At 35.3% G+C, this 60948-nt stretch overlaps 3 protein-coding genes and 1 non-coding gene across 4 annotated transcripts; 2 read left to right on the top strand and 2 right to left on the bottom strand.

Moving 5' to 3' along the window:
- Window positions 1–944: 944 nt before the first annotated feature.
- Window positions 945–6499, bottom strand: LOC133205937 (SRR1-like protein). The gene is made up of 8 exons (XM_061341831.1): window positions 6353–6499; window positions 5760–5800; window positions 4460–4503; window positions 3190–3291; window positions 2513–2611; window positions 2078–2229; window positions 1667–1712; window positions 945–1436 (listed from the first exon to the last, which is right to left on the bottom strand). Exons 1-8 carry the CDS (start codon window positions 6490–6492, stop codon window positions 1254–1256), a joined length of 807 nt encoding a protein of 268 aa, XP_061197815.1. The 5' UTR covers window positions 6493–6499; the 3' UTR covers window positions 945–1253.
- A 127-nt stretch (window positions 6500–6626) lies between these two features.
- LOC133205311 (kelch domain-containing protein 4-like) lies at window positions 6627–24681 on the top strand. Its single transcript, XM_061341093.1, has 12 exons — window positions 6627–6768; window positions 10379–10470; window positions 10734–10812; window positions 11045–11143; window positions 11511–11647; window positions 11859–11951; window positions 12137–12363; window positions 19277–19422; window positions 19552–19643; window positions 20024–20504; window positions 21421–21487; window positions 24172–24681. The coding sequence occupies exons 1-12, from the start codon at window positions 6658–6660 to the stop codon at window positions 24384–24386; spliced, it is 1839 nt and encodes a 612-aa protein (XP_061197077.1). The 5' UTR covers window positions 6627–6657; the 3' UTR covers window positions 24387–24681.
- Window positions 22200–22271, top strand: Trnas-uga (transfer RNA serine (anticodon UGA)). The gene has a single exon. It is a non-coding gene; the product is annotated as a tRNA-Ser (tRNA).
- A 2424-nt stretch (window positions 24682–27105) lies between the features above and the next one.
- LOC133206407 (A disintegrin and metalloproteinase with thrombospondin motifs 16-like) lies at window positions 27106–54169 on the bottom strand. Its single transcript, XM_061342377.1, has 23 exons — window positions 53870–54169; window positions 50249–50559; window positions 44313–44466; window positions 43614–43801; window positions 43049–43132; window positions 42701–42860; window positions 39969–40074; window positions 38819–38956; window positions 37591–37744; window positions 37383–37481; window positions 36785–36933; window positions 36524–36587; window positions 36303–36414; window positions 35671–35801; window positions 35189–35312; window positions 34805–35049; window positions 34443–34572; window positions 34182–34308; window positions 33868–34075; window positions 32904–33095; window positions 31173–31373; window positions 29731–29875; window positions 27106–28374 (listed from the first exon to the last, which is right to left on the bottom strand). The coding sequence occupies exons 1-23, from the start codon at window positions 53958–53960 to the stop codon at window positions 28262–28264; spliced, it is 3426 nt and encodes a 1141-aa protein (XP_061198361.1). The 5' UTR covers window positions 53961–54169; the 3' UTR covers window positions 27106–28261.
- Between the last annotated feature and the right edge of the window lie 6779 nt (window positions 54170–60948).

Below are 60948 nucleotides of genomic sequence, written 5' to 3'. Positions count from 1 at the left end.
TAAGAGAAGCAGGACCAATTGTGGGTTTCCGATGATAATCAACTCATAGATCTATGTCATTCTAATTAATGCCCTGTTCACACGGAGAGTTTAATTCAAATTAAACTTCAGTTACTGCAAATTAAATTTGAATCACGTTCACCTGGAGAATTTAATGCGAATTAGTTCAATTCGAATTAATTTAATGTGCATCAAATTACTTCGCATTAGCTCCGTGTGAACGCTAAGCGACTAATTGGAATTAAATTCTGACGCATCCATAATAGCAAAATTAAACCACCTGCAACATGTTGGTGGTCAGATATCAATACTTTTGCTATTTTTTGAGTAAAAAACAAAGAAAAAATATGTTTATCCTAAACATCTGTACAGACACCACAAAATTATGTCAAATGTAATCTGCTGTGCATAAGGTGATGTGATTTGCAAATGATGTCATAAAAGCCTTACTATATAAAAATAAAATTTTAATTCGAATTCGTTTACTTCGCATTGACTGTCACGTGAATGCAATTTAATTTGCATTATTTAAGCATTGAATCATTATTTTTTGAAAGATATAGTCTCATAACTGCAACGGTGTGTGCAAACAAATTTGTTTGCACACACCGTTGCAGTTATAAGACTATATTTTTCAAAAAATAATGATACAATGTTTATATTAACATTTTTTAACTCCTTGCCTTGACTGCAAATCTGATTTATATTTCAAAATCCCTGTATTATCCTTTGGGTAAGTTACAATTAATGGAAGAGCCATTGCAACAGCCTCTGTTCAATGTGAGCATGAATTTTGATTTTCGCTTATGGCTTTGCAATTCCACAGCATTCAACGTTTGTGATGCCAAAATAAAATGCATACTTTAACCTTTTGACCCCCTGTCTGTGTTATAGTATTTTGAATGCCATAGCTTTCCTCATACTTTATAAGCAAAATACATGTGGAATGTAAATATTTTATTTTGCATTAATTTACTGTGTATTAAATATTTAATGCGCAATCGTGTGAACAGGGAATAAAATCAGAGTCTTAGATAAAGTCTGCAGGTGAAGTTTCTTGTTATGCAGAATTTACATTTTAATTAGATTGAGCTCTAAAATAGATGTCACTACATCACCACCATATATAGGGAATAAAGAGAATGAGTTTCACCAGCGTATGACATCTGTAGGTCTTCATCTAATAAACTAATTAAGAAGAAAGCAAGATTCACAACAAGCTGTATTTGAGGTAGTCTTTTTTTAATCGATGTTTAAGATTTTGGTATAAATTCTAAATCCTCTTGATCATATTTTGGCTCAGGACAGTGCTCCCAGAATTCTGTGTCCAGTAAATTCAGTTTACCCTGTGGAAAAAGATGGATGACTGTATCATTAAATACGTCCTCGTACTGAAAGTTTCCTGGCAACAAAATCTCCTCTGCATATGGCTGAATCTACAATCCAATAGAAATAATCATTTTTTTTAGTGAAACAAGCATGCATTATAAAAATGAATCAAGGTCCAAAATTTTGAACAGATTCTGTTGACTTGGCAATGTCCAAATATGAAATTTCTTTATCTTATTCATGCATAATATTCAGTGCCTTCAAAAGTTTTCATATATCTTTCTATATTCAAATTTTTTGCAGTTTTATTTAAAGATGAAGCATATACCGTACTTACTTTCATAATGAGAGGAGCACACTTCTTCATGGTACTGCTAGGCACACTAAAAAATTTGAGAAAATGTTTTGCCTTCTCCCTTGCATCAGTCAGTACTGTAGATTCCTTTTTTTACATGAGTACATTGTACTTTTTGTACCATTTGAAATGGCTCTTTAACATCAAACGCGAGAACAAGAATTTGCAAGTGGACGGTTATTCGAGAGATTTTACATGGATTTCAGCACCATAAAAATAAAAGTGAGTAATTTTATTTTGCGAGTGGTGCTTCTCGCGAAATTAAGCGATAATTAATTCCTCACGTATATTTAGGGATCTACAGTACTTCAAATGAAGTATGACTAACTACCAACATTTTACAGTACTATAGTGTTTTTCACATTCAAAATAACTGTGTGTGAATTAACTCACTTTTGAACCATGTTAGTGAAGCTGTTTCCGATGATGATAACATGATGAAGTCGGTCTGGACTCCAGTTGGCAAAGAGCAGATTGTTGTACAAACTCTTACCACAGTGTGGCATATAAAACAGAGTGCTGCTCCCACATTGTCTCTTTCCCTCCTGTCAACAGAATGGAATTCATTTTCATTAACAAATTACCAAAGCATATACTTTATATATTTAGAGATATAAAGTATGAAATAAATCGTGTCAATTATAAAACAAATCCATTGGTTACAGTGTATGCTCAATTTCTTTAAGATTTTCAGACTTTATCTGAACTTCTGAAGAACTGTATGAGTAATGAATAGAAACCCAATTCTCTTACAAAGAGGTTGATGTAAGCATTTAATGCCAACAAGATAAAGTTTCTTCTAAAAAGTTACGGATTTAAGGTCTTTACCTCATTTTCACTTAAAACATGGAATCCAAAATCTGACAATACTTCCTTCTCAGCCATGAAGAACTTGGGGTCATAAAGCAGAACATCACTAGGAGGTATCTTCAATATAAGATGTTAACAAAAGGACACAAAAAACTAGAATCATATAGTAATATTGTTCTGCTGATTATTTATTTTACAGAAAGAATAATTAATGATAATTTAATAGAAAGTTAAACAATCTGTATATTAAGCTTTGATTTTCAAATAATATATTGCCAGATACTGTGGAATTATCATTGTTCATGGTGGATCAATGTTCATGGATTTCGTGGGTCAACCTTACCCACAAATTTACATCCCCATGAACAATTTTTTTGTCAGCGTACTGATTAAATAAATCTACCAAATAAACGAGCTGCCCACAAAATTACATCCCCACGAACCAATAAAATTTTGCTTGCCCACAAACATTGACCCCCACGAATTTAAATGATTCCACAGTATATGTAGTATACTGTATCAAAATAATTTAGATTGAAAATTCATCAACATTGACACCGTTTATTTTAGTGATAGACCTGCTAATTTATGAAATTGACATCATTAAGATGGTTTTTTTTATGCTTTTTTAAATCATTCATCACTGTAACTAAAATAGAAGCTAAGGACCACAACAATTTTATCACTTGATCTACCTGTAAGTCTTCTCGAAGGGCTAACAGTAGAGCCAGTTGATATCTCGAGATCAAACATTCTGCAAAGTTTCCAAGTCCATAGGTAACAATCTCACCTAGACTCTGTCAATATAAAATTAGTGACAACTTCTAAAGTTTCACTCAATGGATTTTTTTTTATCACCAAGTTGATAATATTGTATATTCTGTCACTGAGAGAATGCAAAAGATTGTCCATATAAAATTCACTAATTTTATGTATATATGTAAATAGATAACTACATAGACATTTAATAAAGAGAGGAAGATCAGAATTTAGAAAATTGTTGTATGTTGTGTTAAAAATATTGAAGCCAAAAATGTAAAGCCTAGTTTACAGGCTAGGCTGTAAACTAGGCTTTACTAGGATTAAACTAGGATTCCCTATTGATAATTAACATGAAAAAAAGTCCAGGATGCTAACTCTGTCAGAATCATTAACTCAGTGTAGGATACTTACTTTGTCAGAATCTTTAAGTCAGTACAGGATACTTACTTTGTCAGAATTATTAACTCAGTACAGGATACTTACTTTGTCAGAATTATTAACTCAGTACCGGATACTTACTTTGTCTGAATTATTAACTCAGTACAGGGTACTTACTTTGTCTGAATCATAAACTCAGTACAGGATACTTACTTTGTCAGAATTATTAACTCAGTACAGGGTACTTACTTTGTCAGAATTATTAACTCAGTACAGGGTACTTACTTTGTCAGAATTATTAACTCAGTACTGGATACTTACTTTGTCAGAATTATTAACTCAGTACAGGGTACTTACTTTGTCAGAATTATTAACTCAGTACAGGATACTTACTTTGTCAGAATTATTAACTCAGTACAGGGTACTTACTTTGTCTGAATCATAAACTCAGTACAGGATACTTACTTTGTCAGAATTATTAACTCAGTACCGGATACTTACTTTGTCTGAATTATTAACTCAGTACAGGGTACTTACTTTGTCTGAATCATAAACTCAGTACAGGATACTTACTTTGTCAGAATTATTAACTCAGTACAGGATACTTACTTTGTCAGAATTATTAACTCAGTACAGGATACTTACTTTGTCAGAATTATTAACTCAGTACCGGATACTTACTTTGTCTGAATTATTAACTCAGTACAGGGTACTTACTTTGTCTGAATCATAAACTCAGTACAGGATACTTACTTTGTCAGAATTATTAACTCAGTACAGGGTACTTACTTTGTCAGAATTATTAACTCAGTACAGGGTACTTACTTTGTCAGGACCATTAACTTTCTTTGTACACTCTTCAACTTTTCCTGCAATGAAAGGAATATTAGGAAATATTAAGGGCCTATAAAAGTTTTTGAGTTAAAGTATGTAAATACTTGTAAAAATGATTGTTTTTATCACTGAGATATCAGAAATCTGAAATATTTATGAAAGTTCTCGATAATTTTTAGATGTAGAAAAAAAAACTTTAAATGAATGATGTATATGCATAACAGGATTTAGTATTCTCTAACTCTGACACTTACTGATTCATAATTTGCAGTTTGAATTATTTTTATTAATTAAAAGATGTTTGGGTCTACGACAACTCATCGATAAAAAATTCATCAATGTTACAACTCACAGAAAGGAAAGTAATAGAATGGACAAATCATGGAATGGACAAGTCATTGATATGACAACTTATCGACACTCATTGAAACTGATCCCAAAAAATAAATAAATAAATAAAAAGGCCATCTTAAAATATTGTTACTTGCCCTCTCCCAACTAAGGATAAAAAAAAATGGGTAGGTAGGAAAGGGATAATTTTTTTAACAAAAAACTTTTAAAATAGTTATTAATCAATAATGGGATGAGAAAATTTCAGAATGATTAAAAAAAATGTTTCCTGGAGTTAAAAAAAAGTTTTGAGTCTATCGGGCTGTTTTTAGTCAGTAAGTTCGGAGAGGGCAAGCTTGAAAACAATTTTTTAAAGATGGCCTAAAACAACAATTTTTAAAAGATTTTTTTTCATACATTCTAGTTTTAAATTAAGAATGTAATGAATAATTCTAATTGGAATTATTAAGTATAAATAAAGATTTATTTTAATCAAGTTAAATACCTCAATGTTCACAAAATCTGGGCTATGGTTGTGGTCTTTAATTTCTTCAATGATATTTTCAGTTTTGATGCCTCTTTCATTTACTTGAATCAGCTCACATTAAGTTTTATTTTTCTATTGCACTGAGGTATACAAAACCATAATATATACTAATTTGTTTTTTTATTCCTATGAGGCAGAATAAAGGTGAAAAAGTACCTCGACCATGACTTGACTGAGTATGGGAAAAAAAAACAATGACAAAATACAACAAAATCATCTGATATATCAATGAGTTGTTGTCATCCACAAGTTGTATTTCTTTGACTTGTCGTGTCAGCAAGTTCTACTTTCTATCAGCTAGTTTACTTTCAACAAGTTGTCCCATTCATAATCATTGAGTTGTTTAGAAATGAAGATGGTCATATATAAATAATTCACATTGCAATGAATCATCAATTACTAGAGAAGCATTACCTTTCATTTCTGTATAAAAATCTGTGCAGCACAAAGTTTCCCTAAATGTTAAGAAAAAAATTTAAAAAGGTAACTTAATTACATCAATTAGATCTTATATTTGGTTATTTGATAATGAAATCTGGCCCAGGGATCATGACATTTTAGCTTAAGTAAAAAAATATATATTGCTGCTAAATGATTTGGAAATTGAGCAGACCAAAATGAAAACCCTTTTTAACTTTGCATCAATAAACTGCTGTTGAATGAAAATTAAGAGTGTCAGTTTACAGGTTATAATTTTTTTTTTATAGATGATTGATTTTTTTGAAAATTAAATCTAAGAAGTCTGTCTGTTTCATGATCCTGAGGCTTGGAAGATTTACAAGATCCATACCTAAATCTAATCTCAGCGAGATCCGTAGAGAATAAAAATTTTGGTCTGGTATTTCTACGTAGAAATACCAGACCAAAATTTTTATTCTCTACGGTATTTCTACGTAGAAATACCAGATCAAAATTTTTATTCTCTACGGATCTCCCTGAGATTAACCTAAATCATGTTGAAATTTTAAGAGTAAATTCGAAATGAAAATAGAGGAAATTCGAGTTACTTTGCTGAAAGCGCCTTTCTCTTCACAGTGCTCGCAATGTGGTTATCCCCTGACACAAAATAAGTTTCTTTACAATTTACAGTTGTTGCAAATTGTTTTTTCTTTCCTCTCTTTCTGGTAACAATTTTAAAACCATCCATTTTGAGGACTTGAAGTGTTATCAGATGGAAATAATATTTCCGGATAAGTTGCTAGAATCATAATCTTCTGTGTGTTTACTTTGCATGTAGTTATGATAAAATATAAGAGAGAAGTCAACCAAGATAAGTTTTTGCACACATGGTGCAAGATTTCAGATTTCTAACATGGGGAAGAAGAAAGCTGATAAAAAGGGGAAAGGAAAAGAGAAAACTGCTTTAAAAACAGAGAAGAAGGCTGAGAAAAAGGCAAAAAAGGAACTGGCAAAGAGAGGAGAGGTAAACACACTTTAAAACAAGTAATGTGTCTTGCAACTGAGTAACAACACGAAATATAATACCTAATAACCATAGGCACTTCCTAACTTCGTTGTAAATAAAAAAAATAATCTACTATACTATTTTCATATATTTTTATTTACAATTAAGATGGGGAGTGCATTAGATAGAACGTTCTATCGTTGAAATGATATTGTCCTACGGACCCGGTTTAACGATAGAATTCGTTCCGTGTATTGGCAATGTTGCAAAATAAACACGGGCGATAACTCAAACTCTGTGCATTTTCTATAAACAATCCAGAGAGTTTCGAATGTCAACATGGCGTTAAATTTGAAGCGAGGAAAAAACGTTGAGAAAATGAGTTGAATTTTCGCATTTATATTGATAATTTTTTAGGTTAAAAGGCATATACAATCTCAAAAAGGTTTGTTATGATTAATTTGGTAGTTATTTTCAGTGCAAATCCTTTTGTATTCTTCAAAATCATTTCAGAGTGGATCCACTCCGATTTGCTACATTGCAAGTATATGGGACGTATTCTAACTGTGGTGAGGGCTTTTCCCGAGACACAGTTAGATTATTCTAACTAGGGAGTGCATATGCCAATTTAACAACACAAATAAGGTTGGGACTAATTTCCCAAGGGGGAACAACTTCACTTTACCAGTCCCCAGAAAAACGTGCTAAAATATAGTGTCACCATCGGCGACTTCAGTATATATGAGATCGTGTGAGTGATCGAAGAAAATTAAAAGTATGAGGTTTTAAGCCTTTTTGACCCCAAACAGTCTATGCGAAAGTCACCGGACCATCAGTTTTTACTGGTGAAATTTGGTTCGGGTTGGTAAAAAAATTCAGGATACAGGACCAATTGTCTGTTGAAAAATTAAGGCCTAAAAATCTGAATTTACATGTACATATGGTCTTATTCTCCACACATATCCTTTATTTGATCCATTTACCAGTAATACATGATTAATTTTAATCTATAAGAATCCTGTCATGATCGTTTATTTCTAACTCGAATTTCCTCTGTCATGGAATATAGATCTATAGATAGCTCATATGTAGATTCGGTTGGGCGAAATTATTTTCATTATTAAACAAGAGTAACCGTAATGAGTTATTTCAGGAAAGAAATAAATATATTTTAAAATGCATTTTAATTTTTAAAAAAATCTTTGACAATGTGTATTTCGTTTGTATGTAGACTGGTATTGCCTCTCTCTATCGTTCGAAAGAGACAGGTGACTACCGCCATCTAAGCCAGGAATTCCTGGCTTGATTGATGCGCCATCTATCGCCGCTGCTCTACGCTCTGGCATGGGAAATAATCACAATAAACTGATAAACCGCGGCTATCTGCTGAGTCAGTGAGTCAGTCTAAACCGATGAATGTTTAAAATGTGTCAGTTTCAATTAACAAATGTTGCAGTTTTCTTTTATCCAAGTAATGTATGGTATGTAATGTGATAGGAGCTTCGCAAGCTAATTAAAATACCTTCAGGGGAAGCGAAAGGTGTGAGTGAAATCAGGGACCTTAAAGGCCGGCCTATATATACTAACTATATAGTATATATGGTAACACTGTCAAACAAAATTTGAAAAAAAGGAATATTTGTATTGTATGTGGAAAGTATTGTGACCGTGTTAGATTGATTGAATCAAAAGCAAATGCAGAGAACTTTTAAAAAGTATATATTGAAAACGGAATATATATGTAGAAATTTTCAAAATTTGTATTATAACTAGTGTCAATATTTTTATGATTTGTTTAAAAACATCCCTCACGGTTTATTTTTATTCCAATGCAGTTTTTTGTACGCATAGAGAATTTAAGGTAACGATCTGCACTCTGTGATCTGTTTTGGTTTCCCCGACACATTTAAATTTCTACGTCAGTGAGAGTTTTTATCAGCCAATGAGAGCGGCCAGCAGAGGGCTCTATACATTACTGGTCACCTGTCTGTATATCGCGCATATCAGACAGGCAAGCCAGTCTAGTTTGTATGTGTCAAATAACCAGAAAAAGAGAAAATTGTATGGAATTGTATATTACCTTTTAAAAAGGAAAATTATTAATAGTAAGCTTGTTCATTTCAATAAAATAATTTTTTATAATCTCAAATCTGGATCTATTTGAAGTTCAACTTAACAGTGAGAATCCCCCCTCCTTTTTTTCAATCTCTGTATCATAATGATGTATGATTGAATTTAAAGAAAAAAGGTTGGTCTGGTAAGTAAATGCTTGGTCTGGTAAAATAATATACATTTTTACCAGACCTTATGTCCTGTAAAAATTTAGACTTTCGCATAGACTGCCCAAAATCGAATTCTATGGTTTAGTTTAAAATGAGTTTTAACCCCGTTCTCTGAAAAAAAAGTAATAAATATTGTTTATACAGTGAAAAGGAGACAAAAAATAATTGTCAAAGAAATGTGTGCAGCGCATACTTAGTGCCGTTTCTTTTGTACTTAGCAATTTTTTTTTTCATGTAAACAAACCAACGAGATGTCATTACAGCTGAATTAGGATCTTGCAAATAATACAGATGCAACTGAATTTCTTAATTAATCTAAAAAGAACAAGACAGTAACCCTAATATCTCTCAGATGGTATGCAAGGACTAACCCAAATCTCCCAGGCGGATGCTAGACTAACCCATGTGCGAGGACTAACCATGATCTCTCGAATAGATGTGATACTAAGCCTAATCAGTCGAAAACGTACGCAAGGACTAACCCTAATCTTTCACGTGGGTGCAAGACTAACCCTAACCAGTCGAAAAATGTGCAAGACTAACCCTAATCAGTTGAGTGACGTAAATCTTATGTCATAGTGCAATAAGTGTGCGGATCTTGCAGATCTGGGGACCGGTAAAGTAAAGTCTACCCCCCAAGGGATGCATATTGTGGCTTCATCATTATTTTTTAACACCAATTTTCATGGATTTCCTTGTTGAGTCATTCGACGTATGAAAACAAATCTTCAATGAAGTTTCTTGCCTCATAATATGATTTTAAATGTTTTACGGTGTGACCGTTGAGGCAAGTGCAGTTGTTCTATCAAAAATCTTTACATAGCTTACACTTGTCTCAGTGTAACTTTGATGTGCCTCTTCAAACCCACAAGACACAGTGTAGACTGTGATGTCACTGATGTCATATGAAAGCTGCATTTCCATAAATAGGCCTAGTGCAGTTTTTGAAGGAAATGCATTGTAGAGTAGATGCATTTATATTTTGTTTCTTTCAAGCTCCTTGCAAGAGCTAAATCTTTATGATAACTGTGAGCCTGTTACATTTGCAATTATCACATGGAATCCTGGGAAGGTTTCACACAAAAATTTGCTTGATGAATATACAGATTTCAATTCAAATTTTCTCTGTTCTTATGTGTTAGTCTATTTAGCTCACTGCACTGACTATAATAAAGAAACCTATTTCGGCTATTGTAAGTATATGCCCCTCCCCTTCCCTCCCCCTTTCCTCCCCTCCCCCCTTCCTCCCATGTAATCATGTTTCTTATATGTTGCATTTATTGGAGAATATAAACCTTTAATATTTTTACAACTTCTTGTTTTTTTTAATTGATGATTACACACAGGATGACATAGAGACACTGATTGCACAGTTCCATGCCAAGGACCAGGAAAAAGCAAGATATGTGGAAGAAAAGTGTGATCCTCCTTCTGAAAGGTCAGTATAATTAAACTCCAGGTGCTTCTTAATCCATGGAAATCACAGCTCTTCAACAGTTTGTGTTCATCATCAATTTATTATTTTTATGTTCAATTGATTCTTGGCTTCCAAATATTTACACACAAATGATACAATGGTAATTATGTTAATGCAACTATGAAAAAATTTATATCTATTTATCCAACAGGAATGACTTGTAATGTGTATTAACATGAAATTTGTCTTAGTTCAATAAAAATTGTGGATATGATTATTCTTAGATCCAACATGACCTTGACCCCTCATCCAGATAAAGATGAGCTGATTATGTTTGGTGGAGAATTTTTGGCTGGGAACAAGGTACTAGAAACTGGTCCATGATATCAATTTTTAAGTCAACTTGATGTATATTTGTTTTCTAACTGATGTTAAAAAGTATTAATCTTCTGAGTTTTAAGAAATGCACATCCTGTTTAAAGTGTTATCATATTAATATATAAAATATAAGCAGGTCATTAACTAATACTGCTTTTTTCTGCTGTAATTGTACTATAATATCTATTAATAATGATTTATGTTTTTTTTTCAATAGATATACATGTACAATGATTTATTTTTCTACAACATCAAGAAAAATGAATGGACAAAAGTAACAGCCCCCAATGCCCCTCCCCCTCGGAGTTCCCACCAGGTAAGGGTTACACTGACTCTATGACACCTTGATGCTAAAACTTGTCCTATTTAAGCATTCCTATCACACTTTTGCATACCACTGGCTCTGTGCTCTTTCAGAGACCCTGTTTCCAATATGTTTTAGACTGGGTTTTTTTTGGCTAAAAACTTGGTATTTGATGAAAAGATAATTCTCATATACTTCTATGTGAAGAGATTCCTTCCCACTTACATTCAGTTCTTACCTGCATTATACATGTGTGTTTACTTTGCTTTAGTGTTTTACTAGTGAGTGAATCATTGCCCACTTTATAAATTGCTAGCTCTCAATATTTTTATTACATATTTGTATGAAAAATTCTGTTTTGTTATTACCAAATGTAAAGGCTGTGGCCCTGAAGCAGCATGGTGGACAGCTATGGATATTTGGTGGGGAATTTGCCAGCCCTACTCAATCCCAGTTCCACCACTTTAAGGAGTTATGGGTGTACCACATCAAGAATAAGTACTGGGAAAGAATCAAGTTAGTTTATATGAAACTTCCATTGCTTTGAAAATTTTCACAGGTGGGCTTTGTTTCTTCATTCAGTTCCCCAGGTTTTTTTTTTTTTTTAAATTTAAAAAAAAGTATTTCTTTGTTCATTTCCCCAGGTAATTATTTTTAATACTTTAGATTGTTTCTTTGGACAGATAATAACTCTCTACTGTAGACCAGTATTTTTTTCTTTGCACAGTTCCCCAGGTGCTCCATCCAGTAGGAGTGGCCACAGAATGGTCCAGTGTAAGAAACTCCTCATTGTGTTTGGAGGTTTCCATGACAACATCAGGTTTGTAAGCTTTACCAGTGACTTGTAAATTAAAGGTTTCTCATAGAAGAGATACAAATGTAAGTAAAGATAATTGAACAATGATATGAAAAAATTGTAAGATCACACACAATTTTTGTTACAAAATCATTTCAATTTAATGATGCATTGATTCATTGGATAACATGACGAAAAACCATTTTCAGAGATTACAAGTACTTCAATGATGTATATGCTTTCAATGTGGAAGACTATACTTGGTCCAAGCTGGACGTTAGTGGAGTTCCTCCAGCCCCTCGGTCCGGCTGTATAATGGCAGCCATGCCAGACCAGTACAGAGTGACGGTGTATGGGGGATATAGCAAAGAAAAGGTCAAAAGAGACATTGACAAGGGAACCACTCACATTGACATGACAATTCTTATGCCTGAAGGTGAGAAAAATGTATCTTGATTGGAAACGTTAATCCAGGAAGGATTAACATGAAATGGATAATGCTTGTCAGTGTGTGTATTTGTGTGACTGCACCACACCAAAGTCTTGTCATGCTTTATATTATCAAAGCATTTGACTTCAATTTAAATGTCTTATACTAATTAACCTTGAATTGAATTCAGTACCTTAAAAATTTAGGCCACAATTTTTTTATTAGGTCAACAGCATCATTCAGGTGACCTATTGCCATCTGTTTTTGTCTGTCGTTCACCGTGTGTGGGTTGTAAACTTTTGAACATTTTCTGCTTCTTCTCTGGAAATGACACACTAATTTCTAGTGTGTAGCATCTATGGGCAAAGGGGAACAAATCATTTGAATTTCATAGTCTCAGACCTAATGGGGACTGAGGGGTGGGACTAAAACAATAAAAATTAATGCAATCTTCAAAAATCTTCTTTACTCATGGACATCAAGCAGTCATTTTGCAGGCGTGATCAGGGTTCGACACTAACGTTAGTCCGTTAGTCTCAGACTAATACATTTTCATTCGGACTAATAAAATCTGTGGCTAATTAGTCCGAATGGACCAATAAAAATTCCTGGAACAGGCCCGTAGGAAGCAATTTCAGTTTGGGGGGGCACAGCCATACATTTTTCAGTTGACGTTGAGGGGGCACTACCAAAAATTTCCTGACAAGCAAAAAAAAAACAAAAAAAAAAAACATCAACTACCAAAATTCCTTAACAAGCAAAAAAAAAAAAAAAGGGGGGGGGGGCACAAGCACACATTATCTATGTTTACTATAGTAATCTATATATCGGCAAAATTATTGGGGGGGCACAGCCCCCCCGTGCCCCCCCCCCCCCCGGTTCCTACGGCCATGTGGAAAACAATATGAATAATTTACCGATGTCAGATTCTCCACAACTTTTACTGGAAAACCCCGCATTTATTTTTAGCTTTCTAGATTTTTGGCGGGAGTTAGACAATTTCGAGTTAGCGCATAATTTTTTCGACTGATTGGTTTGAAGTAAAACGTTTTAGCGATCATAATTAATATGACACATAAAAGAAAGATGTCAGACAATTTGGATGTAATGTAAAGAGAAAAAGAACTAGATCGGGAATACGATTGTACTCGTTGATCGCGAGATTTTAACGAATCTGTGCTATAGGTGGAATAAACCATTTCACGTAAATGCTTTGTTTATTTAAAAAAAGTATAAAAACATATATTGAAATGTTTATTTTTAAATTAATGCTACAAAACGTTGATGTTTCTTTTTTTTTTGACGGACTCATAAAATTGCATGCGGACTAGTAAAAGTAAAGAAGCACAAGTCCGGCCGGACTAAAACCTAAAAAAGTTAGTGTCGAACCCTGGTGATTATAGTAAGCATTGAGCCCTCTACAAAATTTTTAATTTTTTTGGCCCCAGGGTCAGGGGTTCTGGTGTTAAGGTGGGATCTATTGATCATATAGTGAAAATGCTCAAATTCTTTAGAAATCTCCTCTCCCCCTGTATATTTAGCAGACAAAACTAAGTGCATGTTTATGATGAGCAAGGGTGCCTCTTCCAAAATTGTGATATTCATGGCTCATGGATCAGGGGTTCTGAAGTCAAGAAGGGTGTCTATTGGTCATATAATGAAAATAAATTAATTCTTTGTACCTGGATATTCAGCAGGCAAACTAAGTGCATATTTATGCAGAGCAAGGATGCCTCTTTCAATATCATGGCCCCTGGATCTGGGGCTCTGGTTTTGGGGTGGGGCCCTATTGATCATGTTATGAAAATGCATTAATTAATTGAAATTCTTCTTTTGTGCTCTTGGGCTTCTTAGAGACAAACAGTGCACAAAGTTGTAATGAGCAAATGTGTTTTTACCAGATTTGTAAAATTCTTGACTGCTGGGTTAGAGGTGTTGCTGGGTAGAACGAGAAGCTATTCCCTTTTGATAAGAAGTGTAAATGCCATTTGGATATCTAAGAATGACACAAAAATAAGATGAATTTAAGGTACAATTGTCAGTGACTTTGCTACATGACAATATTACTTATTATCCCCTCGCGCAACTAATTGCGGAGGGGATATAGCATCGCTACTGTGCATATGTGTGTGTGTTAGTGTGTCCGTTACAACTTGTGGGCAAGATTTAAAGAGAACCTTTGCACTATCATTTCTCAGCCTTTATATATTTATGTAGCATTGTAAAAGGACGAACCCTATTCATTTTCAAGTTAATCGGTGAAATAATTCTTAAAATATCGCGTTTTTACTACCCTGCAATTTTATGTACGAGTTGACAATACTCACTTCCGGTAAATGAAACAGCTTAAAATTTAGGTCGTTTCTATAGAGCCACTTCTGTAAGTTCTACTTTGTATTTGCGTATTGTCATATTATTGTGTGTATCTTGAGAAAGTTTGTATGAATTAAAGAATTAAAAGTGTCATATCTGTCACTGAGTAACTGAAATAATTTGATGAACGTCGCGGTTTCAATACCAAAGTACCACACGTGTGTGTTTACAATAGGGGCCTGTGGAATTTAATCTTGAGGCAAACGTAATTCTTGAAAGCTATAAATATAAAGTTTCACAAGTTTCATTGACATCTCAACACCGGTATATTGTCATTTTTCGCTACAAAAAAATATTAGTTCCATGCGTATTTTCAGATTTGATGCATATTGCATGCTACTGTGGGGTTTAGGTAAATTAATGAAATTTAGAGCATACGTGATATGTTTCTGCTAGGAATAAGGGAAACTGCCCAATCACATATGCTTGTTATGACCCAACTCTCCCCCCCCCCCCCCCCCACCACCACCACCTATGATATCCACCTTGACTTTTGTTAAAATTCAATTAGTGTTGCAGTACATTTTAATTTCTTTACCTTATTTTAAACTATATATAGTAATACTGGGTACCCTTTATTACTAGGCCTAGATGATTGTATCTTGTTTAACGTTTTTCTCTCGTATGGAGACATTGCCATTACCGGCGAGGTTCCTGGCACGAGGGGATGCTCCGCTTAGCGGTGCTCTTGTTAGGTTTGTTACTGACTGTCCACAGAAATATGGTGGGTTGTTCAAGTCCATGGAAGGCGAGACAAAGCAAAGTCCCTCATGGACTTGAACAACTTGTCATATTTCTGTGACAGTAACAAACCTAATGAGTGTTTTGTTTTGTTGAGGACCAATGACAGTTAACAGTCCTACAGAAATCAATTATAATTAAATGATTTTCTGATGTGTGCAAATCTCCTTCACTCATCATCTTGTTGTTTACCAAAAGGGGTGCTACTTGAAATTAAATTGCAGCATTGCCAAATTGGTAAGACCATAATGAATTTATCAGGGTTTTTTTTCAGTTACTTGCTGGAGCAAAAATAGTGCTGGAATAATTTTTTCTTTGAAGTTAGATGAAATTATGTCATTTATCCTCCATGTTGTGGTCCAAATTTTGCTATTCACTATCCAAAGAAATATTGAAGGCAGGCATGTGATGTCTGTTACCCAATGACTGAGTGTCATTCTTATCCAAGGCAAAACAATTATCCATGACCTGACCTTATATACTGTGTTTATTAGCTCACCTCGACGAAGTCGAGATGAGCTTATGCTATACCCCCGGCGTCGGCGTCGGTGTCGGCGTCGGCGTTAGCGTCGGCGTCCCAGGTTAAAGTTTTAGGAGCAAGTCCCATTCCCAAGTAACTATAAGCCCTACCTGGACCAAACTTGCATGGATGATGCATCTAGGGATGGACACTACCACACTTGCTTCGGATGCTGGATCTGACCTAGATTTTCCAGATGAGTGACCAGGTTAAATTTTTAGGAGCAGGTCCATTCCCAAGTAACTATAAGCCCTACCTGGACCAAACTTGCATGGATGATGCATCTAAGGATGGACACTACCACACTTGCTTCGGATGCTGGATCTGACCTAGATTTTCCAGATGAGTGACCAGGTTAAAGTTTTAGGATCAGGTCCATTCCCAAGTAACTATAAGCCCTACCTGGACCAAACTTGCATGGATGATGCATCTAGGGATAGACACTACCACACTTGCTTCATATGTTGGATCTGACCTAGATTTTCCAGATGAGTGACCAGGTTAAAGTTTTAGGAGCAGGTCCATTCCCAAGTAACTATAAGCCCTACCTGGACCAAACTTGCATGGATGATGCATCTAGGGATGGACATGGCCACACTTGCTTCGGATGCTGGATCTGACCTAGATTTTCTGGATGAGTGACCAGGTTAAAGTTTTAGGAGCAGGTCCATTCCCAAGTAACTATAAGCCCTACCTGGACCAAACTTGCATGGATGATGCATCTAGGGATGGACACTACCACACTTGCTTCAGATGCTGGATCTGACCTAGATTTTTCGGATGAGTGACCAGGTTAAAGTTTTAGGAGCAGGTCCATTCCCAAGTAACTATAAGCCTTACCTGGACCAAACTTGCATGGATGATGCATCTAGGGATGGACATGGCCACACTTGCTTCGGATGCTGGATCTGACCTAGATTTTCCAGATGAGTGACCAGGTTAAAGTTTTTGGAGCAGGTCCATTCCCAAGTAACTATAAGCCCTATCTGGACCAAACTTACATGGATGATGCATCTAGGGATGGACACTACCACACTTGCTTCAGATGCTGGATCTGACCTAGATTTTCCACATGAGTGACCAGGTTAAAGTTTTTGGAGCAGGTCCATTCCCAAGTAACTATAAGCCCTACCTGAACCAAACTTGCATGGATGATGCATCTAGAGATGGACACTACCACACTTGCTTCAGATGCTTGATCTGACCTAGATTTTCCAGATGAGTGACCAGGTTAAAGTTTTTGGAGCAGGTCCATTCCCAAGTAACTATAAGCCCTTACCTGAACCAAACTTGCATGGATGATGCATCTAGGGATGGACACTACCACACTTGCTTTGGATGCTGGATCTGACCTAGATTTTCCAGTTGAGTGACCAGGTTAAAGTTTTTGGAGCAGGTCCATTCCCAAGTAACTATAAGCCCTACCTGAACCAAAGTTGCATGGATGATGCATCTAGGGATGGACACTACCACACTTGCTTCGGATGCTGGATCTGACCTAGATTTTCCAGATGAGTGAATAGGTTAAAGTTTTAGGAGCAGGTCCATTCCCAAGTAACTATAAGCCCTACCTTGACCAAACTTGCATGGATGATGCATCTAGGGATGGACATGGCCACACTTACTTCGGATGCTGGATCTGATGTAGATTTTTCAGATGTGTACCAGGTTAAAGTTTTAGGAGCAGGTCCATTCCCAAGTAACTATAAGCCCTACCTGGACCAAACTTGCATGGATGATGCATCTAGGGATGGACACTACCACACTTGCTTCATATGCTGGATCTGACCTAGATTTTCTGGATGAGTGACCAGGTTAAAGTTTTAGGAGCAGGTCCATTCCCAAGTAACTATAAGCCCTACCTGGACCAAACTTTCATGGATGATGCATCTAGGGATGGACATGGCCACACTTACTTCGGATGCTGGATCTGATGTAGATTTTCCAGATGTGTACCAGGTTAAAGTTTTAGGAGCAGGTTCATTCCCAAGTAACTATAAGCCCTACCTGGACCAAACTTGCATGGATGATGCATCTAGGGATGGACACTACCACACTTGCTTCAGATGCTGGATTTGACCTAGATTTTCATGATGAGTGACCAGGTTAAAGTTTTAGGAGCAGGTCCATTCCCAAGTAACTATAAGCCCTACCTTGACCAAACTTGCATGGATGATGCATCTAGGGATGGACATGGCCACACTTGCTTCGGATGCTGGATCTGACCTAGATTTTCCAGATGTGTACCAGGTTAAAGTTTTAGGATCAGGTTCATTCCCAAGTAACTATAAGCCCTACCTGGACCAAACTTGCATGGATGATGCATCTAGGGATGGACACTACCACACTTGCTTTGGATGCTGGATCTGACCTAGATTTTCCAGTTGAGTGACCAGGTTAAAGTTTTTGGAGCAGGTCCATTCCCAAGTAACTATAAGCCCTACCTGAACCAAAGTTGCATGGATGATGCATCTAGGGATGGACACTACCACACTTGCTTCGGATGCTGGATCTGACCTAGATTTTCCACATGTGAGACCAGGTTTAGATTTAGGAGTAGTCTCGTTCCCAAGTAACTATAAGCCCTACCTTGACCAAACTTTCATGGATGATGCATCTAGGGATGTACACTAACCAACCTGCTTCGAATGCTGGATCTGACCTAGATTTTCCACATAAGTGAATTTTAGCCATATTTTAACCAAATTAGCATGGATGATGTATCTAGGGATGGATACTTCCAGACTTGCCTTGGATTCTGAATCTGACGTACATTTTCCAGATGAGTGACCAGGGTAATTTTTTGGAGTAGCTATATAATATTATGGCCTGTTATGATTAAACTTGCATAGATGGTGCATCTAAGGTTGAAAACTTCCAGACTTGCTTTGGATGTTGGAACTGACCAAAATTTTCTTGATTACTAAACAGGTCAAAAGTTTTTTGAGCAGATCTATAATTAAATCAAACTTGCATGGATATTGATCTTGGGATGTACCCCAACTAGAAAAAAAATATGATGTGAAATTTGCCTTACATGTAGATAACATTCGTCGAGGTGAGCTTCGTAATCTTTGATTACCTATGTTTTTTTCTATAGAAATGATGATGATGAAGAGACATTGATAAAAACAACAAATAACCTACTGAAAATCTTCATTTTATTTTTATTTCGACCGACCGACCTTAATTTTTTGAGAAAAAAAATCTTTAACCCAAGAAATTAAAAAAAACAACTGCCTTAATAATAATAATGATTTAAATAATGATGTAAATCTTTTTTAGGCAAGTTAAAAGATGAAACTATTCCTGTCAAGTGGAAGTGGGTCACAGCCAAACAGTCTGGAGCCAGACCCACCCCTAGATGTGGAATGTCCTGCTCGGTTGCTCCAGGCAACAGAGCGTTTTGTTTTGGAGGTGTTTTTGATGAGGTAACATTTCTCCATGACTTCAATTATTTTAATTTTGAAATCATTGCGCTAGTGCCGATGAAGAAAACTTGTTAGTCGTATTATTTGTCTTTACTTAACTTATTTGAGGAAACTTTTCCCCATTATTAGGAAGAAGACGAAGAACAGATAGAGGGGAAATTTTTTAATGAATTCTATCTTCTGGATTTGGAGAAAAATAAATGGTTTTTGGTGAATTTAAGGTATTCAATTTCATGTCTTAAAGAGATACATGTTTTTATGATTACTTTTGAGGAAAAGAATCATCTACATTTGGAGACATTAATATAGTTGACAGCAAGATGTAGTTTATAGATTATACAAAAAAACGAGATGAAATACTGTAAACCAACTTTTTTTCGCGTGCGAGAAATTTTCACGAGTTTTGCGAGAGCCTCGTCATTGCGAACATTTCTCGCCGCGAACCGGTCCTTAAAGTCTCTCTTTCTATTAACAGCAGATCCAAAAAAGGCTTGATCATGAAAATTAATCGTCGCGAACAAGTTTACCCCCAGTAAATCGCGAAATAAAGTCGTCGCGAATAAAAGTTGGTTTACAGTATATGGTACATTATGTTGTACAGAGGCAAAAGAGAACAAGTCCCAGAGAAGAAGAAAAGAAGAAGGAAGAAAGAGGATGATGGAGCTGAAGATGGAGCTGAAGATGGAATGGAGGAGGATGGTGAAGAAGAAATGGAGGTGGCTACAGACAAAGTCAGCAACATGAACATTGAAGAAGCAGTTGAAGAAGCAGACGACACTGAGATGGCAGAAGGAGCCAGCAACACTATGTTTGATGATGGGGTGTTTCAGGTCAAAATAGGTCCAGCACTTGGATCCACCACTGATCAGGAAATGGGAGAAGATGGGGACAAGGCGGTTAAAGTGTTTCAGCCTCACCCCAGGATGGGACCTTTGATGGTTGTGAAAAATGGAATTCTTTTTCTCTATGGTGGAATGTTTGAAAAGGGAGATAAGCAGTTTACATTCAAGGATTTTTACTCATTAGATCTGGACAAAATGGAGGAATGGAAAGTGCTCATAGAAAATGATGAATCCAAACTGGTGAGGGAAATTGTTTCATTCTAGATAAATTAAAATATTTTTTAAAATTTACTCATTACAACTCCTAAATTTATGTCACACACTTGTTACCTGTCTTAATTTGAAACTTTTATTCATTGAATTTCTGAAGATGATTTATTTGCACAATATAGTGTAGGCTCCTTTAAGTTTTTGACATATTCAAACAATCGATGCAACAATTAAGAAATAAATAACAAGTTTAAAAACTTCACTGGGAAATGAAGTGGGTTGGTCATGTGATCAAATCCTGTGAAGGCCAAAGGTAATAATGTCATTTTGAATTGTTTTGAAGTGTAAAACATAATATATATATATATATATATATATATATATATATATATATATATATATATATATATATATATATATATAGGTCCCCTAGTGTTCAAGAGAACAAGGTTTGGCTGTATATTTTAATATATATGTATAAACATACAATGACTACTCCCCTTTGCTGATGATATAAGTTTTAATAGGATAATTCTGGGTTCTTTATACAATATATCCTTATAACCTTACAATGACTACTCCCTTTTCCTGATGTTACAGGTTTGGGATGCTTTCCCTTTATTTTTACAATGACTACTCCCTTTTCGTGATCTTACAGGTTTGGGATTATTCTGGGTCCTGTCTTTCCCTGTAACCTTACAATGACTACCCCCTTTTCCTGCTCTTACAGGTTTGGGATTATTCTGGGTCCCAGCTTTCCCTATAACCTTACAATGACTTCTCCCTTTTCCTGGTGTTACAAGTTTGGGATGATTCTGGGTCCTATCTTTCCCTTTAACCTTACAATGACTACTCCCTTTTCCTGATGTTACAAGTTTGGGATGATTCTGGGTCCTATCTTTCCCTATAATTTTACAATGACTACTCCTTTTTGCTGGTGTTACAGGTTTGGGATGATTCTGGATCCTCAGATGAGGAAATGGAGGCTTGTGGAGGAGAAGAAGAAGGAGAGGGTAAGGCTTATATTCATTAATTTCCCAGTCTGTTTATATCTGTCTGACTATCTCTCTAACTTTGAAAGAGAGAACATTATTTTATAAACATATGTATAATTTACAGTTATTGTTAATTACTTATTTTAAATGATCATTTCCAGTGATGAAATCATAGTCTGCAGTTTGTCTGCCCTAAAATATATCTGACTAGGGCACATAGCATTTTTATATGTCAAGTTTTTTCATCTTTCTGTCTATCGCATTTTGCATTTTGTTCCTCTCATTTAAAAGATATTTTTACCAACTTTATACAGTGATACAGAGTGGTGGGTACATGTTGTCTGACTTTGATTTTCCCTGTGATTTTGACCTTGCTTTCCTGGTTTTATTTATTAAACTTTATGCACATTATCAAATTTATATTGGTAAAAGCAGGTCAATCCTAAGAACTATCAGGATACATTTCTTTAGTGGTGGTCAGATAGATTCGACCGCCAGTGGCCAAATAGCTCAGCTGGTAGAGCATTTGAATGGAGATTCAGGGGGCCATGGTTCCAATCCCGTTTTAGTCCATTGCATTTTTTTCCTGTTGGGTTACATTTGGTGCCATGCCATACCCTGGAAGTGACAGGTGAAAGACCTGCCAGGGAAGAGCCTGGGTAGGTGTCTGTGGGGGCAAAGACCTTTAAGGAGGGAGGAATGTGGCGGTCAGATGGGTTCGATCGCCATTGGCCAGATAGCTCAATTGGTAGAACACCTGACTTGAGATTTAGGGGCCTGGGTTCAAATCCCGGTCTGGTCCTTCAAATTTTTCTCCTCTCCTGTTACACTTATTTTGCAATACAAATGAACTGTAAGGCAGGTCATTCATGTCCTATGGGCAAACTGGTAAATATATTTTAATTTTTGAATTCACTATACATGTACATTATCTTAGGCCAAAATAAAATTATTGTTTGTTTAGAATTGCCTCCAGCCTCATTGAAATAACCCCTCCTGGAAAAACTTTTATTGACCAAAAATAAGATTTTTTTTATTCAATATTTCCATTTCTATTTGTTTTCTCTGTGATAACTCTTTGAAAATTTGGAGAGTTGATTTCTTGATCATTCCACCGGAATGCAAATTTCGCCAAGCGAAAGGTCAGGAGCTAAGAAGGCCTAATATGCATGTAATTCTCGTGCGGCTGTCTTTGTGTTTGACGTCAATGGGCGGGGACTGTTGAAATTGACATGTGAGGCCTTGTGTAATTTAAATCTATTAGTCTACATTTTTAAAATCTAAATTTACAATTTTATTTCACAATGAAATGGAAATATAAGGAATCACTGTCTAGTTAGTAGAGTATGCCAGGGACATCAACGATGGTTGGAAACGTGGGATAATTTATGCATAACGGGCTTCGCCCGTTATGCAAATTATCCCACGTTTCCAACCATCGTTGATGCCCTGGCATACTCTACTAACTAGACAGTGATTCCTTAAATCAATTCTTGGCCTGTTACCACATGTGCCACCCAATCACTTAATTAGTGTAGGATCTAAGCAAAACCGGGTTCCTGGTTGATGGGAGATGCCCTTTACAAAAGGCAGAAAATAATGTGTTCATTCCTCATTGAGATTTTTATCATCAACTTTTAATTTAATTTTGAAAAAAAAAAATAGTTTCCCTCCCTCCCTCCCGGGTCTGAAACCTCCCAGGCGGCAATTCCAAACAAACAATTTTTTAAGGATGGCCTTAGGTATTCATTTATAAATTTCAAACTTGACATACTCAAACAGTCCATATACATCAATTTCCTATGTGCGGATTCATGTCCATTTATTGTGTCGCCTGCAAAGCAGAGTGGCACTTAGGGATCACTTTACATGGCGTCTGTCTGTCCGTCTGTCACATCCTATTTCTCGAGAACTGTAAGAGGTTTGGATATTTTGCACATATACTTCTTGGCACTATGGCTTTTGTAAATTACCATGGTTACCAACCTTGTGACCTTTGACCTACTTTTCAAAATAGTTCACAGTGCCAATATACAGCATATTTTTTACATTTAAGAGTTAAGTCTGTGCTATTTAGCATGTGCACTGTTTGTCATAAGACATTTCAAAAATGCCAGCGTTATACTATCCACTTGACCTTGGCCCTACTTTGCAAAAAATACCCCGGGCAGTTTAATTTAACTTGTGACTTTTGAATTTTTAGGGGCAGGATATTGATAATTAGCATTTATACATGTTTATGAGCGCATGATACTTACGTTGAAACTGTATGATATTTAGTTACCACACAAACTTATATTTAAAGGATTGTTTGAAACACGTATTAATGAAATGCTAAAATAGGTATTTCCAATAATTTCAATTTAATTATTCATCTGAGGCTTAGGGAACCATATTTTCTTTGATTGTCAGATTCTATCACAGTCTTAATATATTATCCATGGATGCCATTTTATCTTTGCAGGCAAATGCATGAACTATCATGCTAGGAGTACCAGTAAATAAAAAGTTGACCACTCTTAGATTTATTTACATCTTTAATGAAGCTACAAAGCAGGCGACACATACATTCTTTGGAACACTCTAGTTTATCTTTTAATAATTAGCTTGGTAGATCAAAAGGATATGAAAAATGTGGAGTTTTCCAGTACATTTTATACATCTTTCATTATAAGTATTAAATAATTTGTTGATCTTTTCAGACTCATCAGATGATGATGATATTGAGGATATCCTTGAAGGTTGTGATGTACCAACTAAAAATGAGGATGAAAATATGGAACAGTATTTTGAAAGAACTAAAGACTTCTGGGTAGAACAATCGCAGAAATATTTTGAAAATGAGGAAATGAAAGTGTCGTCCAGAACTGTTTCTAAATTCGCTAAAGAAATGTGTCAGGAGTTTATCAATAGGTGACCAATGTGTGTATTAAATGGCTGGTGAAGTATGGTGCAATAATTCTCTGGTCAAGATCAAGTGTGACAGACATTCTTACAGTTATTGTATCATATGGGTCTTCGTGACCCTTTTGTGTCTGTGATGGACAAGGTATTATAACTGTAAATTGTATTCACTATTGAGATGTCTTAAAATGATTGAAATAAAAAAATAACAGTGATTAAGTTTCTAACTTCACGTTTAATTTTATATAAAAGTATGAAAGTACACAAATTGAAATGAAATTGTTGTGCAATTATTAAAACTACAAACATAAACACAACAGAATCATAATTATATACCTTGTATTCATTATAAAAAAAATGTTCAAATGGAAAATCAAACTGATTAACACATACAAACTGGTGTATTTTTCATTTAGTACATGTACTACATAATTTAAAAGAGCTCATGTATTCCCATCATGAAAAAAATGTGTGTAAAATGTTACATAATTGCTGGTCACTTTTACCATGATGTTTCCCTGGTTAACCATCAAATCTGTAAAAATTTACCTGAATGATGTGACAATAGGCTACTGTCACCTGAGAACAGAGCTAGGATAAGATTGTTTGTCAAACACCTCTGTTATGATTTTACAGAAAAAAAGAAATGCAGATTCACATATCATTTTTTCAAACAGGAAGCTACCTGTAACCAGAAAATCAGAATCTAGGCAGGATAATGTTTAAAATGTAACTTTAAAATGTTTAAAATGTAACTTTGAAATGTGTGTTACAGTTAAACCAATTACTTGTAAATGCAATGTATATCACAATAAATTTCCCTTTCCAGAAAAATTTGACCTGACATGTTTGGAGGGTATTAAAATTGAATAATCACTTGCTGTGCAGCTCTGTTATCTGATAATTTGAATATCCCATTACTGTATGTCCACTTTTGTCATGGATAGGATGAACATTTGCAGTTAGTTTGTGACTTTAAAAGTTTATTAATCTACATAAGTTAAAGCTGAACACTACTCGTAAAAGGCCATTGTCCGCCATATTTTCCCTTTCATCACCGCTATCCCAACAACCCCCTATATAAGCCGCAGACCTCTTAACAGCCCAAAGTATTTCGCTGTAGAGGTCTCACCTGAGAAGACGTACATCTTACATTGCCGTGTTACTCGGTCGCGACGAAATTATCAAAGTTTACGCACTTTTTCCGAGCCAGGAGAAAAGTAACATCAAATATACAAGTCAATGCATTATTTATAGACAGAAAATGCACATAAAACAAGGAATAAACGCAAAAAAATATAAGACAACGAAAGGAATACTACACGTTGGCCATGAGTTTCAAGTGTGCAATCGGGTGTAACGAAATCGAAGGGTTTATATACCTGTATTACGGTGCCTATTTATGAGTAGTGTTCAGCTTTAAGGCTTCAATTGCTTCTGTTGGACTCAGTTGTATCCAGTTATCTTCAGAAGTGCTAGTAAATGCACTAGAAACTTGTAAAAAAAAAAATTTGTGGATTCTTATGGAAACACGCTTAAAATTCCTATGCATGAATATATAATAGGTGCATTACAGTGGTCTCCCCCTCCCCTTTTTGGGGGGGGTGGGGTGAAAAGAGCCTGTTGAAAAGCTAACTTTCCCTTTCAAAACTAACTTAGGAAATAAAAAGGATTCTGTAAGTACAAATTTTCAAAAATAGCTTAGGGATCAATAAAAAAAAAAATTGCTGATAAAAATTGTGGATCTTATTTTAAAAAAATTCTAGTTTCGAGCATGCCGGTTGGCAGGAATTTTGTATACTGTTCATTTGAATCAAATGTATGAAAAAATGGGTACAAAGAAAATAGTAAAACTATTTAAATATTTAACACATCAATTTTAGAATTAATTGCAAGTAGGGTAGCACAATAAATGATACCATGGTGCTTTATTATTTTTTTTTTAGGAGGGAGGGGGGGGTCTATATATGGAGTCTGACACACAACTAGTGGTTAGATTTTGGGAGAGATCTGCATCTAGAGGAGGGGACTTATATATATAGTGATGCATTGCTCAGTCATAACCAGTGTTTGCAGTCTCCAAACACTTTTCATATTTGGATAAAAATTAAATTCTGCTATAAAAAATGCCCATTGACTTTCTCAAAAGTTATATTATTCTAAATACAATGTAAAGCTCTTTGTTGGAAGATGACTGATCAGAGACTTGTCTTTAGTGGTGCTGTATTAAGTATTTGTTATTGCACATCCATTCCTGAAAATGTGTACACTTTCAATGCATAAATATATATATTTTTTTAAATATACAGTGAATAAAAATGATATTAATATTTTTGAGATTGTCTTTTACAGATAGAGTATTTATCATCAGGTAAAAGTATTCCAAAAAGATGATAATCCCTGACATAGCAATACCATACATGTACAGTACTTATTTTACTGTGTTCAAAAATCAGTACACCAGAAGGTCATGGGCTAATTAATGCAATCATAATTAGCAATGTAGGTGGTTCATTTATTTCATTTATGTGAATTTATATTTAGGCAGTGATGGTGAATTAACGCTTTAAAAAAAAGGTGCCCACAGAATCTTACTGAAATAAGTACATATACAGTAGTTCAAATGAAAAAATTATCATAACATGCAAGATACATAGCAAATAAGTGATAATTACTGTACAATTGCAAAGATAAACATTATTTCATGTGCACAGGTGCACTCTTCCCTCACAATTGTTACAGACACTATATTAATAGATTTATAACATCTCTTTCAAGACACTATATGTAATACATATACACTTTATTCACAAAAAAATTTAAAACATTTACAGAAGACACAGCTTATACAGTAAAACTTGTTTAGTGTGAACACGGATATAGTAAATTTATGGACTCTGATATGATGAATTTACAGATGTAGCGAACAGATTTCGTGTCCCAAGGACTTTGCTATAACCGAGTTTTACAGAACCTGCTTATTACAAAACCAAAATTTTACAAAAATTTGTTATTAAAAAACAAAATGTAATATCAAAGCAAGAACTGAAAAGGAAGGATGATATGAATAACGGATACAAATGAAGCAATCCTTGGAGAGGAATTTTACATGTTTTCTAATGTGCAGCACATTTTGTAGTTACATTCAAATACGTGTACTAGTATTAATATTTTAATACTCATAAATAAATATGTATATCTATAAACCTGTTCCATGTCAACATATACATGCACACAATTTGTTTTCGAATTCTTGTAATGACACTCGCAGCCAGTGGGAGTGACAGGCATGATAAAATGATTTGATAGAAGTATGGCACCCGGGCTGAATGTTTCTTGATAATTATCAGTAGTTCTGTATATTGATCACATTGAGGTAAGATATTTCACCTGCTCCTGAACTGTTAAGATTTCTTCTTAGAGTCTTTTATGTCATACAGTGAGTATTTCTTGTTTACAAAATGTATCGGTCATCCCATTTTTTCAATAAATATTTTTCCTGAATTTGAAAGAAAACCTTGCTTCCCAAGCTTATTGTTGGCTTTGGTCTAAGTTTACTGGCCATTGTTTATAATATCTGTATGATGGCAATTTACATCCATATATATCTTTGGTTTTGCACTTGGAAATACAGTCTTACAGTTGTCCAGAGTTGGACTTGAATTAGTTTATCACAGATCAGTACAATCAACAGTTATTATAGTCCATAAAACAATTCTCACAGGCCACAGCTCTAACAGTCAAATTAGTACAGTCAACAGTTCTTATAGTCCATAAAACTATTCTCACAGGCCACAAGTCTAATAGTCAAATCAGTACAATCAACATTTCTTATTCTCCGTGAATCTAACTCTCACAGCCATCGCTCTGTTAGTCAAATCAGTGATGTTATCTCAAGCTGCTACAAGATTTACAACATTTCTTTCCGTAGAAGTGATGGTTGCAAATGTTATGTTTGGGAACAAGGTAGCACCATTTAAACTTATCATTACAGTTGGGATCTGAAATAATAATAAAAAAAAAATACATTATTTATTCTACATTAGACAAAATTAGATAGGGAAATTCCAAATTGATGCAAATAGTTTTGGAAAGTTATTTCACTTGCACCTGACTTCTACTCGTATGAACATAACATTAAGGCACATAGATTCTTGGGTTGGGGGGGGGGGGGGGGGGTTGCAGGAGACCTGCCCTCTCCCTACCTTTTGAGAATGTAAAGTTTTAATTTAAATTTTAAGGATAAAAAATTTTAATGAAAGTCCCTCCCCTCTTTTATGTACCTTTACATGCCACCAAATAAAATTTTGAGTTTGGAGAATTCTTATCCTTTTTTTAGGTGGTAGGGGCTAGTCAAAGATTTGTTTTCACGTAAGTTGTCATTTTTTTTCCTTTTAAGGACATATGCAACGTAGTTTGAACTTTATTGTCTTTTTCCCTGGAGTTGAAGAGTTCCAATTCTTAAAGGAACTGTGTGCTACATTTTAATGTCTATATATGCTGTTGTACACTTCTTCTAAAACAAGTTTGGATAAACAAAACATCTAGAATATTTGTTTAGTAATTTTTGTATATTTTCTTTGAATTATACAAGAATTTTCATCAATTGATATCTTTTCAAAACCCCTGGTAATGCATGCTGATTTTTTGTCTATGAAAATCTGATGACATTATAATCTTAAATTAAGAATATCTTGAAAAATTATCAATAGGTAAGGTACATTGCGTATGTCCTTAATGCCCCCTTTTCAAAATCAATCCTATATATATGCCTGACATTTATTTTTTCTACACTGCACCTAAACTACAATTAAAAATTCCAAAATAATACAACTGGTAGTTTTTAACCCCGTTTCTCTCTTTATGTTCGGCTAGTACTTCAGTAGATGTGAACAAGTAAGATGGTATGCTTAATGAGTGTGTGTCATTTAATCACTGAATCATATAATAAAACAATTATTGCTGTTTTTTTGGTCAATATGATGATTTACCCACCTTCGAAGTACAATATTCACCGAGCCCGAAGGGCGAGGTGAATATTGTACTTCTCAGGTGTCTAAATCATTGTATTGACCTCAAAAACCAGCAATAATTGTATAATAGTTACCTAGTTTAGGACATGATTGGCTTATACAGGGTTGGGTGGAGTATATAAGTGTAACAGGAAAGGAGAAAATGTATGGCTGGACCGGGAATCGAACCCGGGACCCCTACATCACTACATCAGGTGCTCCACCGACCGAGCCACCCAGGCCGACATCCACGGTCCAAACCATTACATAAGTATAGTTACCTAGTTTAGGACATGACTGGTTTATACAGGATTGGGTGCAGTATACATGTATAAGTATAGTTACCTAGTTTAGGACATGATTGGCTTATACAGGGTCGGGTGGAGATGGGTTTCTCTGTCTCGTTACATTCGGTAGACAACTCCTGCGTGACCTTGTTCAGACAGTGAACCAGTCTTGTCTGGTCTCCCTGGTCACAGGTTGTAGAACACTGAAATATATAAAAAAAATACTTTCTCACACTATAGACCTTAAGTCCATTTACGAAATAACATGACTAAGACCAAAATGTAATTTATGAACAATCTTCCTAATTTATGAGTAATTTTCCTGCTTACATTAATTTGAAAATTATATTCACCTTTTTATTAACTATTCTTAAAAGGGGGGGGGGGGGGCAACACTCATTTGAGTCACCTTTGCCCTTCTGTTCTTCATCACAATATTTAAAAATAAAACAGCTGAATCCACAAAACTTTGGATTATTTCCATATGAATGCAATTTAGTGTGGCCATGCTATTCAAAAATGATTTTTAAAGATAAAATCCTCATTCATTTCCTTTTAAAATATTGATATCCTATTATGGCCCCAATCTCCCCCTGGGGGCTAAGATTTGAACAAACTTGAGACTGCAATAACTGAGAATGCTTGCATATCAATAACACTAATCTTGGCCTGGCTGTTCTTGAAAAAAATTTAAACACATTTTCCTATATATGTGTACTATTTTTAAACAATTTTCCTATATACTCCTACCCTACTCCCAAGAGCCATGATTTGAACAAACTTGAATCTGCACTACCTGAGGATGCTTGCATCTTCATATCACTAATCATGGTTCTGCTGTTCTTGAAAAAAAGATTCCAAAATATTTTTCCTGTATATTCTCATGATAAACTTTGATCCCATAGTGTGGCCACACCCTAACCCTGGGAGCCATGGTTTTATCATTTATATTACTGATCATGACTCTGCTGTTCTTGAGAACATTTTAAAATATTTTTTTCTTATATAAATCCATGTAAAACTTTGATCCCCTACTGTAGCCTCAATGGGGATTAAGATTTGAACAAATTTATGCATTAAAAAGCTTCCAAATAAGTTTCATCTTCTCTGGACCAGTGGCTCTTGAAAAGATTTTAGACAGTCCCCCCAAATTTTCACTTTTAATTACCTCCCCTTGAAAAGGGCATGGCCCTCATTTGAATCCCCTTCACCCAAGGATGCTTTGTGGCAACTTTGATAAAAATTTGCCCAACGGTTCTTGAAAAGTTGTAAAAAATGTGAACAGTTGACAGATAGACTGACAGACAGACCTACTGACGAATGAATGCCAGATGTGATCAGTTAAGCTCATTTAACTTTCAGCTCAGTTGAGCAAAAAACATTAGGGCTCCATTTATCAATATTAAAGTGGGAGAGTTGCACTTAAATGAATAGATGATAAATAAATACAGAAGTTGATGCAACGATAGATTATGGTGTTTTAGATATACTGATTCCTACTTTTGACCACGGTGACACATTCCAGTAAGAGCTTGATTCCTTAGGACAGTCCTCTATTCTGCAGACCTCTGTTCTGGTGTTGGATGATCTGAAGAGAGACTTACAGTGACTAGGGTTCACCATATTCCATTTCTGTCCATTCCTTCTCTCTCCACATTTCAATTTACGCTCCCTTGTACCTAAACCACAACTTGCTGAACACTACAGAAATATTTCAGAACTGTCAGTGACACAGGAAATGGTGAAATCTAATTGAGTACCAAGTTTTATTGAAATAAGACCACAACTGTAAGAAGATTAGTTTTTAATAAAGAATTTCTAATAAATTTATTTTATTACATAAAAAAATCAATATAAAGAATTAAATACGTGTCTCCAGATGTAGTTTACTTTGTATATCAAATTTATTTCAACCACACCTAAACTGTGGGAGAAGGATTTTGAAAGTACTTCAAAGAATTTTATATTTAGTAATGGTGGCAGCACTGTAAATATAGTCCATCTGTAAGTCATTAAAAAATTCTTTTCTCTGTATATTCTTATGTAAAACTTAGATCACATATTGTGGCCCCACCCTACCCTACGGGGTCATTATTTAAACAGATTTGAATCTACACTATGTGAGGATGTTTCCATATGAATATGACCAATCATGGCTTTGCTGTTCTTGAGAAGAAGATTTTTAAAGATGTTTCCTATATATTCCAATTTAAAACTTTGATTGCCTATTGTGGCCCTATCCTTTCCACTGGGGTCATGATTTGAACTAGCTTGAACATACACTACTTGAGGATGCTCCTATATGACTTTAACTAATCATGGCTTTGGTGTTCCCAGGAAAAAGATTTTTAGAAAGTTTTCCTCTGTCAAACTTCAATTGCCCATTGTGGCCACGTAACCCTAGGGGTAATGATTTTTACAATCTTAAATCTACACTACCTGAGGATGCTTCCATATGAATATAATTAACCATAGCTGTCCTGTTCCTGAGAAGAAGATTTTTCCTTTACATTTCCTTGTAAAAGTTTGATCGCCTATTGTGGCTCCATCCAGGGGTCATGATTTAAATAAATTAGAATATACATGTACACTACCTGAGGATGCTTCAGTATGAAAATGACTGATCATGACTTCACTGTTCTTGAGAAGAATATATTTTTTTTAAAAATGTTTCCTTTATATTTGATCACCCATAGTGACTCCACCCTACCCCTGGGGGTCATGATTTGAGCAAATTTAAATCTACACTACATCAGAAAGCTTCCACATAAGTTTCATTTTTTCTGGGCCAGTGGTTCTTAAGAAGATCTTTAAATCTATTTTCACTTTGTCTTAATTAATCTCCTCTGGGAAGAAGGTGTGGCCCTTCATTTGAACAAATCTGAATGCCCTTACCCAAGAATACTCTGTGCAAAGTTTGGTTGAAATTGGCCCTGTGGTTCTGGAGAAGAAGATGAAATTGTAAAATGACAACTAAAATGACAGACAACAAATTTTGATCAGAAAAGCTCAGTTGAGCTTTCAGCTCTGGTGAACTAAAAAAACGAATTGTACAATGCATTGGTGCACAAGTAGCCTACATCAAGATGCCATCTTGGTGCAATCTATTTCTGCACCAAGTTTTATAAAAATCAACTAAATTGCAGGAGGCATAGAATTTGAATAATTTTTAGACTGACAGGCAGTAAAAGCTGTTTGAGTCCTTTGGAGCTAAAGACTAATATGAAGTACCTGTGACCAGGCAGACAGAATCCATTGGTGTTCTATAACAGGGGGACATTTTCGCACTCGGCATCCTCGGGTCTTGACTAGGGGAGGTTTATGTTGACAGAAGCTGTCGGACAGAACTACCCAGCCCTTTAGTGTCCGACTACGACAAGATACCTCACGTGTCTTCAATCCTTTATCACAAGTTTTGGAACACTGAAAAATTCACAAAATAGAACCACTCTTTACAAGATAAGAAAAACAAGCAAATTCAGAGAATTGTGGTATCCCACTTTCAGGGTCTTTATTGACTGGGGTGCAATGATTTATGGCATATTGTACTGGTATTTAATTGTCCTGTCTGTCCATCATGCAAAAAAAAAAGTTTTATATTTTGAAAGTGATATGTTCTAGTGCAAAAGTTGGGCCAAGATTTAAGTTTCTGAAAGTTAAACTTGGAAGTCTAGGTCATGAAGATAAAAGACACAGTATATTCTGAAATGTCTTGTCACAGTAATGCACATGTGTAAAAATATGAAAGCCCTGTCTCTTCTGTTGCAATGGCTATGGTCAAATTAAAAACGTTTTGAAAAGTAGGTGAAACTTCAAGGTCAAGGTTATGAGGTCAAAATTGATAGTCCTTCTTGAAAGTTGTTGTCACAGATGATAAACATTTAAAATATGAAAACACTTTCTTCTCTCATTCAAAAGTAATTGATATAATTATGTTAAAAATTTTGCAAAATACTGTGGAATCATTTTAATTCATGGGGGGGTTAATGTTTGTTGGTATTAAGCATAATCTTGCTTGTTCTTTGGGATGTAATTTCATAATTTCAATGAATTTATATTCTAAATAAGATTAATACAATGTTCTTGATAAGATTAATAAAGAAGTGGATTTATCCCCAGTAAAATGATGAACAAAGCATACAAAGCTATCAAGACTAGGATTTCAATTCAGCTTTAGCTGACTTTATAAGTTTACCTGAGACCACTTTCCTCCATACCAGGCTGGTGGACACTCCTGAGTGTTACATGGAATCCTCCTTTTAGGCTTCTGTTGTCTGTCACATCGTCGTCTGCTGACATGTCTGTCATTTGATTGGCTAATCTTCTGCTTACAGTAGACCTTTCTTCTCTGTACTCCACCTCCACATGGCCTAGAACACTTCCTCCAAGCCTCTGTGTACCATCTGTCAGAGAGATTTTTCATTACTTAACATTTGGTGCTATGCATCTCTGAATCTCAGAAGCAGACACCAGTACTAGTTTACCTCACTTATAAAGAGAGTGCATTACCTGGGATCACAGTGATGGATGTTACAGGCAGACACACCTGTTTTGGGCCGTGACTTTGGATCACAATACCTAGGTGACACTTCCCCTCCATCGCCACGGTAACAATGAGCAGTAGAAGTTCTTTTACCTGTGACAGAAATGAATCAGTCATGTTAAACAAAAACAGTAGCAAGGTTTGTTGTCTGTATATAGGTTGGGATGTAAAGAAAAGAAATTCTGAACTTTCATGATCTTCATATTCAATAATTACAGCCAACTTGCCTCCTGCACAAGGCTGATCACAGGCAGAGAGTTTGATACTCCATGTGTAATTGTGAATGATGGGATAGCTTGATGCTTTGGGGAGAGTATATTTGTAGGAAACACCTGGATTTACACCTTGAACAAGAATCTGTAAATAAAATCAAAAACTTTATAACACTGTACAAATCCAATACAAGAAATTAAATACAAGTCTTCAATTTTTGTTGTTAAGAACAAGATACCACAAGCTTAAGCACCAGTTGTTCTATGCAAATTAACTATCATATATTCATATTTGTGGTTCATACTTAACAGAAAAAAAAAACTTGTGCACAAAACTTGTACAAAATAACATCATTTGATTTAGACATTTTTCTGACCTCTAAAACAATATCCTGTGTGGTTGGACCATCAGCTGTGAGCTTTTCTGGTTCTCTGTAGCTACGCTGGTAAATAAACTTAGTTCCTGCAATATCGTACACTCCCTCAGACATCATCTGCCAATTTCCATTCAGGAAGTATTTACCATATATATCTCTTACAGCCAGATAGTTAGGTGTTATAGCTGCCTCGGAGAAAACAAGTCCACTGGCACCACCTGGAATCACCACCACTGGGAAGTAGGCTGAATTCAGAGTGAGATGTCAGAGATCGATTAAACATGTGACAGCCTAGTCAATCATTTTTATCTTATATCAAACTAATTACTGTGTCAAAATTACCAAATATTTTATACTTCAGACTTCCAGTAATTAATGCCTTACTATTTCTCCTGGGTTGTGCCTTGAAATGTCCTTCAAATACACTGCAGGAGGAGTTATCTCCCATACAGACACCACACTGATCTTTAGAAGCAGTAGATCCAATAATGTAGTCACATCCCACATGCTAAATATAAATAACTTCGTGATATAATGTTACTGTTATATGATAAAAAAAAAAAATCATTTTCTTTAAGCTATCTCCACGCATATGTAGTTTTTAAGCTAACCAGGAACCAATTCTATGCTTCAAAGATACAGGTAGCATTCAAATTTCTCCTATTGCAATTTCTGACATTCCATTTCACCTTGCAACAATGAAGACTTGTGATTGAAATATTTCACAATCAGCTAGATTTAATAAAATATAGATGCAAAAAGAGATATGGATGTTCACTTCATTTTTTGCAATTTTGACTTAGCAACAAAATTTTGCTAAAATTTGGAAAAAAAAACACCCATTATATGGTGAGTGAAAACATTACCTTACACTTGCCATGGACGCAGATATCTGTGGAGTAGTCATTACATGGAGTACCATCCTTCACTTGTTTTGACAAAGCATAGAAAAAGTTGTAGCCATCAGCCTGGCAGTACAGTTTACATTGCTCCTTCTCTGTAAAACAACAACCATCATTATTTACATAAAACTGAGGCTTAATAATCTTTCCTCAATAATAACCCTACAAATAATACCATTTATCTACCCTCCCAGTAAACTGACAATGAAGCATATGATTTATTCGGGTATTTGATGGGTGTTTTCTAAGTCAGCCACATGTACGAGAGTGAGATGTTAATTACACCAGACAGTAGGTGGTGCTTGTATGGAAAATAGATAAGCATGAAAAATAATATATAGGGTACAATATATTAATAACATTTAATCATATCTCATTTATAGAGTTAATTATTGGAATCATTTAATCTACACTAATTTCTTTTTATTATGCAAACTGTGACTACAAGGAATAACTGTCTAGTTTTTGGGGTCTACTAGGAATATATAAGTTGACTGGGACACATGATAATTCTGGTACTGTTAATACCTTTTTAAATTGGTAGAGTTTAAAGAAACAATTTATTATTAAGGAGCATTAGTTCTCTGTGAACAAACCATCATGGATCTGTTTGTAAGCTGTCCATCTATACATTCTACCCCTGAATGGTACCCTATTGTGAGCACGGCACTGTTCCTCTCTGGTATCCTGCTTTCTGCTGTGGCATGCCTGGAAAGATAAGCTTTATTTATAGTACAATAATTTTTGTCTGATGAATAGTCCAGTCTCTACAAATAGTACAGACTATATTATAATTTAATTATTAAGTACAATATACCTGCAAGTTGCACATCTTGTGTGTTTCCTTGTCATCAGGACATGCCTTACCACCATACTGTGGCCTAAAAGAATCATAATGTCTATATACTTATCCATGATTTCAATTACTTAATAGAAAAAAAATTTAATTTTAGTAGAAAAGTGATGAAAAAAAGCCATTTGTTTGCTTTTTCTATAACAAGTGTCATATATAATTAAATTATTAGTATAAGATTTCAATATTAAAATTTACTGTTTAATTAACAGTATTTTTCCTGACCTTGGGTGATCACATTGCCTTGATCTGTGCTTGACCCCTCCCCCACAGCTCTGGGAACAAGCTGACCATTGTGTCCACTCAGACCAACCTCCATTTACAGGAACCGGTCCCTGTCGACCAAACGACTCACATTTACCCTGTTTACACCACTGAAATACAAACAGTATAAAGCTTACTAACTTATCTGTACACTGAATAAAAGCTTACTTATCAGTACACTTTAAAACCTACTCTCACAAAAACAGTATAAAGCTTACTTATAAGTACATGTACATTGTAAAACCTACTCTAACACAATCAGCATTAAGTATCAGTACATTGTAAAACCTACACAAACAGAATAAAATTTACTTATAAGTACACTGTAAAACCTACCCTAACACAAAGAGTATAAAAGCTAAATGAAATGTAAACAGTATAAAACCTCCTGATCAGAATTTTCTGAGAATAAAGATTACACACAACAATGACCAGAATTTGTGAAATTTTGTCTTGCTTATAAATACATGTACCAAGTACCTGTTAACTTTTTCGCAAAAATAACGTCACGAAAATTGGGTGTCAGGTTATATTTCCAGAAGAAGTTATGCCTACCTACCATACCATGACCACAGGAAGTGCCGTCTGCTGCTGGTAAAAATTTAGTCTCGCACATCTGACCTCCTTTATAGCACCACAACTTCTGACAAACCTCGTTCTGAAACATCAAGACCAAAAGTAATCGTAGAAGCTAGTAACATCGAGATCTTATGTTGCAGTGGTAAATTAATCCTTCAAAATTATTTTTCTTGTCTGTATCGGAGTACCTTTCCAAAGTCAAACATGCAGAGTCTAGCATGTTTTCCAAACTGCCATTTACACTGGGTATCGGCATTAAACATCTGGCCGGGGAGTTTATCGGGAAATCTAAGAGAGGAAACTCTCACTGGATCATCACCCAGACAATCTGATTGTAAAGTACTAAAAAAAGATATTGAAAACAGGCAGGTTTTAGAATGTAATGGTGTAGAATGAATACACAAGTATTTATTTGTCTGTAATAAAATCTGCCATTTTTTGCATTCATTGAATACTATCTCTCCTAGAACAGAATAACACTGCAGAGTTGTCTTTCCTGACACACTCAACATTTTAGGGTGTAAACAATACTTTTACCTAGAAATATCATACATATCTTGAAACACTACTAAGAAAAAATACATATCTGTATCTTTAATAAACAAGATAATAAACAAATTACCTTCTAGTAAATAAATAAATAGTAACATATATATAAAAGAAAATGACTCCATATTCAAAGATTGAAATATAAAGGAAGCATCCTCTCTTTCAAAAAAATCTAATATGTCCTTTTTTGAACACTTAGATTACATTTATTATGAACACCCATAGGAAATGGAAGGTAAGGGCAGGGACCTACATACTACAGGATAGGCAACTCCTTCAGTGCCATGTTTATTTACCCAAAAGGGCACACAACACCGCAAGTTTTTCAAACTACGTTTTTTCTCAGTAAAAAGCTTGTTTTCTGATTAATGTAATCTGTTCTTTTTGTGTATCTGAATGGATATTTAATAAATTTTAAAACACATGTTACAAAATAATTTAGATATTAAGTAAACAACCACCAAAATCCGCGATTTCTCGGAAATACGGCCGATCAGGGGCACACATTGATTTTTAAATAAACGTAATTACTTCTAAGATAAGGAGTAAAAACAGTGCTAATAACAAATCTTGAATAATTTTTTGATAGATAAATTAAGGTTTTATTCAGAAATATTTGATAGCAAAAGAGATATATTTAATTAAAATTGACTTATGAAATCCCGCAACTTACGAGATATCGCGAGACTTGTGAGAGTTGCTTATCCCTTTAGTATATAGATCCCTGGTAAGGGTATGAACTCCTGATATACTGTAGATTTGTTTCCCCTGTCATACTGTGAACTTACAGAGTTGTTTCTCCTGGCATACTGTAATAAATAGTATCTCCTAACACGCTGTAATACTAGATTTGTTTGTGATGCTTACTTGAAGAATCTGGCCAGGTACTCTCTGCTACACCTGGACCAGGTAAAGGTTCCTGTCTTGGAGCTGAGTGTGGGGGACATGATGGTCCCTGTGTTCTGGTAACAATTGTTGTCTGTTCCATCATGAAACATTCCAAAGCTTCAATACAAAATACTGACAAATACTGACAGTGCTTAAATATTTAAAACTGAGGAGTCTTACAATATTTACAATGAATTTTAAGAACAAATATTCTAACATAGGTAATCATAGATTAATTCTCACATGAAACAAATGTTCTTTTAATGTGCATCCCAAGATGCAAGATCTACACAAGTTTGGTCCAAGTAGGATCTATAGATATTTGAAAATGAACCTGCTCCAAAGACTTTAACTGTACAGTAACCCTGTAAATGTAGGACAGATCCAGCTAGCAGTGTGCATCCTTAGTAACATGCATCATCAATACAAGTTCAGTGAAATAGGGCTTAAATTACTTGGGAATATACCAACTCTAAATAAGTAAACTGTTCATTCACCTGGAAAATGTAGGTCAGACCAGCATCTGAAGCAAGTCTGTTGTTTGCATTCCTAGATGCATCATTCACGCAAGGTTTTTCAAGGTAGGGCTTACAGTTACTTGCAATTGAAACTGCTCTAAAAGCTTTGGTTTTTTATTTCGTCCAGAAAATGTAACTTAAGATCCAGCATCAGAAACAGACAGATCTGGTAGTGTATATCCCTAAATGCATCATCCATGCAAGTTTCATCCACATAGGGTTTACAGATAGTTTGGAATGAACCTGCTAAGACTTTGACCTGTGCACTCAGAAAATGTAGATCAGATCCAGCATCTGAAGCAAGTATTGTAGTGTGCATCCCTAGATGCATCATCTATGCAAGTTTGATGTAGGTAGGGCATAGACCTTTCACTCATCTGGAAAATGTAGGTCAATTTTTCCAACATCCATTTTAGCAAAGTCTGTTGTGTGCATCCCTAGATGCATTATACATGCAAGCTTGGTCTAAGCTGGGCCTTATAGTTACTTGGGAATGGACCTGCTCCTAAAACTTTAACCTGGCCATCCAGAAATACCTGGGGGTAGAGAATAAACTCATCTCAACTTTGAGTTCGAGATGGAGAATTTCTCCTTTCTACACGTTCCCTTACTTGTGACCAATCTCGTGAGCAATGGTGAAAGCTGTAGACAGCCCTGTATCCTCAGTGATTATACAACTCCTCAGTCTGTTACACATTCCTTGGATTGGAGCAAAACCTGAAAAAACACTGGTTAATTTTAACTAGACATTGCTTTGTATTTCATGCTAATAAAACATTTTAATATACATGTTTGTGATGGTACGTATTGTTGTCCTGTACATATTGTCATTGGTGACAATAAGCACGTAACCTCACTGCACTTATTGTCATCCACTGGCTTGAGAGGGCTGAAAAACTAGATATCATTGAGATGGTGGCCATCTCAAAAGGCCCTGCTTTCAGCAACGAACATGAAAATATAAGGTAGTTGAAAAGAGTTTATTTTGAAGAGGAACATTTGTGTACTATTAAGGGATGTGTTGTTTGAGTCTAAAGGGTTTCTATGTCATCCTTGTTATAATAAAAAATGGCACAAAAATCACGAGTGCTCCATACCCTCTATCAAAAAATGGCACAAAAATCACGAATGTTGCATATCCTCTATGAAAATTGTTGCATATCCTCTATCAAAATATGGAAGGAAAATCACAAATGTTCCGTACCCTAAGTCAATTGGTAAAGTTTGAGGCTGTCTCGACTTAAGGGAAACAAATTATGCACCAAACAAAGATTTTAAACAGAGAGGATATTTTGGACCTTGACCCTTGACCTAGAAACTTTGTTCAAGGTCACTGCACATCCATTGACCAGTGGCACTCTGTGAGTGAAGTATGAGCCACATTGGATCAAGGGGAGAGAAGATATGCTCCGGACAAGGATTTTTCATACAATTCTGCTATGACCTTAACCTTAGATCTAGAAACATGGTTCAAGGGCACTGCACATCCTTTACCCAAAGACACTCTGTGGGTGAAGTATGAGCCAGATTGGGCCAAGGAGAGAGAAGATATGCTCCGGACAAGAGATCTCGGACAGACTGACAGACGGAAGGATGGATGGACGGAAGGATGGATGGACAGACTGATCACTATAGGGCATCTGCATAGTGGGGCCCTAAAAAACATTTACATATTGTCCCTGGCTACAATTATGCCTACCCTCACTACAGATATACAGTCAAACCTCGTTATCTCGAGCTCAAAGGTGTAATGTTTATGAACATTCTATTTATATTTCTATATTTATTTTCCTAAATTATTTATTTATTTCACAGTTAGAGTTATCTTTCTTAATCAAATAGTTATCTGTCCTATAATTTCTAGAGTTATCTTTTTATTTGTAAATCCAGAGTTATTTTTCCTAAATTCCTCACTTCCTGTGTTAATTTCCTTTGTGTGGCCCACACTAGGAGACTCTTCTGTTTAATTTCCGACTTATGCTGCCACACACTGTAAGTATACCTGTACTGTTTATATTTATGTATTACGCGTATATTTATTATATTTATACTGTTTTTGTATGAAATGTTTGTAATTTGAATATATTAGGAATATCTATTGTTATCACTCTAAAGTATGGAACCCTATTATTGTCATAATCTTTAAACATAAAACTGGAGTACGTTCATATTAACATTTTTCTATGGAAACCCACTTGTGTCAAAACTTTATATTTTGGATTTAATAGTGAATCTTTATTTCTATTTACCTCTTGAATATTTTCATTTACAACTTATTACACAGTTTATGCTATATCTATAGTTATATATTGATACTATTTATCATGTTATTGATAAGTAATTCTATTTTTTGTTTTGTTTCAGTTCTTTACCACATTTACACAATAAATCTATGCACCGAAATATTGTGTGGTTATACTATCTGCAAGATACAGGCAGAATAAAAGGGACTGAGAAAAAACTTTGAGATATCCAGGGATTCAAGATATCCAGCATGGTATTCGAGATATCAGGTTTGAGATACCAAAGTTCAACTGTATTGCTGCCCCACATTTAGGGTTGTTAAGAATTTTTTGTGAGTGTACCAGTAATTGAAGTGTGAATCACAAAGTATTGTCCCATTGGTCTATTTCATGAAGCATGGTATAGTGTAATAGTCCAAGTTTCTCTTATGTATATTAACATACATGAGTTAAGTATACAAATGTGGTTTTATCATAAAAGCAATAACTACCAAGTGCATCTTTAGTTTTGTTTAGAATGCATGTTCAGTAAAAGAATGAACAATGTTTAACACAGAACTGTCATTTTTAACTCTAGTGAAGCAGTTGCAGTAAATTGCTATATATAAAACACAAACTGTGATGTGAAAGAGGGAGAATGATGCAATTTATATGATTAATATTGATAAATTCATTTAAAATACCATGACTATTTTTCTCTCTCTTTAAACCAGTAAGATATTCTTCAAACAATATTTTTGGAAACAAGGTATGCAGATTTTTGCAGCATAAGTTGTTGTCAACAACAATATGTGCCAATAGGTAAAGTACAATTTATCTCCCATTCTGCAGGAAGACAAATGGCTCATCTCGGCACATATTGTCACTGCGGTGTCAATACGTACCAGTGGAGGACAATATGTGCAGTAAAAATATGTCACTGGTGACATATGTACAGGGTGACAAAATGTTTCATCACAAATAAATCTTTAAAAAAACAGGTTCAAGTTGAATTTTGTTTCCTCTTCTGTGCATGAAGTGTACAAGCACTGATTTATTTATTCTTTATCATGATCCTTTACATTCTTAACTGATTCTTGCAGTGGAGTGTAAGACCTTACCCAGAGTATCACAGGGGGAGTCCTTGTGAGCACAAATGTCAAGGCCAGTCAGTAAAATAGCATGGTCATGTTGCCGATGACGACGACCTCCAATCACAGCCTGCCACTGACAGAAACTATTGAGTGTCTTATCTGCATGATGAGTAATGAGTAACCCTGGCTACAACATGAAGAATTTCATAGTAAATTAGCTATAAGGTCTATAGTCTTTGTTTTATTTTAATCATTTTGGAGATAATATACACTATTCTCTTTATCTGGAATTCAAAATGAAATAGAATACATGAATACATTTCATGTTAATTGTTGCAGACAATAATTTATGATTTACAGTAAAATTAGGAGTACCTCTTCATTATCCAGAATAATAAGACCCACAAGAATAATGTTGACTTTGTAACCAAGGGAACTATCCTGAAACAACTGTGAGACCTGTAGGGAGATAAAATACACAAATCCTCAGGTCACATAAAACAGGAGGTTCACATATGAGCACTACTGTAACAATCATTGGTTTGTTGAATGGCATAGAAAAATGCTTACAGTCTCTGATGAAACTGTACCCCTACTGTTTCTATTTTGAATCTTTCTTTTTTGAGTTTTACATTTATAGAATGACACATCTAAGTGATTTATGAAAAATAATTTTAAAAAACTGAAGAAGGAGTAGCATTTTGAAAGAATTTACAAATTATTTTAAACTTTCACAATTAAAATATCTGAGAAAAGAATAAGATTCTTGGATGTATTCGATGTGTGATAATTTTTCATGACCATTGCATCAGCTCTTCTAGTCTACAACCAGTAGGGCATGCGATAGTAAAAACAATATCTTGAATAACAGGAACAGTAATTAATGCATGTTCTCATCACTCCTGATTTCATAACTGATTAACTCTATGTCTCAACTTACTATATTGAAAATGCTAAGTACATAGGGTGTAACATTTTGTCTTCCATGTTTCCAGTATACATATTTATCTACAACGACTAATATCTCCACAGACTTTTCTTGCACTCGGTGGGACATTCGCTTGGCTGAGTGACGTTTCCTTCTCGTTGGGTTATAATATCTGTCAGTATTTTCATGATATGGATTATCTGCACATATAAAAGATTTTCAATTCAGACTAAATGAAACTGCATGTATACATCTATTTTTAATTATTGCTATTATCTTCTCATGCAATCTAAATAAAGCTACTATATCTTTGTTTCACTTGAATTTGCAATTATCTCTTCTTTTTATTGTTTATTCATCATAAATATATCAATTTAACTGGTCTAATTTTTATGAAAAATGGTTATCAAGATAAAAGTGCAGCAAAATAGGTCTGTATACAGTAGATTCTTACAGTAGTAGTAATTTTTTCCTCTCTTTAATCTAAGTTTACCGTATATACTCGCCTATAAGTCGGTTTTCTGGGAGTTAAACTTTGGTCCAAAAACCCCTGTCCGACTTATAGGCGAGTTATGAAAATATTGGTATAATAGCGGGTCAATCCCTTTAATGTAAGTTTAAAAAATACAACCGACTTATAGGTGGACCGACTTATAGGCGAGTATATACGGTAATTCTTTATGATACCCATAGAAGGTGAGTATAACCTACATGTTTGAGCGTCATAGAAATGAGGAGTATTTTGTGCTATGGTAGATCTTTTGTACATGATGTGAGGTTGCTGGGATTCTGTTGTCTCTGATGTCATCATCTCTGCATTTGGCTCAATAACATAATCATCATCTGCTGTCTTTAAAATCCCGGTCTAAAAACATCACAAATAGACCATGTAAGAATTACACATCTGGCAAAAACTCTTCTTCAAAATTTAGGCTGAAGTAAATTTGTTGGTTTAAATTACATGTATAGTAAAACTTGGTTACAAGGAAGTCACTGGGACTGTGAATGTAATATTTTTACATTTTCTTCAACACCTGTGTTCAAAATTTGTTAAAAAGCGTCTCTATCTGCATGCTTTCTCTAACATGTTACATGGAATCTTAACTACCCTAACAGTGTGTGATTTATGAGTTTTCACTTAAATTTAAAAATTACACTTGTAAAGCTATTAAAATACTCAACAGGACCAATTTTCCAAATACTCTTTATCTCAATGAGGCCATCTCAGATTGAGTTCAAAGGGAGACCCTAATCACCCTTTATCTATCGAAATATCTGACATACTTCAGGCACTGGTAAGTTTGGGGTGTTTAGGGTGCACTAAAATAGTTTACAGTGGTAAGCAGCATGTTTATGTACCCCGAGTTATCTGTAGAAAAAGTAATGGTCCTCTAGTGACGAAGTTGATGACCTTTGTTTGAATGTTTTTGACTAATTTGACTGAGACCATAAATCCTCCAGAATTTGCCTTTAACAATATTGTCATCAAGAAAGAATGTCAAGCTTCCTGGCATTTTTTGGTCCCTTTAATTTTTCTTGTACTTTCTTCTAATGACAAATTAAGCACTTCAGTTCTTTCAAAATTTATCTGAAAGAGATAAAATGCTATCAAACTTTCCCTGGCATCAACTTTGGAGAAATGTTTCATTTCTTACGAGGTTCTGCCAGTAAGAGCTCACTAATATTTACAGATTTTGTATGGTGACAACTTTCTTCTATTTCTTCATTTTAAGCTCTATTTCTGAATTGACATGCACCACTATAATTAATAAGGCCTTAAATTAACAAAGGAGTTAATAAATTTGTATTCATTCAAAAAATAAAGAGGCTAATCTGGTGTACCCATATTTTGTGTGGCAAAACTGGAAATGTATTTTTGCTGCTTTGTTGAGGGATATGAGGTTATTTTGTGGGTGCAGGAGGATTGACAGGTATTGGATCAGAGTACTATGTCTAACATTGGGGGGAGGAGGGGGGCATAGAACTTCTGTAAAATGTAGAGATACTGTGAGAGAGCTCACAAAATAATACCCCCTGTTGAATTTCTTAAAGAGCCCATTTGCAATTTTGTAAATGGGACCTTAAACTTACCAAAATGACCTTGGTTCAAAAAATGATATATCCTCTGGTCATAAGTAATCTTTGAGTGAAATATGGACATCCAATGTTTCTCCATTAAGAAATTAAAGACCTGACATGAAATTTCAACTTTTTCTGCCAGTGACCTTAAAAATTTGCCAAAGACCTTGGGTCAAGGTTATGACATACTTTTAGCTCACAAATAATTTCTGTCTGAAGTGTCAACTTCAATCAAAAATTTTATATTTTTATTGCTAATGACCTTGAAATTGTCAGAATGACCTTGGGTCAAGGTCGTGTCACACCTTTCAAAACATAAGTAATATTTGTGTGAGGTATGGACTTCCAATGCCTATCTCTTAGAAGTTATGGACTAGTTAGGACTATAACACTTTCTGCCAGTGACCATGAACTTGCCAAAATGACCTTGGGTTAGATCAGACACACCCCAAAGTCATAAGCAATCTTTGTGTCAAGTATCATCTTCCATTTAGCCTCCATTTCAGTGTCACAGAGAGGACACAAATAAAACACCTTTTTGCCAGTGATCTTGAACTTGCTGGAATGAACCTTGGGTCAGGGTTAATACATACCTTCAGATCATATGCAATATTTGTGATAAGTACAATCCTCCAAGCATTCTTTGTATGAAGTATGAACTACCTATGTTTTTCCATGAAGAAGTTGTAGAATGGACAAGAATTTTATACTTTTTCTGCCAATGACCTTGAACTTACCAAAAATACCTTTGGTGGTGATCATTCTCTGGCCATGCATAAACAATATTTGTACAAAGCATGATCTTCCAAACATTCTCCATTTCAAAGTTATAGCCCAGACAAGATTGCAAGGACAGACAGATGGATGGACAGATGGACAAGGTGATTCTTATACACCTCCTCCCCCTAAACTTTGTTAGAGGGGATAAATATAACATTACTATTGTATAATTTATTGAACAGAATAGCAAAAATACACAGGCTGCCTTTCAGTGATAAAATCAGAAAATTCTGAATTTCAAAATACATATATATAGGCAAAGGTAATGCAAAGAGTACATGCAGACTAAACCCTTCCCCACAAAAAAGATGCTGCAGGAGGACAGCTTAGACTTACAAGTAGAGCTTCAAAAAGCTTACCGTCTTTAGCAGCAACCTTAAACAGTAAACTGACCTAAACCTATCGGGCTGTATAATTCTTGAAAAGTTTCTTGGCTTTGTATTTCTTCATTAGTTTTTTCTGACATAGGCCCTACCAAGTGAAAAGTTAACAGATGCTCGACTGTCTCCGTAAACTTCAACTCCGAGATCATTCGGCAAACCTCGGCTGATTCCGTCACCTTTGTGATATGTAGATGAGGTACATGTACGAATCAGCCGAGGTGTTGCCGAGTGCTGCCGAGATTAGAAAGACAGTGCAAAACAAAGGGGAAAAGAATACATACAAGCTGTAAAGCTTGCATGCAATAAAGATCAATTCTGTCAACAATGAAAATATAGAAACTTTTTTTTTTTTGGTAATTGCTAAATATAAAAAAAAAACTAGCATGTTAATTATTGCCAATTTCCATTGTTCGTTTTGTCATATTTTTTTACGATTGAAAATCTTGAAAAATTGTTAAGTCGTACGAAAATTAGAGCATCAGAAAATTATCTCCCTTGCCTTGAACAGCATTTCAACCAATGAAATAATTGAAAATTTTCTCATCATGCAATTTCTACCAATCACAAAAGAGAGGAAGCCAATAGTCCGAAGACTGTAAAATACTTCAACTCTGTAAACCGTCTTCCAAGGAAGACGGTAATCACTAACAACCCCCCCCCCCCCAAAGAAGATAATAGTGCCTCACAGCTGAGACTTACCATTAACCACCCCCCAAAGAAGATAATACTGCCTGACAGCTTAGACTTACCACTAACCTCCTCCCCAAAGAAGATAATACTGCCTGACAGCTCAGACTTGCCACTAACCTCCCCCCAAAGAAGATAATGCTGCCTGACAGCTCAGACTTACCACTAACCTCCCCCCCCCCCCCAAAGAAGATAATACTGCATGACAGCTCAGACTTACCACTAACCTCCCCCCAAAGAAGATAATGCTGCCTCACAGCTTAGACTTACCACTAATCTCCTTCCAAAGAAGATAAAATAATGCTGCCTCGCAGCTTAGACTTACCACTAACCTCCCCCCAAAGAAGATAATGCTGCCTGACAGCTTAGACTTACCACTAATCTCCCCCCAAAGAAGACAAAATAATGCTGCCTCGCAGCTTAGACTTACCACTAATCTCCCCCCCCCCCCCCACCAAAGAAGATAATGCTGCCTGACAGCTTAGATTTACTACTAACCTCCCCCCAAAGAAGATAATGCTGCCTGACAGCTCAGACTTACCACTAACCTCTCCCCAAAGAAGATAATGCTGCCTGACAGCTCAGACTTACCACTAATCTCCCCCCAAAGAAGATAATGATGCCTGACAGCTTAGACTTACCACTAATCTCCCCCCAAAGAAGATAATGCTGCCTCGTGGCTTTGACTTACCACTAATCTCCCCCCCAAAGAAGATAATGCTACCTGACAGCTTAGACTTACCACTAACCTCCCCTTCAGCTTAGACTTACCAATAATTTCCCTCCCAAAGAAGATAATGCTGCCTGACGGCTCAGACTTACCACTAACCTCCCCCCCCCCTAAGAAGATAATGCTTCCTGACAGCTCAGACTTACCACTAACCTCCCCCCAAAGAAGATAAAATAATGCTGCCTCGCGGCTTAGACTTACCACTAACCTCCCCCCAAATAAGATAATGCTGCCTGACAGCTCAGACTTACCACTTACCTCCCCCCAAAGAAGACAATGCTGCCTCGCAGCTTAGACTTACCAATAATTTCCCTCCCAAAGAAGATAATGCTGCCTGATGGCTCAGACTTACCACTAACCTCCCCCCCCCCCCTAAGAAGATAATGATGCCTGACAGCTTAGACTTACCACTAATCTCCCCCCAAAGAAGATAATGCTGCCTCGTGGCTTTGACTTACCACTAATCTCCCCCCCCAAAGAAGATAATGCTGCCTGACGGCTCAGACTTACCACTTACCTCCCCCCAAAGAGGATAATGCTGCCTGACAGCTCAGACTTACCACTAACCTCCCCCCTTAGAAGATAATGCTGCCTCGCAGATTACACTTACCACTAATTCCCCCCCCCCCCCCCAAGAAGATAATGCTGCCTGACGGCTCAGACTTACCACTAACCTCCCCCCAAAGAAGATAATGCTGCCTGATGGCTCAGACTTACCACTAACCTCCCCCCAAAGAAGATAATGCTACCTGACAGCTTAGACTTACCACTAACCTCCCCCCAAAGAAGATAAAATAATGCTGCCTCGCGGCTTAGACTTACCACTAATCTCCCCTGCCTGACGGCTCAGACTTACCACTAACCTCCCCCCAAAGAAGATAATGCTGCCTGACAGCTCAGACTTACAACTTACCTCCCCCCAAAGAAGACAATGCTGCCTCGCAGCTTAGACTTACCAATAATTTCCCTCCCAAAGAAGATAATGCTGCCTGATGGCTCAGACTTACCACTAACCTCCCCCCAAAGAAGATAATGCTGCCTCACAGCTTAGACTTACCACTAACCTCCCCCCAAAGAAGATAAAATAATGCTGCCTCGCGGCTTAGACTTACCACTAATCTCCCCTGCCTGACGGCTCAGACTTACCACTAACCTCCCCCCAAAGAAGATAATGCTGCCTGACAGCTCAGACTTACCACTTACCTCCCCCCAAAGAAGACAATGCTGCCTCGCAGCTTAGACTTACCAATAATTTCCCTCCCAAAGAAGATAATGCTGCCTGATGGCTCAGACTTACCACTAACCTCCCCCCCCCTAAGAAGATAATGCTGCCTGACAGCTCAGACTTACCACTAACCTCCCCCCAAATAAGATAATGCTGCCTGACAGCTCAGACTTACCACTAACCTCCCCCCAAAGAAGATAATGCTGCCTGACAGCTCAGACTTACCACTCCTCCCCCCAAAGAAGATAATGCTGCCTCACAGCTCAGACTTACCACTAACCTCCCCCCAAAGAAGATAATGCTGCCTGACAGCTTAGACTTACTACTAATCTCCCCCCAAAGAAGACAAAATAATGCTGCCTCGCAGCTTAGACTTACCACTAATCCCCCCCCCCCCCCAAAGAAGATAATGCTGCCTGACAGCTCAGACTTACCACTCCTCCCCCCAAAGAAGATAATGCTGCCTCACAGCTCAGACTTACCATTAACCTCCCCCCCAAAGAAGATAATGCTACCTGACAGCTCAGACTTACCACTAACCTCCCCCAAAGAAGATAATTCTGCCTGACAGCTCAGACTTACCACTCCCCTACAAGGATACTTCTGCCTCACAGTCTACCACTCCCCAAACAAAAAGATAATGCTATCTCACAGACTCACAACTCCCCTCACATAAAGATAAAGTTCCCTCATGCCTCACTGACTTACCCCCCCCCTCCCCCACATTCATGTACACAAAGATAAAGCTGCCTCACAGACTTACCACTCCCCCACACAAGGATACTGCTGCCTCTGTGGAGTGAGAAAGAAGAGTTCCCCTGAATTCACAGCCACCAGTGTGTTCTTCTGAACTGTTACTATGGGTGCTGTTACCATGGTGATAGTAGACCCTGAAGCCTGGGGCCAGTAGATTGGCTGAGGTATGGAGATGGAGGTGGAATGTTTGATTGAATCCTGTGATATTGAGGTGAAGATCTTTGGTAAATCTATGATTTTGAGAACTGTGAGTGGTGTTCCAGTGAGAAAGGAAGCTGCCATTATTGTCAACAACAACAGGAAAGACAACTTGGTAATCTGTAACAGAAAACAGCTTTTGTTTTTGGTCTGTTACAGTAAACATACTTTTCCCACTGGGTTATTATTTCACAGAATCACTATTTCTGTTCAATCCCAGGTTGAAAATTAACCAGATTTCTTGGATGGCCATTACATTTTAAAGGTGCTTTGAGTACCCTGTGAGATATTGTGACTGTGTACAAAGCATAAATTCCAACACGGAAAATTGTTTGTCTACAGTTTTTTATTTTATCTCTAATTTGTTTCAGTACCAGTTTTGTCATTTTTGTAGTACCTAAAATTCAATGACACAAGAAACCTTTCAATAGACTTTTAATCATTTTCAGCCTATCTAAATGGGAATTCAACCTATAACCACACAATCTTTTTACCCTGCTATATAGGTGAGGCCAAAAGATAAAGATGTCATAGACTTAAAAACATTTCATAAGATATATTAATGCAATGAATTTAAATTTTTTAAACAAATTGTTTGAAGACGTTTATCAATAATCAACCACAAAAATGTGAAGAAGAAGGAAAAACGACCATCTACAGAGACCTAGAGGTGACTATTTCTGATCAGCCATAGCTCAGCACTATCTTCTCTGTATTAGTAATGATCTAGCTATGTGCTGAATATTGTGAAGCAAACATATGTTGTCTCCACCTGCTGATTACAGAGCACTTTGAAATTCAAATAATAAATCTAAATTACATCTTGTGGTTTGTTCAAAAAAGCACAAACAAATTACAGCTCCAGAAGTAAAGTTTAGATATAAGGTCATGTGACTTCAATTGTCTGCAGTACTACGTGAGCGAATTCATATCAACCACAACATATTCCCTATTGAAAGATATCCACAAACTCAATTTTTCATGCCAAAATTTTCTTTCATGGTCTCTCCAAAATAATAAATATTATGGAGGCTTCTGTAAACAAGGAAATATGATGTCCATCATTAACAAAAGTTACCTACTGCAGAACTGTCAACAGCCTCCAGAGAGTGGGAACACTTTGTTTACCCCCCCCCCCCCCCCCCCAAAAAAATGCAAGTTTGGCAAAGATATATATGTTTTTGTTTTAATGGCTAACTGTCTTAATCAAGTTATTTGTAATCAAGATTATTTTTAAAATAAAATAAAAAGTCTCTTTAAGTCTCATTTTTATTTCATTAATTCAATTGTCCATTTAAAAAAAACTTAATTCAAGGTCATGTTGACCTGATGAATTAAAATTTAATCTCACCATCATATGGATTAAGCTTCTTTGCTATAGTTTAATATTACACAGTGTCTTTGTAATAAAGACTGGTAGTAAATTATATTTCAGGATTCCCACCCCACTGTGAGACACCAGACTTAAGCTCCCTTCAAAGTCAGTCAAGTCAGCTTATGTCATTATGAAGTCATATCATTGGGATAAATAACCCAGCTAGTGTGCTCCCGGATAATCAGTATTTCAGGGTAGATTTATGAGGGATTAGTGTAGGATTCTATCATCTTCATCAGTTTTCAGACCTGTGCTTTAACCAACCTCTCCTGTATTAGGATTATCCAATTTCACAGTCTGTTAGAAGATCATCATTTCATATAATAAATGTTTTTTTTTTCCTGAAACTACACACATGTCTTTTGATGTGATTTTTGTGTGTTTCAGTATTTAGCAAGGCATTGGCTATCAAAGCTATGTATTGTGTTAATGTCTTGAATTACATTTTTCATTCTGAACATTTGCAAATGTAATATAGATGGAATGTTTTTAATGTTATAAGGTCTATCCTTCTTTACGCATCAAGATACAAGAATTTAACACATGCAGCACACAGAACTGATGATGTACGTGACAATGCTGTATAAAAAGTTACATGTAAATATTGCCATGCAAGTCTAATATCAATCTTCAATAAAATACATTATTAGTGCATTGCCTAAATTTTTTTTTAGAAAAGGAACTTTTACATATATATTCAAATAAATGGATCATATGCAGAGTCCCTTCCAGTACCAGCCTACAAGTTATCTCAATGTGCAACAATTATTATTAGGGAAGGTATGCCCCCCTCCCCCCCCCCCCCCCCCCCCCCCAATCATATCCTTTTCCTGCTCACTTGTCTGTAAAGTTTGGATGTAAATTCGAGCATCTAAACACTTTACAATCATTTATCTCTAATTTTCTAATTGATTGACTGCAGAATTATTAAGTCAAGGAGCCCACCTCCCTCAAAATTCAATTACTGGTAGCTGTGTCTGGTAATATGGATTACATCATGTTAAAATGTTTTGAAAAATATTAAAATGAATTTCAAACAGCACTGATCTGGTTTTTGTTTGCCATGGGAATTTGCTGCCCCCCCCCCCTTTTGCAGATCTAGTTTTCAAATTTGTAAATTTTTATGTACCCCCCTTAAGGAAAATATGACCTTGGATCCCCCCCCCCCCAAGAAAACACAGACTCTTAGTTGAATAGTAAGGAGAATCAACATGAAATAAGTTTTTCAGTTTGGAAAATTCAATTTTTTTTTATCTAGTGAAAAAAATTCTGAGGTAGATTTTTTTAGTGGGTATGGACATCCTCTTGAAAAATTTCCTGGATCCCTGCATGCACCCCCCCCCCCTTCCTTTAAAAAACAGTGACAAGAGCATTGTGCTCCATAATATTTTGTGTGCATATTTAGACTTGATTTTTGCTTTCTCTCTCCTTCAATAATTTTCCTGTTGACAATTTTAAGTAGCTATATGTTTGTTTTTTTTTTTTTTACATTGCTTGTCAATGATAACATGATGACTTAATCACTTAGTTTGTACCTCAAATCAGAAGTACCATATATCTACTCAATAGAGAAATTCTTCCAGATCTTTAACAATGTACCAGTGTTGTCTGTGAAAGTTCAACCCATTAAATATATCTGATAAATTGATAAAAAAAAAGTTAATCCATCAAATTTAACTTCACTTAGAGCTAAAAAGTGTAAAATAGCTTTATGAATACATTAATACACAAGAAGAATACAAACTTCTGCATCAAGACACATGCCAAAAAAGGCAAAACGCTCGGGAAATTCAGGCATTAAGGCTGCTTAATCAGGCTGATGTGAGCGACAAGCCAACGAGACGTTTACAAATGACACCTGTTATCCTGCGGATCTCCTTCGTATTCTTACATGGAGTCAGTGAATAATATGGATTTACTTGATTGGCATATCTATTCACATTGAAAGAGAATGAGGGGTTGACAAGAGTTAAAGAATGCAGAGAAATACCGGTATATCAATTTTCCACTGGGAAAAGATTGGCAGCTAATTCATAAAAAGATAAACTCGTGTACCTTTAATGAGTCGGGTCCCTGAGAGTGATGCTATCTTCAGTACGGAACATATCTGAAAAAAGAAACATGAGAAAACATTATTTTCTGCCATAGTTCTGAGTAAATATGCAGAAAAGTGGCAAGAAGAGAGCTTAAATACCTGCAAAAGGTGACTATACACTGTCAAAGTTTCTCGACTTTTGGTCGTAATTTGTCATAATGTCTAGAGAACAATTAACGCAGACGGTTTAGTAGACCAATGGCTTAACCAAAAATTCCAACATGGCATTGGAATTTATAAGATATTGACACAGCATTGTAGCCATTCTTATGGGACAACAAACTGCAGCAGTGCATGTGCAGCTGTATAGAAAACCAGGCAAGATTTCTATTCATTCTGTGCAAAAACTTCGGCTTTACGTTAAAATTAATTCACCTGCTTTTCAGAGAGATAAGCGAAAAAGTTTTATGACAATTTTTTTTTCAAAATATTTGATCTTGGGTAATTAAGGGTATCCTGGAATGTAGATATTGTTTTCCTATCTTTTGTCACATCAAAAGAAAGTTGTCCCTCTGAGTGATAATATCTGCTGATAAAGCACTTGCTGGTTCCCAGTGTTACCAACTTTTACCACCCTCGAGCAGTAAGATGATTTGGAAGCTTAATAAAGTCAAGTTTAAATACACAAACTATTTCAGAGCTTCACCACCCCCTTCTCCATTTTCCTTTCATAAGATTTCTTTAAACATCATGATGATCAAAAAAATTTAATTTCACAAAAATTTAAAACAGTAACACATTTACTGAATTTGAAATAGAAGACGTATTAAAAGGCACTTGAAGACAAGAGACACAAGAACTGATTCAACTGAAAATTCTGTATTATTTCTCAGTTTTCATCCAATCTCAATTGCCACAGTGTCCATTCAAATTGTGTGGAAGAAAGTGATATTCAGAAACAGCAGGGAAGAACATGCTTTTTTATTTTTTAAAGTTATAAAGAGCTGGAAGATAACAAGGGCCTGTCAAGGCCCTATCTGAGTACAATATTGATCTTTCTTCATTATTCAGATGGTATTTCAATCATACAGAGGACTGAAAACCATTTGACTTATGGGTGAATTAAAAAAAAATGACCACCAAACTGAATTTTTTTGGCAAAATTCAACTACTTGTAACATATTTTTCACTTATATCATCATATTGCAAATGCATTCTAGTTTAAAATCCTGAAGTGGCAATAGAATAGACAATTGGATTAAAAAGTTTCAGAATTTTTATTAGAAAAATTTCTTTTGAAAAAAGAAATTATCGTTACACCTTAAAAGACTTTCTAAAATACATAATCACAAGAAATTATAGTTTTTTATGCTTCAAAATGGTAAAAGGGGTATAAATGATTAAATCTAGACCTTGAATGAGTATCTTCTCTTGTACATGTGACAAAAAATTGGCTTTTTGATTGTTATTTTACAATATTTTTTTAATTCTGGTTTGAAAAGTTTTAATATGAAAAAAATATGAAGCAATAGAATTCCCCAAAATTCACTTTTTTGTCCGTTCAAGTCAATTCTTTAAATCAAAGCCAAAAAAGAATTGTTTTATACGAGTTCTCTTACAAAAAATACTAGATTTTGAAGTGACCCTATGTTACATTATTGTGTTGCACTCCTGACATCTGATATGTATTTTATTTAACATTGTTTTAAAAATTATAACACACAATAACTCATTCTTACTTTGTAAATCAATTTGCCGTGTCAATATTTTTCATCGTTTACAGCAGGTTTTTCATATGTTGAAGACCTTAAAACATGATTATTTGCAAAGTGTAATATATATAAAATGTATTTAAAATATATGTGAAATGAGGAAAACTATTCCCTGAATTGACTGTAAAATTTCTGTAATTTGTTGATAGACATAGTGTTTTGAACATCAAATAGTATCAAGCATTTTTTTTCAACTTATTTTTTAGTAAAGATAGTTAAAAAGCATCGGTAATTATGAAGCAGTTTTGTTGCACTCCTGACTGCAGTAAAGTTTAAAATTAAAACCATAGAACACAAAAATTCATAAAGTGTTGGCAACATCAAGTGGTAATGAAATTGTGCAATACTTATAGTTCAATACTTCATAATTAAAACAGATGAAAGTATTTAAAATTCGCATTTTATCTGGAATTATACCCTATTTTATGCCCAAAAACTAGCTTAAATGTATATTTAGAAGATAAAATATATTTTAAAGCATATTTTCCTTTAGAAGACAAACACAGTAACCCACCAGAGACATTCTACTCGTCATTTTTTCTTTATTTTTATTCTTAGTGGATGATTTATAATTCTAACATATTTGTTGCACTCCTGACCAAAAGCATTGGGGCCTTTAAAGTAGAATTGTGAACTGAAAACTACATAAGAACTTGTTCTGTTGTTTCAGTGAAGTTGAGGAGGAATTACTTATATTTTATGACAATGTTTTAGTGTGTTTATTTTTAACGTTCATTAAAAAAATCACAAAAAGATAAAAACACATCTGAATTGTTAAATTGGAAAAAGGAAGGATTTTAATAATAAAACTGTCAATAATTTAGCATTAAATTATACAAAAAGATCCTTATTAATTAATGAATACTTCTAAGCATGAATAGAAGTCTTTTCGTCACACAACTTGAATCTTTTAAAAAATGTGTTGCACTCCTGACCATAGAAATATGGATCTGAAGCACAGACAGATCCTGTAATTGATAAATCTATTTGGTAAAAATGTTCTTTGTGTCTTTATTTTCCAAAATAAAAATCAGAAAATCATATAATGATAATAGTTTTTTCATGCTTGGGAGCAAAACATCAAATGTTGCACTCCTGACATTTTGGGGTATGCACATATACTTGACTCTCATTAATGCTGCTTGTGATTTATATAACATTTTTAAGTTTTAAAATGTATATCAGTTATTATTTTACACTTCCAAAATTCTTTTTTGTCTTAATTTTCTATCATAATTTTACAATTGATGTTTTTTTGGCAACACTACATTTTTTCTGTTGCACTCCTGACATGGTATAACATTTTTTTAAACATCAGCCATGACCACAACTTGATTAAACAAAAGTTATGACAGTCCACATTTAAAGCTCAATATTTTGAATATTATCAGGAAAGTCTTTATTTTCAACATGAAGCATTATTTTTTATTTCACAGATCTCCAAAAAATACTGAAATTTCAAAATGTCACAAAAAGGTGTTGCACTCCTGACAATTTTAGCATCATTTTTGGGCATAACTTTTTGGTTAATTGAGATATCAACAAGATATTTGGCAGGTATTTAGACACTATCTAAAGACATATGCTGAGACATAGAAATCTATTTTCATTGCCTGTATTTTTAGTGTGGGTTGATAAATATGCATTTGGTCATTTTTTTTGAATTCACCCTTATTCAGAAATTAGGGTTTAATTGAATTTCAACAAGAAAGAACAAACTGGTTATTAAAAATATATTCACTTGATGTTGAATTCCAGTTGTCTTATGTTAGAAATGTATGACCTTCTTGATTTTTATATACACATTTTTATGTGAAATCTAAAATATACTGGTACCAGGGTGCAAACTTTAAACAGTTTGAATGATTGACAAATTCCCTAAGTATGAAACCTGTGTAGCTAGACAACTGACAAGATAAAACTTAGGGCAACAGAAAGCCATCTACTTATTCCTGCAGATATATAATGCATTATTAATTTAAATATTTGTCTAGATATGATACAGCCTGCAATATTGTTCACATTTTTAAATATTCTGTCGATTCATAGATACATACATAATTCTATTCTTTATTGCAAGGTGATAGCAAATACTTAAAAGCAGCTAAAATCTGACACCCATAATTGTGTAAAGATTTATATTGTTATCTCAATCATATCTCCTAAAATCACAATCTTGCAAAGTTATTTTTATAATGAAATACAAGCCTGAAAACCCATAAGCATTAAGATTTACATATATTAGATAAATTGTGGCATAATAGATATGATAATGTTAAAACATAGATGGTGAAAAAGTTATCATAATCCAAGTGTGTAAGACATTGAGGTTCATGTTCCCCCTAGTTGAGGTGTTCTGATAAGGGGGGGATTTATAACCTTGTGTGAAGCAAAAGATGTCATACAGAGCATGTGCTGTCATACATCTTCAAAGCAACTCTGAATTAATATAAGCAGCACCACAGAAATTCCTCTTAAACTTTTAATTAAATTCCAAATACCCTTAAGGATCATACATCAAATTTCAATATTCTAAATAATACACACAATTGTTTGAGTTCAATCCCATAATGCTCTCTTGAGAGGCAATAGTGCCCTCCAATGGTCATGTTCCTCTTAGCTTTATCCCTGACCCCCACACTAACCTCTGATGTCCTACTATTTAATTAAGGTACCTCCCTACTTTTTCCTATCTATTCTGGATTAAAATGGTATAAGACAGACAAACTGACCTTTTCCATTCCAACTGCATAATCTTGTTGAAATGAAAAAACAATTTATCTTTGTTGCTTTTCTTTGAAGATCTGAGACTTGTGTTTACCTGGGATAAACCCTGGCATTCACTTTTCTTAAGTCCATACTTAAGTGTCATATTTTTTTCACAGCAATTCAAAATCATGCCCTTGTGGAGAGAAATCTTAAGTTAAACCATATGTGGGTAGAGCTGACAAACAGATTATCCTGTACCTATTGTATTGATTCAACTTCAGATAATATTTACCTAGAACAAAATATCATAACCAACATTCAATTTAAGCTTTTGAAGAATTCTTTTCTTTCTTCAAGTCATACTAGTTTTTTTATTTTAAAGACAGACTGATGGTCAAAGTGGGTCTTCTAAGGGGTTCCCCTGCCAAGTCATGAACAATTTATATAAAAAAAATATGTTAAAAATTCTTGATCAACATAGAATAATCAAAGAAATTATTATTACTATTATTGCTAAAACAAATATTTTATCATGGAGTTTTCCTCTCAACCATTCGTACACCCCAACCTATCTCCATCCCCCCTCCACCCCCAAATCTATACTAATAATTTTCTTGTATCCTATGTTCTTAAATTTTTCACAGTGCATTTTTTTCAGTTTTCAGAACTTCAGATATTCCTTCTAACTTTATGTATTCCTTCTAACAATTCCGATATTCACATATTTAATTTATGTCTCTTCATCCTCCCCCAAACACATTAAAATGTCACAAGAAATATATTAGAGCCATTGTTCACTCACTCTCCATATGAAAACAGTAATTCATTTCAGAAGCTAGTGTAAAAAGGTCGGTCATTTCCGCAATAAATGTTAAGTTTGTAACTGGGAACTATGTATCAAATATTATGTACGATTTTCTTTATATCTCACACATGGATAAGAATACAGCAATAATTAAACTCATTTCCAAATCTCATTCATACAGAAATTAGGTTAGTGTAGCAAATAGCATAAAAACATATGTCGACCCACAAGGGAGATAAAGGATGAAAAAATTACAGAAAAAATTGACTAATATAATTAAAGTGCATCTGCTAAATCCGTAAGTAATGAACAAGCACATTTCTTTTTTAACTTAATGAAGGAATTCAGAAGAGTAATTTCATGAGCAGAAAACAATATCAGCAAAAAAAGGCAGATAAGGTGATTTACCAATAGGCTACCCAATATCATACACTTACAGCAAGGGCTATATTACAATATGAGTTAAAGAAAACTGGATATATATACAAAAAAAAAAATCCAGGCCCCAGGGCTCCAGAATTTTTACCTAGAGATTTCCACATAAACATTTGATCCAATGCTGTGCCCCCCTCCTCCCTGCCCCCTCCCATGATTTGAATCCCCACAACATGATGACAGAGCGTATTTTGACAATGATTGTAAGATGAAGAAAGTGGATGTGAGATGGGTACCCAGGCCTTCCTCAAAGGCAGAAATGGAGGGAAGAATGCAGTGTTCTGTAGAATTTCTAAATCGATTTGAACAAGAGAGTGAGATGTTCCTAGAACGTGGCGTGACATACCTGACTTGATATTATGTCAAAGTCTCCCCCGGATTTTACAACTGTTTAAGTTAAGAAAGCTTGTGTGACCTTAATGGTAATTGGAATGTGGTGAAAGTTTCCCAAAAGTTTCATTCTTTTCTGGTTTAGTGGTTCTAAAGAAAAAGATTTTTGAATGTCCTCACCAAATTTACACTATTTTTTCAATTATCTCAATTATCGTGGCCCTTCTTCTGAATAAACATGAATCCCTTCATCCAAGGATGCTTGTAGCAAGTTTGGTTGAATTTAGCTCAGTGGTTCTAGAGAAATCAAAAATGTGAAAAGCTAACAGACAGATGGACAGACAAAGGAAACCAACTGATCAGAAAAACTCAATTGAATTTTCAGTTCAGGTGAGCTAAATATTCTTTAAACAATTTATTTCTATGCAATTTTATATCCTCCCTTTGGGGGACTGATTCAAATCTCTTAATCTGCACATCCTGTGGATGCTTGCATATTTTTAAAATATGACCAATTATAACCCAACTTATCTGGAGATGAAGATTACCTATATATTCCCATTTAAAATGTCTGTCTCCTACAGTGGTTCAACCCTACTCCCAGGTGCCATGATCTGAACAAGGTAATTTAAATCTCCAATATCAGTATACTTGGTTATTAATATGACAAATCATGGCTCTGCTGCTTTTGAGGAGATGCTTACCTATACATGTAAACTTTAGAATCATTATAAATCATGTGGGTCAACGTTCATAAGCTCTTTTGAGCCTTAAGCTCAGGTGAGCTAAATAAGTCTGGTCCTTACTTAATATGGATTCCTCCACTTACTGAGTATCAATGCAGAGCAAATCACACAAACAATAGAAATTATCCTTAGATCAAGGGAAGTAACTGTGTCTTCTACACTTGAAGTAAATTCAGCACCACTCAGCTAGAAAGACAGAATCTCACCACCCAGCCAGTTAGTGTGGGTCAGATCTAGCCAGAAAGTGTGAGTGTAGCACCACCCAGCCAGAGAGAGTCTAGCACCACCCAGCCAGACAGACA

This window comes from Saccostrea echinata, unplaced genomic scaffold (genome assembly GCF_033153115.1).
Source record: "Saccostrea echinata isolate AGI-Se365-2 ecotype Australia unplaced genomic scaffold, CSIRO_AGI_Sech_v1 ptg000054l, whole genome shotgun sequence".
NCBI classification, from domain to species: domain Eukaryota; kingdom Metazoa; phylum Mollusca; class Bivalvia; order Ostreida; family Ostreidae; genus Saccostrea; species Saccostrea echinata.
This window is presented reverse-complemented; position numbering and strand designations above follow the sequence as displayed.

Coding starts and splice junctions, on each gene's coding strand:
- LOC133205937 (XM_061341831.1), bottom strand. CDS start 6,492: ATGGATGGTTTTAAAATTGTTACCAGAAAGAGAGGAAAGAAAAAACAA. Junction 3,292..4,459: donor AAGTTAATGGTCCTGACAAA/GTAAGTACCCTG, acceptor TTATATTGACAG/AGTCTAGGTGAGATTGTTAC. Junction 2,230..2,512: donor ATGTTTTAAGTGAAAATGAG/GTAAAGACCTTA, acceptor TTCTGTTGACAG/GAGGGAAAGAGACAATGTGG.
- LOC133205311 (XM_061341093.1), top strand. CDS start 6,658: ATGGGGAAGAAGAAAGCTGATAAAAAGGGGAAAGGAAAAGAGAAAACT. Junction 10,471..10,733: donor TGTGATCCTCCTTCTGAAAG/GTCAGTATAATT, acceptor GATTATTCTTAG/ATCCAACATGACCTTGACCC. Junction 19,644..20,023: donor TGGTTTTTGGTGAATTTAAG/GTATTCAATTTC, acceptor TATGTTGTACAG/AGGCAAAAGAGAACAAGTCC.
- LOC133206407 (XM_061342377.1), bottom strand. CDS start 53,960: ATGGCAGAAAATAATGTTTTCTCATGTTTCTTTTTTCAGATATGTTCC. Junction 40,075..42,700: donor CTCCCCCTGTGATACTCTGG/GTAAGGTCTTAC, acceptor GTGTTTTTTCAG/GTTTTGCTCCAATCCAAGGA. Junction 38,957..39,968: donor GCTCACGAGATTGGTCACAA/GTAAGGGAACGT, acceptor TTTGTATTGAAG/CTTTGGAATGTTTCATGATG.